This window comes from Salvelinus fontinalis, unplaced genomic scaffold (genome assembly GCF_029448725.1).
Source record: "Salvelinus fontinalis isolate EN_2023a unplaced genomic scaffold, ASM2944872v1 scaffold_0533, whole genome shotgun sequence".
NCBI classification, from domain to species: Eukaryota; Metazoa; Chordata; class Actinopteri; order Salmoniformes; family Salmonidae; genus Salvelinus; species Salvelinus fontinalis.
This window is the reverse complement of record NW_026600742.1, coordinates 16,431-88,519: the sequence shown is the minus strand read 5'-3', so window position 1 is coordinate 88,519 and position 72,089 is coordinate 16,431. Positions and strand designations below refer to the sequence as shown.

Below are 72,089 nucleotides of genomic sequence, written 5' to 3'. Positions count from 1 at the left end.
TGTCCTGCTTAATATAATGTTTGTGTCATCATCGCAAATCAACCGCTTTGTATTTAAAATACACTTCAACCAGTAAAATGCTCTTTGGCTAGCTTTTCCATCAACCTGACAATGAGGGTTTGTACACTGTTTGCCAAATTGGCCCATAACTTCACCTAACAACAAATATACCTGTAATGAACGAAGAAGAACGTTGGTTGTTATTGCATGACATACATAGTGTACTCTAGGACCCATAACAACAACATAGACCTACTGTAGGACCCATAACAACAACATAGACCTACTGTAGGACCCATAACTTCACCTAACAACAAATCAAGGAAAATAGCTCTGTGTGTTATACAACAGCCTATCCATCAAGGAACAGTTCTCTACACATTATGAGTAAAGTATCTCTGTGTGCAAACAGACAAACGAGACACTACTGTAAATCAAGCAGACATTAACACATTATAAACATCAATTTGTTAGGGATGTTGGATCCAACATGGAGCACGGCATAACTGTCTTCACCAGAGTAATAGTTATATAGTTATATGTATAGTTATAACTGTAGTATCCTGTATAACTGTAGTATCCTGTATAACTGTGTATAGTTATAACTGTAGTATCCTGTATAACTTTAGTATCCTGTATAACTATGTATAGTTATAACTGTAGTATCCTGTATAACTGTAGTATCCTGTATAACTATGTATAGTTTTAACTGTAGTATCCTGTATAACTATGTATAGTTATAACTGTACTATCCTGTATAACTGTAGTATCCTGTATAACTATGTATAGTTATAACTGTAGTATCCTGTATAACGATGTATAGTTATAACTGTAGTATCCTGTATAACTGTAGTATCCTGTATAACGATGTATAGTTATAACTGTAGTATCCTGTATAACTGTAGTATCCTGTATAACTATGTATAGTTATATCTGTAGTATCCTGTATAACTGTAGTATCCTGTATAACTGTAGTATCCTGTATAACTATGTATAGTTATAACTGTAGTATCCTGTATAACTGTAGTATCCTGTATAACTATGTATAGTTATAACTGTAGTATCCTGTATAACTGTAGTATTCTGTATAACTATGTATAGTTATAACTGTAGTATCCTGTATAACTGTAGTATCCTGTATAACTATGTATAGTTATAACTGTAGTATCCTGTATAACTATGTATAGTTATAACTGTAGTATCCTGTATAACTATGCATAGTTATAACTGTACTATCCTGTATAACTGTAGTATCCTGTATAACTGTAGTATCCTGTATAACTATGTATAGTTATAACTGTAGTATCCTGTATAACTGTAGTATCCTGTATAACTATGTATAGTTATAACTGTAGTATCCTGTATAACTGTAGTATCCTGTATAACTGTAGTATCCTGTATAACTGTAGTATCCTGTATAACTATGTATAGTTATAACTGTAGTATCCTGTATAACTGTAGTATCCTGTATAACTATGTATAGTTATAACTGTAGTATCCTGTATAACTGTAGTATCCTGTATAACTGTAGTATCCTGTATAACTATGTATAGTTATAACTGTAGTATCCTGTATAACTGTAGTATCCTGTATAACTGTAGTATCCTGTATAACTGTAGTATCCTGTATAACTGTAGTATCCTGTATAACTGTAGTATCCAGTATAACTATGTATAGTTATAACTGTAGTATACTGTATAACTGTAGTATCCTGTATAACTATGTATAGTTATAACTGTACTATTCCGTATAACTGTAGTATTCTGTATAACTATGTATAGTTATAACTGTAGTATCCTGTATAACTATGTATAGTTATAACTGTAGTATCCTGTATAACTGTAGTATCCTGTATAACTATGTATAGTTATAACTGTAGTATCCTGTATAACTATATATAGTTATAGCTGTAGTATCCTGTATAACTATGTATAGTTATAACTGTACTATCCCGTATAACTGTAGTATCCTGTATAACTGTAGTATCCTGTATAACTATGTATAGTTATAACTGTAGTATCCTGTATAACGTAGTATCCTGTATAACTGTACTATCCTGTATAACTGTAGTATCCTGTATAACTGTAGTATCCTGTATAACTATGTATAGTTATAACTGTAGTATCCTGTATAACTGTAGTATCCTGTATAACTATGTATAGTTATAACTGTAGTATCCTGTATAACTATGTATAGTTATAACTGTACTATCCCGTATAACTGTAGTATCCTGTATAACTATGTATAGTTATAACTCTAGTATCCTGTATAACTGTAGTATCCTGTATAACTATGTATAGTTATAACTGTAGTATCCAGTATAACTGTAGTATCCTGTATAACTATGTATAGTTATAACTGTAGTATCCTGTATAACTATGTATAGTTATAACTGTAGTATCCAGTATAACTGTAGTATCCTGTATAACTATGTATAGTTATAACTGTAGTATCCTGTATAACTGTAGTATCCTGTATAACTATGTATAGTTATAACTGTAGTATCCTGTATAACTGTAGTATTCTGTTTAACTATGTATAGTTATAACTGTAGTATCCTGTATAACTGTAGTATCCAGTATAACTGTAGTACCCAGTATAACTGTAGTATCCAGTATAACTGTAGTATCCTGTATAACGATGTAGTTATAACTGTAGTATCCTGTATAACTGTAGTACCCAGTATAACTGTAGTACCCAGTATAACTGTAGTATCCAGTATAACTGTAGTATCCTGTATAACTATGTATAGTTATAACTGTAGTATCCTGTATAACTGTAGTATCCTGTATAACTATGTATAGTTATAACTGTAGTATCCAGTATAGTCTGGGAGGAGGTGAAACCACTCAGGCTTATTTGATGTGATCTAATGTTTTGATCATCTAGTTTTCCTTAGTTTTCCTTTTCCAGTCAAAGGGGGTCCGGTCATTCCTTTGTTTATATACTGTCTCATTGACAAAAATATTTTGGATTATTTGTTTACATCATTCCTTTGTCTCGACATATACAGTAAACGTGCCGAGGTTCTAATGTTGCCAAGGAGACACATTTTATTATTTATTTACAGTTTACAGTTTATTTACAGGTTATTTATAACCACCCTGACCTGGTGGTTCTAATGACCTGGTGGTTATAATGACCTGGTGGTAATAATGACCTGGTGGTAATAATGACCTGGTGGTAATAATGACCTGGTGGTTATAATGACCTGGTGGTAATAATGACCTGGTGGTTGGCATAACACAAGCAGAACCCGAGAACAGGATGGCCTCCACCACACAGCCTGATGACACTGCACCAGCCTACCAGTCTGCTCCAACACAGTGTGCTCCAGCCCAGGTCAGAATACCAGCCTCCCAGTCTGCTCCAGCCCAGGTCAGAATACCAGTCTCCCAGTCTGCTCCAGCCCAGGTCAGAATACCAGCCTCCTAGTCTGCTCCAGCCCAGGTCAGAATACCAGTCTCCCCGTCTGTTCCAGCACAGGTCAGAATACCAGTCTCCCAGTCTGCTCCAGCACAGTCTGCTCCAGCCCAGGTCAGAATACCAGTCTCCTAGTCTGCTCCAGCACAGGTCAGAATACCAGTCTCCCAGTCTGCTCCAGCACAGTGTGCTCCAGCCCAGGTCAGAATACCAGCCTCCCAGTCTGCTCCAGCCCAGGTCAGAATACCAGCCTCCCAGTCTGCTCTAACACAGTGTGCTCCAGCCCAGGTCAGAATACCAGCCTCTCAGTCTGCTCCAGCCCAGGTCAGAATACCAGCCTCCCAGTCTGCTCCAGCCCAGGTCAGAATACCAGCCTCTCAGTCTGCCACAGCCCAGGTCAGAAAACCAGCCTCTCAGTCTGCTCCAACACAGTGTGCTCCAGCCCAGGTCAGAATACCAGCCTCCCAGTCTGCTCCAGCACAGGTCAGAATACCAGCCTCTCAGTCTGCTCCAGCCCAGGTCAGAATACCAGCCTCCCAGTCTGCTCCACCCAGATAGTCACCCACAACTGCAATCCTTATTGATTCAAATGGGAAGTTCTTAGAGAGGGAGAGGGAGTGAAAAGGTAGAGAGGCAGAGAGAGGGAGTGAAAAGGGAGAGAGGCGGATAGAGGGGAGTGAAAAGGGAGAGAGAGGGAGTGAAAAGGGAGAGAGGCGGAGAGGGGGAGTGAAAAGGGAGAGAGGGAGAGAGAGGGAGTGAAAAGGGAGAGAGAGGGAGTGAAAAGGGAGAGAGGCGGAGAGTTGGAGTGAAAAGGGAGAGAGGCGGAGAGAGGGAGTGAAAAGGGAGAGAGGCGGAGAGAGGGAGTGAAAAGGGAGAGAGGCGGAGAGAGGCAGTGAAAAGGGAGAGATGCGGGGAGAGGGAGTGAAAAGGGAGAGAGGCGGAGAGAGGGAGTGAAAAGGGAGAGACGCGGAGAGAGGGAGTGAAAAGGGAGAGAGGCGGAGAGAGGGGGTGAAAAGGGAGAGAGGCGGAGAGAGGGGGTGAAAAGGGAGAGAGGCGGAGAGAGGGAGTGAAAAGGGAGAGAGGCGGAGAGAGGGAGTGAAAAGGGAGAGACGCGGAGAGAGGGAGTGAAAAGGGAGAGAGGCGGAGAGAGGGGGTGAAAAGGGAGAGAGGCGGAGAGAGGGAGTGAAAAGGGAGAGAGGCGGAGAGAGGGAGTGAAAAGGGAGATAGGCGGAGAGAGGGAGTGAAAAGGGAGAGAGGGGGAGTGAAAAGGGAGGGAGGCGGAGAGGGGGAGTGAAAAGGGAGAGAGGCGGAGAGGGGGAGTGAAAAGGGAGAGAGGCGGAGAGAGGGAGTGAAAAGGGAGAGAGGCGGAGAGAGGGAGTGAAAAGGGAGAGAGGCGGAGAGAGGGAGTGAAAAGGGAGAGAGGCGGAGAGAGGGAGTGAAAAGGGAGAGAGGGAGAGAGAGGGAGTGAAAAGGGAGAGAGGCGGAGAGAGGGAGTGAAAAGGGAGAGAGGCAGAGAGAGGGAGTGAAAAGGGAGAGAGGCGGAGAGAGGGAGTGAAAAGGGAGAGAGGGAGTGAAAAGGGGGAGAGGGAGTGAAAAGGGAGAGAGGGAGTGAAAAGGGAGAGAGGCGGAGAGAGGGAGTGAAAAGGGAGAGAGGCGGAGAGAGGGAGTGAAAAGGGAGAGGCGGAGAGAGGGAGTGAAAAGGGAGAGAGGCGGAGAGAGGGAGTGAAAAGGGAGAGAGGCGGAGAGAGGGAGTGAAAAGGGAGAGAGGCGGAGAGAGGGGAGTGAAAAGGGAGAGAGGCGGAGAGAGGGGAGTGAAAAGGGAGCGAGGGGAGTGAAAAGGGAGAGAGGCGGAGAGAAAAGGGAGAGAGGCGGAGAGAGGGAGTGAAAAGGGAGAGAGGCGGAGAGAGGGAGTGAAAAGGGAGAGAGGCGGAGAGAGGGAGTGAAAAGGGAGAGAGGCGGAGAGAGGGAGTGAAAAGGGAGAGAGGCGGAGAGAGGGAGTGAAAAGGGAGAGAGGCGGAGAGAGTGAAAAGGGAGAGAGGCGGAGAGAGGGAGTGAAAAGGGAGAGAGGCGGAGAGAGGGAGTGAAAAGGGAGAGAGGCGGAGAGAGGGAGTGAAAAGGGAGAGAGGCGGAGAGAGGGAGTGAAAAGGGAGAGAGGCGGAGTGAAAAGGGAGAGAGAGGGAGTGAAAATGGAGAGAGGCGGAGAGAGGGAGTGAAAAGGGAGAGAGGCGGAGAGAGGAGAGTGAAAAGGGAGAGAGGGAGTGAAAAGGGAGAGAGGCGGAGAGAGGGAGTGAAAAGGGAGAGAGGCGGAAGAGGGAGTGAAAAGGGAGAGAGGCGGAGAGAGGGAGTGAAGAGGGAGAGAGACGGAGAGAGGGGGTGAAAATGGAGAGAGGCGGAGAGAGGGAGTGAAAAGGGAGAGAGGCGGAGAGAGGGAGTGAAAAGGGAGAGAGGCGGAGAGAGGGAGTGAAAAGGGAGAGAGGCGGAGAGAGGGAGTGAAAAGGGAGAGAGGCGGAGAGAGGGAGTGAAAAGGGAGAGAGGCGGAGAGAGGGAGTGAAAAGGGAGAGAGGCGGAGAGAGGGGAGTGAAAAGAGAGAGAGGCGGAGAGAGGGGAGTGAAAAGGGAGAGAGGCGGAGAGAGGGGAGTGAAAAGTGAGCGAGGGGAGTGAAAAGGGAGAGAGGCGGAGAGAAAAGGGAGAGAGGAGGAGAGAGGGAGTGAAAAGGGAGAGAGGCGGAGAGAGGGGGTGAAAAGGGAGAGAGGCGGAGAGAGGGAGTGAAAAGGGAGAGAGGCGGAGAGAGGGAGTGAAAAGGGAGAGAGGCGGAGAGAGGGGGTGAAAAGGGAGAGAGGCGGAGAGAGGGAGTGAAAAGGGAGAGAGGCGGAGAGAGGGAGTGAAAAGGGAGAGAGGCGGAGAGAGGGAGTGAAAAGGGAGTGAAAAGGGAGAGAGGCGGAGAGAGGGGAGTGAAAAGGGAGCGAGGGGAGTGAAAAGGGAGAGAGGCGGAGAGAAAAGGGAGAGAGGCGGAGAGAGGGAGTGAAAAGGGAGAGAGGCGGAGAGAGGGAGTGAAAAGGGAGAGAGGCGGAGAGAGGGAGTGAAAAGGGAGAGAGGCGGAGAGAGGGAGTGAAAAGGGAGAGAGGCGGAGAGAGGGAGTGAAAAGGGAGAGAGGCGGAGAGAGGGAGTGAAAAGGGAGAGAGGCGGAGAGAGGGGAGTGAAAAGGGAGAGAGGCGGAGAGAGGGGAGTGAAAAGGGAGCGAGGGGAGTGAAAAGGGAGAGAGGAGGAGAGAAAAGGGAGAGAGGCGGAGAGAGGGAGTGAATAGGGAGAGAGGCGGAGAGAGGGAGTGAAAAGGGAGAGAGGCGGAGAGAGGGGAGTGAAAAGGGAGAGAGGCGGAGAGAGGGAGTGAAAAGGGAGAGAGGCGGAGAGAGGGAGTGAAAAGGGAGAGAGGCGGAGAGAGGGAGTGAAAAGGGAGAGAGGCGGAGAGAGGTAGTGACAAGGGAGAGAGGCGGAGAGAGGGAGTGAAAAGGGAGAGAGGCGGAGAGAGGGAGTGAAAAGGGAGAGAGGGAGTGAAAAGAGAGAGAGAGAGTGAAAAGGGAGAGAGGCGGAGAGAGGGAGTGAAAACGGAGAGAGGCGGAGAGAGGGAGTCAAAAGGGAGAGAGGCGGAGAGAGGGAGTGAAAAAGGAGAGAGGCGGAGAGAGGGCGTGAAAAGGGAGAGAGGCGGTAAGAGGGAGTCAAAAGGGAGAGAGGCGGAGAGAGGGAGTGAAAAAGGAGAGAGGCAGAGAGAGGGAGTGAAAAGGGAGAGAGGCGGAGAGAGGGAATGAAAAGGGAGAGAGGCGGAGAGAGGGCGTGAAAAGGGAGAGAGGCGGAGAGAGGGAGTCAAAAGGGAGAGAGGCGGAGAGAGGGAGTGAAAAAGGAGAGAGGCGGAGAGAGGGAGTGAAAAGGGAGAGAGGCGGAGAGAGGGAGTGAAAAGGGAGAAAGGCGGAGAGAGGGAGTGAAAAGGGAGAGAGGCGGAGAGAGGGAGTGAAAAGGGAGAGAGGCGGAGAGAGGGAGTGAAAAGGGAGAGAGGCGGAGAGAGGGAGTGAAAAGGGAGAGGGGAGTGAAAAGGGAGAGAGGGGAGTGAAAAGGGAGAGAGGCGGAGAGAGGTTGACAGTTTATGACAAATAGTTCAACAATTTTGCATGTAATGGCTTATGCAAGGAACTAATGCCTAGATGTTTTGAGGGGTAAGACTATTCAACAGAGAACCATCTACTATATTTTGATCAACATGACGTGAGCAATTGATAATGTGGAAAAAAGCTGACACTTGTACATTATCAATTGCAATTTGTTCAAAGGAATAAGAAATTGCTTTAATGATGTGCACAAGTGACTAGATGATTTGGAATTTGTACAAGTCGTATCAAGAATTGCACTTTTGATCTAAGAAATGCACCAAAGCGACTGAGGAAAACTGTAATCACTTTCCCAGTGGAATACAACCTAACAGACAAGAAGACATTCTTTACAAAACAGTATGAATACAAACAATGGCAGGGCTGATTGGTGATGGGGAGGGTATGGGGCATTAAGTGAGCTAGATCCTTTGATTGCCTTTGGGAGCCTGTCAGATATGGTCAAAATATCTGTAAGATAATTTGTGATACAAACATATTCTATTTGGAGATGCTTTTTTTACCATTCAGGGATCTCATTCCCTTTTGTACTTTAACCATTTGCACATTGTTACAACACTGTATATATATATAATATGACATTTGTAATGTCTTTATTGTTTTGAAACTTCTGCATGTGTAATGTTTACTGTTCATTTTTATTGTTTATTTCACTGTTGTATATTATCTACCTCACTTGCTTTGGCAATGTAAACACATGTTTCCCATGCCAATAAAGCCCCTTGAATTGAATTTAACTTAATTGAGAGAGAGAGAAAGAGAGAGAGAGAGTATCTATTTCATAAAGTTATCCAAAAGAGATAGGGAGAGACTTTACATTCTAATCGTAGAGAAAGAGAGAGAGAGAGAATGTGAGAGAGAGAGATAGAGAGAGACAGACAGAGACAGACAGACAGACAGACAGACAGACAGACAGCTCTGGGTCCGTCTTGTTGTCACTGTGGCTGCTCTCAGACCGAGTGAGCTACGGTCAAGCGGGGCATCTCGTTGAACTCGGCACGGCTTGGAGATAATAGTAATGCCATTGCAGGCTTTGTGTGTCTTTAAGCACCGTACCTTTTCACTCCATCCCTGCTGCGTGTGTGTGTGTGTGAGAGCTTTTCTTTGACATCTGTTGGGAGAAAGTTATGATTTACAGTTCACGAGGGTTGTCTAATCACATATATGAAGTTTTGAAAAGTTCTGACTTTTTACCCCTTCAAAACAGCATCTATGACACCATCTTAAGGCACTTCTGGTTGTCACAGTAAACACATATCTTGAATGGAGTATGCTGTTACAGAATCCTGAGTTTTAAGTCTGTATGTTAAAAATTGACTGATCTACACAGGTTTGAATGCAGTGATTGTCACAAATGCAGGCTATGTAAATCAAAACTTCATTCCTTCATGAGTGAGGGTCAATTTCACCTGCACGATTCATCAGTTTACGTTTTTGTACAAAAGGTCTTATAGAAATGTGTAAAACTAGGCTTGACAGTTTATGACAAATAGTTGAACAATTTTGCATGTAATGGCTTATGCAAGGAACTAATGCCTAGATGTTTTGAGGGGTAAGACTATTCAACAGAGAACCATCTACTATATTTTGATCAACATGACGTGAGCAATTGATAATGTGGAAAAAAGCTGACACTTGTACATTATCAATTGCAATTTGTTCAAAGGAATAAGAAATTGCTTTAATGATGTGCACAAGTGACTAGATGATTTGGAATTTGTACAAGTCGTATCAAGAATTGCACTTTTGATCTAAGAAATGCACCAAAGCGACTGAGGAAAACTGTAATCACTTTCCCAGTGGAATACAACCTAACAGACAAGAAGACATTCTTTACAAAACAGTATGAATACAAACAATGGCAGGGCTGATTGGTGATGGGGAGGGTATGGGGCATTAAGTGAGCTAGATCCTTTGATTGCCTTTGGGAGCCTGTCAGATATGGTCAAAATATCTGTAAGATAATTTGTGATACAAACATATTCTATTTGGAGATGCTTTTTTTACCATTCAGGGATCTCATTCCCTTTTGTACTTTAACCATTTGCACATTGTTACAACACTGTATATATATATAATATGACATTTGTAATGTCTATTTTGTTTTGAAACTTCTGCATGTGTAATGTTTACTGTTCATTTTTATTGTTTATTTCACTGTTGTATATTATCTACCTCACTCGCTTTGGTAATGTAAACACATGTTTCCCATGCCAATAAAGCCCCTTGAATTGAATTGAATTGAATTGAGAGAGAGAGAGAGAGAGAGAGAGAGAGAGAGAGAGAAAGAAGCCCCTTGAATTGAATAAAGCCCCTTGAATTGAATTGAATTGAGAGAGAGACTCTATTTCTTAAAGTTATCCAAAAGAGAGAGAGAGATAGGGAGAGACTTTGCATTCTAATCGTAGAGAAAGAGAGAGAGAGAGAATGTGAGAGAGATACAGACAGACAGACAGACAGACAGACAGACAGACAGACAGACAGACAGACAGAGACCGACAGACACAGACAGAGACAGACAGACAAACAGACAGACAGACAGACAGACAGACAGAGACAGACAGAGACAGACAGAGACAGACAGAGACAGACAGACAGACAGACAGCTCTGGGTCCGTCTTGTTGTCACTGTGGCTGCGCTCAGACCGAGTGAGCTACGGTCAAGCGGGGCATCTCGTTGAACTCGGCACGGCCTGGAGATAATAGTAATGCCATTGCAGGGTTTGTGTGTCTTTAAGCACCGTACTTTTTCACTCCATCCCTGCTGTGTGTGTGTGTGAGAGCTTTTCTTTGACATCTGTTGGGAGAAATGACTGATTTACAGTTCACGAGGGTTGTCTAATCACATATATGAAGTTTTGAAAAGTCTTGACCTTTTACCCCTTCAAAACAGCATCTATGACACCATCTTAAGGCACTTCTGGTTGTCACAGTAAACACATATCTTGAATGGAGTATGCTGTTACAGAATCCTGATTTTTAAGTCTGTATATTAAAAAATGACTGATCTACACAGGTTTGAATGCAGTGATTGTCACAATTGCAGGCTATGTAAATCAAAACTTCATTCCTTCATGAGTGAGGGTCAATTTCACCTGCACGATTCATCAGTTTACGTTTTTGTACAAAAGGTCTTATAGAAATGTGTAAAACTATGCTTGACAGTTTGTGACAAATAGTTCAACAATTTTGCCTGTAATGGCTTATGCAAGGAACTAATGCCTAGATGTTTTGAGGGGTCAGACTATTCAACAGAGAACCAACTACTATATTTGGATCAACATGACATGAGCAATTGATAATGTGGAAAAAAGCTGACACTTGTACATTATCAATTGCAATTTGTTCCTAAACAGAGAGTACACAGTGACAGAATACCTGACCACTGTGACTGACTCAAACTTAAGGAAAGCTTTGACTATGTACAGACTCAGTGAGCATAAATGTCAAATGTGTGATTTCATGAACTGGTACAGACAAGAAAACCAGGTTTTAAAGTTCTGTTCAATAGCCATCCCATCATTACAAAACATTTGAAAGGCTAAGTCTATCATCTCCTGAGAAGTGGTAACTATTCACATTAACCTTTCAAATGAGGTGGGTTAGGGTGTGTGAAAATTAAAAAAATAAATATGCATCAGACTTAATAAACTGCTATCTTGAAATGTTGAAAATGTTGACAGAGAGTGCGCCCCAGTCGGCTGAACACGGGTGGGGGGTTCCCCCTTAGCAAGCAGTGGACCCCAGCAACCCAATGAACCATATTAAGAACCATATTCAAAAATACACCTGCTAACCTGTTCAATCACCAAACAAAGTTGAGTGTGAACTTCTGTGTGGACTTAGAATATTTTTGGCTGGAATAAAAATAAAATAAAATCAACTTGCAGCTGTCTTTGATATGCTCAAAACGAACTAACTGCTATCTTGAAATGTTGAAAAAGTGTTTTTAAATAATTATCCTATCATTTGAACATTAGTTGAAAGGCTGAGGGAGCCATCTCCTGAGAAGAGGTTGGAGATGATTCCCTCAGCCTTTCAGCTAATTTGGAAATGCCTATTTTAAATAGGATGCCTATTTAAACACACTTTTTCAACATTTCAAGATAGCAGTTACTCCAGTTTGATGTAAATAAAGACAGCTGCAACTTTATTTTATTCATTTTCACATGTTTTTGGTAAAAACAATATTTTTGAAAATGAGTAGAATAAAGATGCAGCTATCTTTATGTACATCAAACTAAACTAACTGCTATCTTGAAATGTTGAAAAAGTGTTTTTAAATAATCCAGGCTGATCCCTCACCTTGTACACCTCTGGAGTTGAGGTTAACAGCCGAGGGAATTTTTATGATGAAAATGGAAAAAAAAATTTTTTTTGAATATTATTAATAAAATGAAGATGCAGCTGTCTTTGAAATGATCAAACTGAACACACTGCTATCTTGAAATGTGGAAAAAGTGTTTTTAAATAGATCAGGCTGATACCCTACCTGAGCGAAAAAATGACACTTTAAAAGGAGTCTAATTTTGTCAAAAATGCAAAAATGATAAAAATTTCAACTCACAGGTACATTAATAGACCAAACACAAACATCTGTCAACTCATGTCCTAAAAAGGTTCTAAACGGGCCCCCTGGGTCAACACCTGGAGAGCAGATGGGCACATCTGCACCAGAGGTGAAATCTCACCTAGAGAGGAGATATTTCAACTCGACAGATGTCAGAGTGAGTCTTTTCTCCCTGACCTGGTGGTTCTAATGACCTGGTGGTTCTAATGACCTGGTGGTTCTAATGACCTGGTGGTTCTAATGACCTGGTGGTTATAATGACCTGGTGGTAATAATGACCTGGTGGTAATAATGACCTGGTGGTAATAATGACCTGGTGGTTATAATGACCTGGTGGTTATAATGACCTGGTGGTTATAATGACCTGGTGGTTATAATGACCTGGTGGTTATAATGACCTGGTGGTTCTAATGACCTGGTGGTTATAATGACCTGGTGGTAATAATGACCTGGTGGTAATAATGACCTGGTGGTAATAATGACCTGGTGGTTCTAATGACCTGGTGGTAATAATGACCTGGTGGTAATAATGACCTGGTGGTTCTAATGACCTGGTGGTTCTAATGACCTGGTGGTTATAATGACCTGGTGGTAATAATGACCTGGTGGTAATAATGACCTGGTGGTAATAATGACCTGGTGGTAATAATGACCTGGTGGTTATAATGACCTGGTGGTTATAATGACCTGGTGGTTATAATGACCTGGTGGTTCTAATGACCTGGTGGTAATAATGACCTGGTGGTTCTAATGACCTGGTGGTAATAATGACCTGGTGGTAATAATGACCTGGTGGTTATAATGACCTGGTGGTAATAATGACCTGGTGGTAATAATGACCTGGTGGTTGGCATAACACAAGCAGAACCCGAGAACAGGATGGCCTCCACCACACAGCCTGATGACACTGCACCAGCCTACCAGTCTGCTCCAGCCCAGGTCAGAATACCAGCCTACCAGTCTGCTCCAGCCCAGGTCAGAATGCCAGTCTCCCAGTCTGCTCCAGCACAGGTCAGAATACCAGTCTCCCAGTCTGCTCCAGCACAGGTCAGAATACCAGTCTCCCAGTCTGCTCCAGCACAGGTCAGAATACCAGTCTCCCAGTCTGCTCCAGCCCAGGTCAGAATACCAGTCTCCCAGTCTGCTCCAGCACAGTGTGCTCCAGCCCAGGTCAGAATACCAGTCTCCCAGTCTGCTCCAGCCCAGGTCAGAATACCAGCCTCCCAGTCTGCTCCAGCACAGGTCAGAATACCAGTTTCCCAGTCTGCTCCAGCACAGTGTTCTCCAGCCCAGGTCAGCCAACCAGCCTCTCAGTCTGCTCCAGCCCAGGTCAGCAAACCAGCCTCTCAGTCTGCTCCAACACAGTGTGCTCCAGCCCAGGTCAAAATACCAGTCTCCCAGTCTGCTCCAGCCCAGGTCAGAATACCAGCCTCCCAGTCTGCTCCACCCAGATAGTCACCCACAACTGCAATCCTTATTGATTCAAATGGGAAGTTCTTAGAGAGGGAGAGGGAGTGAAAAGGTAGAGAGGCGGAGAGAGGGAGTGAAAAGGGAGAGAGGCGGGTGAGAGGGGAGTGAAAAGAGAGAGAGGCAGAGAGGGGAGTGAAAAGGGAGAGAGGCGGAGAGAGGGGAGTGAAAAGGGAGAGAGGCGGAGAGAGGGAGTGAAAAGGGAGAGAGGCGGAGAGAGGGAGTGAAAAGGGAGAGAGAGAGTGAAAAGGGAGAGAGAGGGAGTGAAAAGGGAAGAGAGGGAGTGAAAAGGGAGAGAGGCGGAGAGGGAGGGAGTGAAAAGGGAGAGAGGCGGAGAGAGGGAGTGAAAAGGGAGAGAGGCGGAGCGAGGGAGTGAAAAGGGAGAGAGGCGGAGAGAGGGAGTGAAAAGGGAGAGAGGTGGAGAGAGGGAGTGAAAAGGAAGAGAGGCGGAGAGAGGGAGTGAAAAGGGAGAGAGGCGGAGAGAGGGAGTGAAAAGGGAGAGAGGCGTAGAGAGGGAGTGAAAAAGGAGAGAGGCGGAGAGAGGGAGTGAAAAGGGAGAGAGGCGGAGAGAGGGGAGTGAAAAGGGAGAGAGGCGGAGAGAGGGAGTGAAAAGGGAGAGAGGCGGAGAGAGGGAGTGAAAAGGGAGAGAGGGGAGTGAAAAGGGAGAGAGAGGGAGAGAAAAGGGAGAGAGAGGGTGTGAAAAGGGAGAGAGGGAGTGAAAAGGGAGAGAGGCGGAGAAAGGGCAGAATACCTGACCACTGTGACTGACCCAAACTTAAGGAAAGCTTTGACTATGTACAGACTCAGTGAGCATAAAGGTCAAATGTGTGATTTCATGAACTGGTACATACAAGAAAACCAGGTTTTAAAGTTCTGTTCAATAGCCATCCCATCATTACAAAACATTTGAAAGGCTAAGTCTATCATCTCCTGAGAAGTGGTAACTAGTCACATGAACTTTTCAAAGAGGTTTGGTGCCCCCTGGTGGCTGAACCCGAGATCAATGAGAGATCTTGTCAGAAACAATGACACAGTCCCACTTCTCAGCTATCTTTATTTACATCAAACTAAACTAACTGCTATCTTGAAATGTTGAAAACGTGTTTTTAAATAGCTCAGGCTGATACCCTACCTGAGCGAAAAACTTGCACTTTAAAGGAGTCTAATTTTGTCAAAAATGCAAAAATGATAAAAATTTCAACTCACAGGTACATTAATAGACCAAACACAAACATCTGTCATCTCGAAATGTCCTAAAAGGTTTCTAAACGGGCCCCCTGGGTCTACACCTGGAGAGCAGATGGGCACATCTGCACCAGAGCTGAAATTTCAACTGGAGAGCAGATACTTCAACTCGACAGAGGTCAGAGTGAGTCTTTTCTCCCTGACCTGGTGGTTCTAATGACCTGGTGGTTCTAATGACCTGGTGGTTCTAATGACCTGGTGGTTCTAATGACCTGGTGGTTCTAATGACCTGGTGGTTCTAATGACCTGGTGGTTCTAATGACCTGGTGGTAATAATGACCTGGTGGTTCTAATGACCTGGTGGTAATAATGACCTGGTGGTTATAATGACCTGGTGGTTATAATGACCTGGTGGTTCTAATGACCTGGTGGTTATAATGACCTGGTGGTTATAATGACCTGGTGGTTGGCATAACGCAAGCAGAACCCGAGAACAGGATGGCCTCCACCACACAGCCTGATGACACTGCACCAGCCTACCAGTCTGCTCCAGCCCAGTTTAGAATACCAGTCTCCCAGTCTGCTCCAGCACAGGTCAGAATACCAGTTTCCCAGTCTGCTCCAGCACAGTGTTCTCCAGCCCAGGTCAGAATACCAGTCTCCCAGTCTGCTCCAGCACAGTGTGCTCCAGCACAGGTCAGAATACCAGTTTCCCAGTCTGCTCCAGCACAGTGTTCTCCAGCCCAGGTCAGCAAACCAGCCTCCCAGTCTGCTCCAGACCAGGTCAGTCAACCAGCCTCTCAGTCTGCTCCAACACAGTGTGCTCCAGCCCAGGTCAGAATACCAGTCTCCCAGTATGCTCCAGCACAGGTCAGAATACCAGTCTCCCAGTCTGCTCCAGCCCAGGTCAGAATACCAGCCTCCCAGTCTGCTCCAGCCCAGGTCAGAAAACCAGCCTCCCAGTCTGCTCCACCCAGATAGTCACCCACAACTGCAATCCTTATTGATTCAAATGGGAAGTTCTTAGAGAGGGAGAGGGAGTGAAAAGGTAGAGAGGCGGAGAGAGGGAGTGAAAAGGGAGAGAGGCGGAGAGAGGGAGTGAAAAGGGAGAGAGGCAGAGAGAGGGGAGTGAAAAGGGAGAGAGACGGAGAGAGGGGAGTGAAAAGGGAGAGAGGCGGAGAGAGGGGAGTGAAAAGGGAGAGAGACGGAGAGAGGGGAGTGAAAAGGGAGAGAGGCGGAGAGAGGGGAGTGAAAAGGGAGAGAGGCGGAGAGAGGGAGTGAAAAGGGAGAGAGGCGGAGAGAGGGAGTGAAAAGGGAGAGAGGGGAGTGAAAAGGGAGAGAGGGGAGTGAAAAGGGAGAGAGGCGGAGAGAGGTTGACAGTTTATGACAAATAGTTAAACAATTTTGCATGTAATGGCTTATGCAAGGAACTAATGCCTAGATGTTTTGAGGGGTAAGACTATTCAACAGAGAACCATCTACTATATTTTGATCAACATGACGTGAGCAATTGATAATGTGGAAAAAAGCTGACACTTGTACATTATCAATTGCAATTTGTTCAAAGGAATAAGAAATTGCTTTAATGATGTGCACAAGTGACTAGATGATTTGGAATTTGTACAAGTCGTATCAAGAATTGCACTTTTGATCTAAGAAATGCACCAAAGCGACAGAGGAAAACTGTAATCACTTTCCCAGTGGAATACAACCTAACAGACAAGAAGCCATTCTTTACAAAACAGTATGAATACAAACAATGGCAGGGCTGATTGGTGATGGGGAGGGTATGGGGCATTAAGTGAGCTAGATCCTTTGATTGCCTTTGGGAGCCTGTCAGATATGGTCAAAATATCTGTAAGATAATTTGTAATACAAACATATTCTATTTGGAGATGTTTTTTTTCCATTCAGGGATCTCATTCCCTTTTGTACTTTAACCATTTGTACATTGTTACAACACTGTATATATATATAATATGACATTTGTAATGTCTTTATTGTTTTGAAACTTCTGCATGTGTAATGTTTACTGTTCATTTGTATTGTTTATTTCACTGTTGAATATTATCTACCTCACTCGCTTTGGTAATGTAAACACATGTTTCCCATGCCAATAAAGCCCCTTGAATTGAATTGAATTGAGAGAGAGAGAGAGAGAGAGAGAAGCCCCTTGAATTGAATAAAGCCCCTTGAATTGAATTGAATTGAGAGAGAGAATCTATTTCCTAAAGTTATCCAAAAGAGAGAGAGAGATAGGGAGAGACTTTACATTCTAATCGTAGAGAAAGAGAGAGAGAATGTGAGAGAGATACAGACAGACAGACAGACAGACAGACAGACAGAGACACAGACAGAGACCGGCAGACACAGACAGACAGACAGACAGACAGACAGACAGACAGACAGACAGAGACAGACAGAGACAAACAGAGACAGACAGACAGCTCTGGGTCCGTCTTGTTGTCACTGTGGCTGCGCTCAGACCGAGTGAGCTACGGTCAAGCGGGGCATCTCGTTGAACTCGGCACGGCCTGGAGATAATAGTAATGCCATTGCAGGCTTTGTGTGTCTTTAAGCACCGCACCTTTTCACTCCATCCCTGCTGTGTGTGTGTGTGTGTGAGCTTTTCTTTGACATCTGTTGGGAGAAATGACTGATTTACAGTTCACGAGGGTTGTCTAATCACATATATGAAGTTTTGAAAAGTTCTGACCTTTTACCCCTTCAAAACAGCATCTATGACACCATCTTAAGGCACTTCTGGTTGTCACAGTAAACACATATCTTGAATGGAGTATGCTGTTACAGAATCCTGAGTTTTAAGTCTGTATATTAAAAATTGACTGATCTACACAGGTTTGAATGCAGTGATTGTCACAATTGCAGGCTATGTAAATCAAAACTTCATTCCTTCATGAGTGAGGGTCAATTTCACCTGCACGATTCATCAGTTTACGTTTTTGTACAAAAGGTCTTATAGAAATGTGTAAAACTATGCTTGACAGTTTATGACAAATAGTTCAACAATTTTGCATGTAATGGCTTATGCAAGGAACTAATGCCTAGATGTTTTGAGGGGTAAGACTATTCAACAGAGAACCATCTACTATATTTTGATCAACATGACGTGAGCAATTGATAATGTGGAAAAAAGCTGACACTTGTACATTATCAATTGCAATTTGTTCAAAGGAATAAGAAATTGCTTTAATGATGTGCACAACTGACTAGATGATTTGGAATTTGTACAAGTCGTATCAAGAATTGCACTTTTGATCTAAGAAATGCACCAAAGCGACTGAGGAAAACTGTAATCACTTTCCCAGTGGAATACAACCTAACAGACAAGAAGCCATTCTTTACAAAACCGTATGAATACAAACAATGGCAGGGCTGATTGGTGATGGGGAGGGTATGGGCCATTAACAAAGCCATCACCTACAGAGAGATGAACCTGGAGAAGAGTCCCCTAAGCAAGCTGGTCATTGTGCTCTGTTCACAAACATAAACACACCCCACAGAGCCCCTGGACAACAGCACAATTAGACGCAACCAAATCATGAGAAAACAAAAAGATAATTACTTGACACATTGGAAAGAATTAACAAAAAACAGAGAAAACTAGAATGCTATTTGGCCCTAAACAGAGAGTACACAGTGGCAGAATACCTGACCACTGTGACTGACCCAAACATAAGGAAAGCTTTGACTATGTACAGACTCAGTGAGCATAAAGGTCAAATGTGTGATTTCATGAACTGGTACATATAAGAAAACCAGGTTTTAAAGTTCTGTTCAATAGCCATCCCATCATTACAAAACATTTGAAAGGCTAAGTCTATCATCTCCTGAGAAGTGGTAACTATTCACATGAACTTTTCAAAGAGGTTTGGTGCCCCCTGGTGGCTGAACCCAAGATCAATGAGAGATCTTGTCAGAAACAATGACACAGTCCCACTTCTCAGCTATCTTTATTTACATCAAACTAAACTAACTGCTATCTTGAATTGTTGAAAAAGTGTTTTTAAATAGCTCAGGCTGATGCCCTACCTGAGCGACAAGGTGAGTCTTTTCTCCCTGACCTGGTGGTTCTAATGACCTGGTGGTTCTAATGACCGGGTGGTTCTAATGACCTGGTGGTTATAATGACCTGGTGGTAATAATGACCTGGTGGTTATAATGACATGGTGGTAATAATGACCTGGTGGTTATAATGACATGGTGGTAATAATGACCTGGTGGTTGGCATAACACAAGCAGAACCCGAGAACAGGATGGCCTCCACCACACAGTCTGATGACACTGCACCAGCCTACCAGTCTGCTCCAGCCCAGGTCAGAATACCAGCCTCCCAGTCTGCTCCAGCACAGTGTGCTCCAGCCAAGGTCAGAATACCAGCCTCTCAGTCTGCTCCAACACAGTGTGCTCCAGCCCAGGTCAGAATACCAGCCTCCCAGTCTGCTCCAGCCCAGGTCAGAATACCAGCCTCTCAGTCTGCTCCAGCCCAGGTCAGCCAACCAGCCTCTCAGTCTGCTCCAACACAATGTGCTCCAGCCCAGGTCAGAATACCAGCCTCCCAGTCTGCTCCAGCCCAGGTCAGAATACCAGCCTCCCAGTCTTCTCCAGCCCAGGTCAGAATACCAGCCTCTCAGTCTGCTCCAGCCCAGGTCAGCCAACCAGCCTCTCAGTCTGCTCCAAGACAGTGTGCTCCAGCCCAGGTCAGAAAACCAGCCTCCCAGTCTGCTCCAGCACAGGTCAGAATACCAGCCTCCCAGTCTGCTCCAGCCCAGGTCAGAATACCAGCCTCCCAGTCTGCTCCAGCCGAGGTCAGAATACCAGCCTCCCAGTCTGCTCCAGCACAGGTCAGAATACCAGCCTCTCAGTCTGCTCCAGGCCAGGTCAGAATACCAGTCTCCCAGTCTGCTCCAGCACAGGTCAGAATACCAGTCTCCCAGTCTGCTCCAGCACAGTGTGCTCCAGCCCAGGTCAGAATACCAGCCTCCCAGTCTGCTCCAGCCCAGGTCAGAATACCAGCCTCCCAGTCTGCTCCAGCACAGGTCAACTTACCAGCCTCTCAGTCTGCTCCAGCACAGTGTGCTCCAGCCCAGATCAGAATACCAGCCTCCCAGTCTGCTCCACCCAGATAGTCACCCACAACTGCAATCCTTATTGATTCAAATGGGAAGTTCTTAGGGAGGGAGAGGGAGTGAAAAGGTAGAGTGGCGGAGAGAGGGAGTGAAAAGGGAGAGAGGCGGAGAGAGGGAGTGAAAAGGGAGAGAGGCGGAGAGAGGGGAGTGAAAAGGGAGAGAGGCGGAGTGAAAAGGGAGAGAGAGGGAGTGAAAAGGGAGAGAGAGGGAGTGAAAAGGGAGAGAGGCGGAGAGGGGGAGTGAAAAGGGAGAGAGGCGGAGAGGGGGAGTGAAAAGGGAGAGAGGCGGAGAGAGGGAGTGAAAAGGGAGAGAGGCGGAGAGAGGGAGTGAAAAGGGAGAGAGGCGGAGAGAGGGAGTGAAAAGGGAGAGAGGCGGAGAGAGGGAGTGAAAAGGGAGAGAGGCGGAGAGAGGGGAGTGAAAAGGGAGAGAGGCGGAGAGAGGGGAGTGAAAAGGGAGAGGCGGAGAGAGGGAGTGAAAAGGGAGAGAGGCGGAGAGAGGGAGTGAAAAGGGAGAGAGGCGGAGAGAGGGGAGTGAAAAGGGAGAGAGGCGGAGAGAGGGGAGTGAAAAGGGAGAGAGGCGGAGAGAGGGAGTGAAAAGGGAGAGAGGCGGAGAGAGGGAGTGAAAAGGGAGAGAGGCGGAGAGAGGGAGTGAAAAGGGAGAGAGGCGTAGAGAGGGAGTGAAAAGGGAGAGAGGCGTAGAGAGGGAGTGAAAAGAGGAAGAGGCGTAGAGAGGGAGTGAAAAGGGAGAGAGGCGGAGAGAGGGAGTGAAAAGGGAGAGAGGCGGAGAGAGGGGAGTGAAAAGGGAGAGAGGCGGAGAGAGGGAGTGAAAAGGGAGAGAGGCGGAGAGAGGGAGTGAAAAGGGAGAGAGGCGGAGAGAGGGAGTGAAAAGGGAGAGAGGCGGAGAGAGGGAGTGAAAAGGGAGAGAGGGAGTGAAAAGGGAGAGAGGCGGAGAGAGGGAGTGAAAAGGGAGAGAGGCGGAGAGAGGGAGTGAAAAGGGAGAGAGGCGTAGAGAGGGAGTGAAAAGGGAGAGAGGCGTAGAGAGGGAGTGAAAAGAGGAAGAGGCGTAGAGAGGGAGTGAAAAGGGAGAGAGGCGGAGAGAGGGAGTGAAAAGGGAGAGAGGCGGAGAGAGGGGAGTGAAAAGGGAGAGAGGCGGAGAGAGGGAGTGAAAAGGGAGAGAGGCGGAGAGAGGGAGTGAAAAGGGAGAGAGGCGGAGAGAGGGAGTGAAAAGGGAGAGAGGCGGAGAGAGGGAGTGAAAAGGGAGAGAGGGAGTGAAAAGGGAGAGAGGCGGAGAGAGGGAGTGAAAAGGGAGAGAGGCGGAGAGAGGGAGTGAAAAGGGAGAGAGGCGGAGAGAGGGAGTGAAAAGGGAGAGAGGCGGAGAGAGGGAGTGAAAAGGGAGAGAGGCGGAGAGAGGGGAGTGAAAAGGGAGAGAGGCGGAGAGAGGGGAGTGAAAAGGGAGAGGCGGAGAGAGGGAGTGAAAAGGGAGAGAGGCGGAGAGAGGGAGTGAAAAGGGAGAGAGGCGGAGAGAGGGGAGTGAAAAGGGAGAGAGGCGGAGAGAGGGGAGTGAAAAGGGAGAGAGGCGGAGAGAGGGAGTGAAAAGGGAGAGAGGCGGAGAGAGGGAGTGAAAAGGGAGAGAGGCGGAGAGAGGGAGTGAAAAGGGAGAGAGGCGTAGAGAGGGAGTGAAAAGGGAGAGAGGCGTAGAGAGGGAGTGAAAAGAGGAAGAGGCGTAGAGAGGGAGTGAAAAGGGAGAGAGGCGGAGAGAGGGAGTGAAAAGGGAGAGAGGCGGAGAGAGGGAGTGAAAAGGGAGAGAGGCGGAGAGAGGGAGTGAAAAGGGAGAGAGGGAGTGAAAAGGGAGAGAGGCGGAGAGAGGGAGTGAAAAGGGAGAGAGGCGGAGAGAGGGAGTGAAAAGGGAGAGAGGCGGAGAGAGGGAGTGAAAAGGGAGAGAGGGGAGTGAAAAGGGAGAGAGGCGGAGAAAGGGCAGAATACCTGTCCACTGTGACTGACCCAAACTTAAGGAAAGCTTTGACTATGTACAGACTCAGTGAGCATAAAGGTCAAATGTGTGATTTCATGAACTGGTACATACAAGAAAACCAGGTTTTAAAGTTCTGTTCCATAGCCATCCCATCATTACAAAACATTTGAAAGGCTAAGTCTATCATCTCCTGAGAAGTGGTAACTATTCACATGAACTTTTCAAAGAGGTTTGGTGCCCCCTGGTGGCTGAACCCGAGATCAATGAGAGATCTTGTCAGAAACAATGACAGAGTCCCACTTCTCAGCTATCTTTATTTACATCAAACTAAACTAACTGCTATCTTGAAATGTTGAAAAAGTGTTTTTAAATAGCTCAGGCTGATACCCTACCTGAGCGAAAAACTGGCACTTTAAAGGAGTCTAATTTTGTCAAAAATGCAAAAATGATAAAAATTTCAACTCACAGGTACATTAATAGACCAAACACAAACATCTGTCATCTCGAAATGTCCTAAAAAGGTTCTAAACGGGCCCCCTGGGTCTACACCTGGAGAGCAGATGGGCACATCTGCACCAGAGCTGAAATTTCAACTCGAGAGCAGATACTTCAACTCGACAGAGGTCAGAGTGAGTCTTTTCTCCCTGACCTGGTGGTAATAATGACCTGGTGGTTCTAATGACCTGGTGGTAATAATGACCTGGTGGTTATAATGACCTGGTGGTTCTAATGACCTGGTGGTTCTAATGACCTGGTGGTTCTAATGACCTGGTGGTTCTAATGACCTGGTGGTTCTAATGACCTGGTGGTTCTAATGACCTGGTGGTTCTAATGACCTGGTGGTTCTAATGACCTGGTGGTTCTAATGACCGGGTGGTTCTAATGACCTGGTGGTTATAATGACCTGGTGGTAATAATGACCTGGTGGTTATAATGACCTGGTGGTAATAATGACCTGGTGGTTGGCATAACACAAGCAGAACCCGAGAACAGGATGGCCTCCACCACACAGCCTGATGACACTGCACCAGCCTACCAGTCTGCTCCAGCCCAGGTCAGAATACCAGCCTCCCAGTCTGCTCCAGCACAGTGTGCTCCAGCCAAGGTCAGAATACCAGCCTCTCAGTCTGCTCCAACACAGTGTGCTCCAGCCCAGGTCAGAATACCAGCCTCCCAGTCTGCTCCAGCCCAGGTCAGAATACCAGCCTCTCAGTCTGCTCCAGCCCAGGTCAGCCAACCAGCCTCTCAGTCTGCTCCAACACAATGTGCTCCAGCCCAGGTCAGAATACCAGCCTCCCAGTCTGCTCCAGCCCAGGTCAGAATACCAGCCTCCCAGTCTTCTCCAGCCCAGGTCAGAATACCAGCCTCTCAGTCTGCTCCAGCCCAGGTCAGCCAACCAGCCTCTCAGTCTGCTCCAAGACAGTGTGCTCCAGCCCAGGTCAGAATACCAGCCTCCCAGTCTGCTCCAGCACAGATCAGAATACCAGCCTCCCAGTCTGCTCCAGCCCAGGTCAGAATACCAGCCTCCCAGTCTGCTCCAGCCGAGGTCAGAATACCAGCCTCCCAGTCTGCTCCAGCACAGGTCAGAATACCAGCCTCTCAGTCTGCTCCAGCCCAGGTCAGAATACCAGTCTCCCAGTCTGCTCCAGCACAGGTCAGAATACCAGTCTCCCAGTCTGCTCCAGCACAGTGTGCTCCAGCCCAGGTCAGAATACCAGCCTCCCAGTCTGCTCCAGCCCAGGTCAGAATACCAGCCTCCCAGTCTGCTCCAGCACAGGTCAACTTACCAGCCTCTCAGTCTGCTCCAGCACAGTGTGCTCCAGCCCAGGTCAGAATACCAGCCTCTCAGTCTGCTCCAGCAGAGGTCAACTTACCAGCCTCTCAGTCTGCTCCAGCACAGTGTGCTCCAGCCCATGTCAGAATACCAGTCTCCCAGTCTGCTCCAGCCCATGTCAGAATACCAGCCTCCCAGTCTGCTCCAGCCCAGTTCAGAATACCAGCCTCCCAGTCTGCTCCACCCAGATAGTCACCCACAACTGCAATCCTTATTGATTCAAATGGGAAGTTCTTAGGGAGGGAGAGGGAGTGAAAAGGTAGAGAGGCGGAGAGAGGGAGTGAAAAGGGAGAGAGGCGGAGAGAGGGGAGTGAAAAGGGAGAGAGGCGGAGAGAGGGGAGTGAAAAGGGAGAGAGGCGGAGTGAAAAGGGAGAGAGAGGGAGTGAAAAGGGAGAGAGAGGGAGTGAAAAGGTAGAGAGGCGGAGAGAGGGAGTGAAAAGGGAGAGAGGCGGAGAGAGGGAGTGAAAAGGGAGAGAGGCGGGGAGAGGGAGTGAAAGGGAGAGAGGCGGAGAGAGGGAGTGAAAAGGGAGAGAGGCGGAGAGAGGGAGTGAAAAGGGAGAGAGGCGGAGTGAGGGAGTGAAAAGGGAGAGAGGCGGAGAGAGGGAGTGAAAAGGGAGAGAGGCGGAGAGAGGGAGTGAAAAGGGAGAGAGGCGGAGAGAGGGGAGTGAAAAGGGAGAGAGGCGGAGAGAGGGGAGTGAAAAGGGAGAGAGGAGGAGAGAGGGAGTGAAAAGGGAGAGAGGCGGAGAGAGGGAGTGAAAAGGGAGAGAGGCGGAGAGAGGGAGTGAAAATGGAGAGAGGCGGAGAGAGGGAGTGAAAAGGGAGAGAGGGGAGTGAAAAGGGAGAGAGGGGAGTGAAAAGGGAGAGAGGCGGAGAGAGGGAGTGAAAAGGGAGAGAGGCGGAGAGAGGGAGTGAAAAGGGAGAGAGGCGGAGAGAGGGAGTGAAAAGGGAGAGAGGGGAGTGAAAAGGGAGAGAGGGGAGTGAAAAGGGAGAGAGGCGGAGAGAGGTTGACAGTTTATGACAAATAGTTAAACAATTTTGCATGTAATGGCTTATGCAAGGAACTAATGCCTAGATGTTTTGAGGGGTAAGACTATTTAACAGAGAACCATCTACTATATTTTGATCAACATGACGTGAGCAATTGATAATGTGGAAAAAAGCTGACACTTGTACATTATCAATTGCAATTTGTTCAAAGGAATAAGAAATTGCTTTAATGATGTGCACAAGTGACTAGATGATTTGGAATTTGTACAAGTCGTATCAAGAATTGCACTTTTGATCTAAGAAATGCACCAAAGCGACTGAGGAAAACTGTAATCACTTTCCCAGTGGAATACAACCTAACAGACAAGAAGACATTCTTTACAAAACAGTATGAATACAAACAATGGCAGGGCTGATTGGTGATGGGGAGGGTATGGGGCATTAAGTGAGCTAGATCCTTTGATTGCCTTTGGGAGCCTGTCAGATATGGTCAAAATATCTGTAAGATAATTTGTGATACAAACATATTCTATTTGGAGATGTTTTTTTACCATTCAGGGATCTCATTCCCTTTTGTACTTTAACCATGTGTACATTGTTACAACACTGTATATATATATAATATGACATTTGTAATGTCTTTATTGTTTTGAAACTTCTGCATGTGTAATGTTTACTGTTCATTTTTATTGTTTATTTCACTGTTGTATATTATCTAACTCACTTGCTTTGGCAATGTAAACACATGTTTCCCATGCCAATAAAGCCTCTTGAATTGAATTGAATTGAATTGAGAGAGAGAGTATCTATTTCATAAAGTTATCCAAAAGAAAGAGATAGGGAGAGACTTTACATTCTAATCGTAGAGAGAGAGAGAATGTGAGAGAGATAGTGAGAGAGAGACAGACAGAGAGACAGACAGACAGAGAGACAGACAGACAGAGAGACAGACAGACAGACAGACAGACAGACAGACAGACAGACAGACAGACAGCTCTGGGTCCGTCTTGTTGTCACTGTGGCTGCGCTCAGACCGATTGAGCTACGGTCGAGCGGGGCATCTCGTTGAACTCGGCACGGCCTGGAGATAATAGTAATGCCATTGCAGGCTTTGTGTGTCTTTAAGCACCGTACCTTTTCACTCCATCCCTGCTGTGTGTCTGTGTGAGAGCTTTTCTTTGACATCTGTTGGGAGAAATGACTGATTTACAGTTCACGAGGGTTGTCTAATCACATATATGAAGTTTTGAAAAGTTCTGACCTTTTACCCCTTCAAAACAGCATCTATGACACCATCTTAAGGCACTTCTGGTTGTCACAGTAAACAAATATCTTGAATGGAGTATGCTGTTACAGAATCCTGAGTTTTAAGTCTGTATATTAAAAATTGACTGATCTACACAGGTTTGAATGCAGTGATTGTCACAATTGCAGGCTATGTAAATCAAAACTTCTTTCCTTCATGAGTGAGGGTCAATTTCACCTGCACGATTCATCAGTTCACGTTTTTGTACAAAAGGTCTTATAGAAATGTGTAAAACTATGCTTGACAGTTTATGACAAATAGTTAAACAATTTTGCATGTAATGGCTTATGCAAGGAACTAATGCCTAGATGTTTTGAGGGGTAAGACTATTCAACAGAGAACCATATACTATATTTTGATCAACATGACGTGAGCAATTGATAATGTGGAAAAAAGCTGACACTTGTACATTATCAATTGCAATTTGTTCAAAGGAATAAGAAATTGCTTTAATGATGTGCACAAGTGACTAGATGATTTGGAATTTGTACAAGTCGTATCAAGAATTGCACTTTTGATCTAAGAAATAAACCAAAGCGACTGAGGAAAACTGTAATCACTTTCCCAGTGGAATACAACCTAACAGACAAGAAGCCATTCTTTACAAAACAGTATGAATACAAACAATGGCAGGGCTGATTGGTGATGGGGAGGGTATGGGCCATTAACAAAGCCATCACCTACAGAGAGATGAACCTGGAGAAGAGTCCCCTAAGCAAGCTGGTCATTGTGCTCTGTTCACAAACATAAACACACCCCACAGAGCCCCTGGACAACAGCACAATTAGACCAAACCAAATCATGAGAAAACAAAAAGATAATTACTTGACACATTGGAAAGAATTAACAAAAAACAGAGAAAACTAGAATGCTATTTGGCCCTAAACAGAGAGTACACAGTGGCAGAATACCTGACCACTGTGACTGACCCAAACATAAGGAAAGCTTTGACTATGTACAGACTCAGTGAGCATAAAGGTCAAATGTGTGATTTCATGAACTGGTACATATAAGAAAACCAGGTTTTAAAGTTCTGTTCAATAGCCATCCCATCATTACAAAACATTTGAAAGGCTAAGTCTATCATCTCCTGAGAAGTGGTAACTATTCACATGAACTTTTCAAAGAGGTTTGGTGCCCCCTGGTGGCTGAACCCAAGATCAATGAGAGATCTTGTCAGAAACAATGACACAGTCCCACTTCTCAGCTATCTTTATTTACATCAAACTAAACTAACTGCTATCTTGAATTGTTGAAAAAGTGTTTTTAAATAGCTCAGGCTGATGCCCTACCTGAGCGACAAGGTGAGTCTTTTCTCCCTGACCTTGTGGTTCTAATGACCTGGTGGTTCTAATGACCTGGTGGTTCTAATGACCGGGTGGTTCTAATGACCTGGTGGTTATAATGACCTGGTGGTAATAATGACCTGGTGGTTATAATGACATGGTGGTAATAATGACCTGGTGGTTATAATGACATGGTGGTAATAATGACCTGGTGGTTGGCATAACACAAGCAGAACCCGAGAACAGGATGGCCTCCACCACACAGTCTGATGACACTGCACCAGCCTACCAGTCTGCTCCAGCCCAGGTCAGAATACCAGCCTCCCAGTCTGCTCCAGCACAGTGTGCTCCAGCCAAGGTCAGAATACCAGCCTCTCAGTCTGCTCCAACACAGTGTGCTCCAGCCCAGGTCAGAATACCAGCCTCCCAGTCTGCTCCAGCCCAGGTCAGAATACCAGCCTCTCAGTCTGCTCCAGCCCAGGTCAGCCAACCAGCCTCTCAGTCTGCTCCAACACAATGTGCTCCAGCCCAGGTCAGAATACCAGCCTCCCAGTCTGCTCCAGCCCAGGTCAGAATACCAGCCTCCCAGTCTTCTCCAGCCCAGGTCAGAATACCAGCCTCTCAGTCTGCTCCAGCCCAGGTCAGCCAACCAGCCTCTCAGTCTGCTCCAAGACAGTGTGCTCCAGCCCAGGTCAGAAAACCAGCCTCCCAGTCTGCTCCAGCACAGGTCAGAATACCAGCCTCCCAGTCTGCTCCAGCCCAGGTCAGAATACCAGCCTCCCAGTCTGCTCCAGCCGAGGTCAGAATACCAGCCTCCCAGTCTGCTCCAGCACAGGTCAGAATACCAGCCTCTCAGTCTGCTCCAGGCCAGGTCAGAATACCAGTCTCCCAGTCTGCTCCAGCACAGGTCAGAATACCAGTCTCCCAGTCTGCTCCAGCACAGTGTGCTCCAGCCCAGGTCAGAATACCAGCCTCCCAGTCTGCTCCAGCCCAGGTCAGAATACCAGCCTCCCAGTCTGCTCCAGCACAGGTCAACTTACCAGCCTCTCAGTCTGCTCCAGCACAGTGTGCTCCAGCCCAGATCAGAATACCAGCCTCCCAGTCTGCTCCACCCAGATAGTCACCCACAACTGCAATCCTTATTGATTCAAATGGGAAGTTCTTAGGGAGGGAGAGGGAGTGAAAAGGTAGAGTGGCGGAGAGAGGGAGTGAAAAGGGAGAGAGGCGGAGAGAGGGAGTGAAAAGGGAGAGAGGCGGAGAGAGGGGAGTGAAAAGGGAGAGAGGCGGAGTGAAAAGGGAGAGAGAGGGAGTGAAAAGGGAGAGAGAGGGAGTGAAAAGGGAGAGAGGCGGAGAGGGGGAGTGAAAAGGGAGAGAGGACCAGGGCCCTATTCCCTATATAATCCTCTACTTTAGACCAGAGCCCTATTCCCTATATAATCCTCTACTTTAGACCAGGGCCCTATCCCTATATAATCCTCTACTTTAGACCAGAGCCCTATCCCTATATAATCCTCTACTTTAGACCAGGGCCATATTCCCTATATAATACTCTACTTTAGACCACGGCCTAATTCCCTATATAATACTCTACTTTAGACCAGGGCCATATTCCCTATATAATACTCTACTTTAGACCACGGCCTAATTCCCTATATAATACTCTACTGTAGACCAGGGCACAATTCCCTATATTATACTCTACTGTAGACGAGTGCCCTATTCCCTATATAATACTCTACTTTAGACCAGGGCCCTATTCCCTATATAATACTCTACTTTAGACGAGGGCCCTATTCCCTATATAATACTCTACTTTAGACCAGGGCCCCATTCCCTATATAATACTCTACTGTAGACCAGAGCCCTATTCCCTATATAATACTCTACTTTAGACCAGGGCCCTATTCCCTATATAAACCTCTACCTTAGACCGGGGCCCTATTCCCTATATAATACTCTACTTTAGACCAGAGCCCTATTCCCTATATAATACTCTACTGTAGACCAGGGCCATATTCCCTATATCATACTCTACTTTAGACCAGGGCCATATTCCCTATATAATCCTCTACTTTAGACCAGGGCCCCATTCCCTATATAATACTCTACTGTAGACCAGGGTCATATTCCCTATATAATACTTTACTTTAGAACAGAGCCCTATTCCCTATATAATCATCTACTGTAGACCAGGGTCATATTCCCTATATAATACTTTACTTTAGAACAGAGCCCTATTCCCTATATAATACTCTACTGTAGACCAGGGCCCTGTTCCCTATATAATACTCTACTTTAGACCAGGGCCATATTCCCTATGTTAACCTCTACTTTAGAACAGGGCCCTATTCCCTATATAATACTCTACTTTAGACCAGGATCATATTCCCTATATAATCCTCTACTTTAGACCAGGTCCCTATTCCCTATATAATCCTCTACTTTAGACCAGGGCCCCATTCCCTATATAATCCTCTACTTTAGACCAGGGCCCTATTCCCTATATAATACTCTACTTTAGACCGGGGCCCTATTCCCTATATAATACTCTACTTTAGACCAGGGCCTAATTCCCTATATAATACTCTACTGTAGACCAGGGCACAATTCCCTATATTATACTCTACTGTAGACCAGGGCCCTATTCCATATATAATACTCTACTTTAGACCAGGGCCCTATTCCCTATATAATACTCTACTTTAGACGAGGGCCCTATTCCCTATATAATACTCTACTTTTGACCAGGGCCCCATTCCCTATATAATACTCTACTTTAGACCAGAGCCCTATTCCCTATATAATACTCTACTTTTGACCAGGGCCCCATTCCCTATATAATACTCTACTTTAGACCAGAGCCCTATTCCCTATATAATACTCTACTGTAGACCAGGGCCATATTCCCTATATAATCCTCTACTTTAGACTAGGGCCCTATTCCCTTTATAATACTCTACTTAAGACCAGAGCCCTGACAGACAGATAGACAGTGTGTTATAACAGAGTGATCTCACTAGGTGACAAGGTGAGTCTCTTCTCCCAGACAGACAGACAGACAGACAGACAGACAGTGTGTTATAACAGAGTGATCTCACTGGGTGACAAGGTGAGTCTCTTCTCCCAGACAGACAGACAGACAGTGTGTTATAACAGAGTGATCTCACTAGGTGACAAGGTGAGTCTCTTCTCCCAGACAGACAGACAGACAGACAGACAGACAGTGTGTTATAACAGAGTGATCTCACTGGGTGACAAGGTGAGTCTCTTCTCCCTGACAGACAGACAGACAGACAGACAGACAGACAGACAGACAGTGTGTTATAACAGAGTGATCTCACTAGGTGACAAGGTGAGTCTCTTCTCCCTGACAGACAGACAGACAGACAGACAGACAGTGTGTTATAACAGAGTGATCTCACTAGGTGACAAGGTGAGTCTCTTCTCCCTGACAGACAGACAGACAGACAGACAGACAGACAGACAGACAGACAGTGTGTTATAACAGAGTGATCTCACTAGGTGACAAGGTGAGTCTCTTCTCCCAGACAGACAGACAGACAGACAGACAGACAGACAGACAGACAGACAGACAGACAGACAGACAGTGTGTTATAACAGAGTGATCTCACTAGGTGACAAGGTGAGTCTCTTCTCCCTGACAGACAGACAGACAGACAGACAGACAGACAGACAGACAGACAGACAGTGTGTTATAACAGAGTGATCTCACTAGGTGACAAGGTGAGTCTCTTCTCCCAGACAGACAGACAGACAGACAGACAGACAGACAGACAGACAGACAGACAGTGTGTTATAACAGAGTGATCTCACTAGGTGACAAGGTGAGTCTCTTCTCCCAGACAGACAGACAGACAGACAGACAGACAGACAGACAGACAGACAGACAGACAGACAGACAGTGTGTTATAACAGAGTGATCTCACTAGGTGACAACTCAACGGGCTATGCTCATCTCCCCAATAGCCGACAGACAACTTTCCTAATTGCAATGTCATTAATGTGACAGATATGTACAGTATAATAAGCATAGCGAAGAAGAAAAATATCCTACTTCTGACGCACAGCAGAGACATCGCTGCTGAGATTTCCCCCGGAGCAAGAGTCCCTCCAGAATTTAAAAACACTCATTGCGTTTCAATGAATGTACTCCCCAAACGCGTGTTGCATCGTCAACTATCCTCCCAGTCCCTTGGGAGTTCAGCGGAGGAATGATGCGCTGCTGCCATTTACTTGGATGAGAAGTTGGACGAACGCTCCTCCAGCTGACGGTACGCAATGGTGGAGAACTATATGGTGGTGATGTGTCGTTCACGAACGAACGGATCTTTTTGAACGGATCTTTTTGTTGAACGTCTGGAACCGCATCGGTGAAAGAGCCATTCATCTGTCTCTCTGATTTGCATACTGCTACTAGTGCTTGTTGAGCTCAGAACAACGTTTTTCTACCGATAAGTTACAACATCATTATCTAAAGGGGGTGAATCCTCACTGCAGAAACAATAAATAGTGGGGAGAGCGGGTCAATCTGGTCCACGAGGATTTAGTTCATGCTTAAAAACGAATTCTTCATTTTTTTACGCGCATTTCACGATCTGACTTAATGGTAGCCTACCTTTTGGCTTTTACATTGAATATTTGCAATTTTTTCATTGTTCTAGATTTATTTTAAGCATTTTAAAGGTAGATCCGTTTATGAGCTAAATGAACCCGCTCTTTTACTTGAACGGAGCCAAATGTGCCGGCTCACCGAATAGCCTCAGAAAGCCCATCACTACTACAGCGGAGAGGTTAGATCCAAACAGAGCACCACAATCAACAGGCAGGCGGTTATTGGGATTTGACTGTCACAGGGACCAACTAATAAGAGGTTATAATTCATTGGAATTGTTGTGATTGTATGTTTGTCTGTACAGTTATGGCTGTCCTGTTATTATTTTGTGTCTTGATCAATTATGAGTAGCTAAACCATATCGACTTTTGGACACTGATGCGCAGGAGAACCCCTAGCTGTCAATCAAGCAGGCGCCGGTGAACGGATTATGACGCTCAAGCGTTCCAAATGACGCAACAATACAGTTCCAGAACAGAGGAAGTTAATGCCGAAGATGTTGTTCGGTTCCACACTAAAACTGCTGTTTGACAAGTGGGATTTGAGGTGAGTCAAATATTTACAAAAGATTACAATACATTAATCCTCTGCTAGCCTACTTAACTTATAATTCTGTCATGGTAAGATAACACATGTGAAAGTGAACGTTAATGTATTTGAAATATTTTTTATGCCATTATCTAGCTAGCCTTATAAAATACAATTATTAATTATGGAATTGTTTTTTTCTGTTGCTATCAAATCAATCCATCTGTATTTACTCTTCTGTCTGTTTGTCTTGTTGACTTATCTGTCTGTCTGTCTGTGTACAGTCTAGCCAGCATATGCCAGAAAGGTTCTTTCACATAGGCTCATATTCACAAAGTCTCACAGAAGGAGTGCTGATCAATAATCCGTTTTGTCTTTTAAATCAAACTGAATCCGTTTTGATGGACAGGAGGGGACCTGATCCGAGATCAGCACAACTACCCTGAAACACTTTGTGAACACAATCCAGGTGTACTGTGATTATGAAGTTGTGATGAGGTAGTATTATATTAGTCGTGCTGATGCATGATGGGTTGTAGGCTAGAGCTTGAGTACTGTAGTCTGAAGGCTGTTTCTGAATTCACTGACCTGGTGAGTAAATGTTGTGTACAATGGCACCATCTAGTGACAGAAACATAGAAACACACATTGTTGCTGAACGAAGGCATCTCTTTATTTTCCAGAAATAAAACTTGTAGACCTTTCCTGCAGTCTCTGAGGAGATGGACACCTCTTCTTGTTCTGGACGATCTCCGTCTCCTACTGGGACTGTCTTCTTACCCCCTCCTATCATGTGGAACAGTCTGTAAGTCATTCATCACATAACCTAGCTCTGGTCCAGGGCATTATGTGCGGCTTGCTGAAGGAAGGCTCAGCGTCTGCAAGCTGTACTTAACGCCCTGGACCAGAGCTACACATTACCCACCTCTGGCCATCATGGACAGTCAACTCATCACATTCACGTACTGTAAGTCACAGTTGAGTGAGTTGTGTGATTAAAGGCAGTTTAATTGAGCAGAAGTTTCATTATTATTGTAATATTGTAGTAAATTGTCTGAGTTCACTTCCTAAATAATGTGTTGACATTCCTTTGCACCCAGCTACAAGCAGGCAGAGATGGAGGTTCAGTTCCTGAGGGAAGAGAAGAAGACCTGTACAGAGAAGGAAGCCCACATGCTTGAGTTGAGGGGGAAGGATCGAACGATCCGAAATCAGAAGAAGGAGATGGACAGACTTCAAGTGTGCCTCTGGGAGGAGGAAAAGAAGAAGAGGAATGGTGGAACGGAGAAGGACGAGATGATTGAACAATTACAGTCTGAGACAGACCATCTCAGAGCCCTTTTGAAAGATGAAAGGAGGAGAAGAAGAGTAGAAAGGGGTATTATGAAAGAGTGGAAGGCTGAGATCCTGAGACTGAGGGAGGCAGAGAGACAGAGAGAAGCAGAGAGAAGCAGCGAGACAGAGAGAAGCAGAGAGGCAGAGAGAGCCACAGAATGGGAGAACCAGAGAAAAATGCAGGAAGTCAACAGACTCAAACAACTGCTGGAGCTGCTGATGGTGGACCTACAACTGGCCCACGTAAGACATGTCATTGTTATTATTAAAAGGCAGTGTATATTCACCCGGCTGAAAATGAATGGCGGCAGTATGCTAACCCAATGTTAACTTTTATGCCTTTCCTAAACGTTAACCCTTACCTTAACCTCACTGAAACTATACCTTTACCATAACCCAACCCTAGGTCCTAAACCTAACCTTCATTTATCTCAACCCCTACGCCTTTCTTCTGCCGGTTGAATATCCACTTCCTTATCAACGTCATTACTGTTGTTGTTGTTGACAACTGTATCTGTGCAGGTTGTAAATAATTGCATTAGTGAAACATCATTTGTAGTAGTAATTTCTACAAGCATAAACATCAGAGGCAACATTAAATTGCAACAGGAATTTCTCAAACCCCTAACTGAATGGGCAAGCTAGTTGTGTGTTTGTATTTGTACACATTTTGGACATAATTGATTCCATAAAATGTCTCATAATTTTTTCAAACCATGTCAATACATTAATTGACAATGAATTGTCCAGATGAATTGATCAAAATGACCCTGCTATTGATGTTGTTCAGTGTTTGATTCAATTACCTAGGTCTAAGTTGTATTTCTATGTATCATTCTCTGCAAATGCTTTGAAAGTATGTTTTGGTCATAGATTATCACTAATTTCACCTTTTAAATTTAAGCAAGAGATAGAGAGATTGAGGCTATGGCAGAAAGTCATGGAGAATCAGCGACCAAGACTGGCCTGGAACAACAACCCTATTGAGACAGAAAGAGAGAGGGAAAGAGAGAGGGAAAAAGAGAAAGAAAGGGAGATGGAAAGGGAGAGAAAAGCAGAATTGGAAAGACAAGAAATGAAGAAGAAAGTAAAACAGGCAGAAGAAACGATAAAAGTGTTAGAACGAGAGATTGAGAGATTGAAAGAGACTGAAAAGGAAATCATATTTGAAAGAGAAAGAGACATGCGTATTGCAGAGAATGAGAAAGTCAAACTGGTTAACGAAAAGGTGAAAGAGTTAGAGAGAGAGGTTGAGAGACTGAAAAAAGATATGACAACAAAAGAGATTCAATACAAAATCAAATTTGAAAGAGCGAAAGAAGCGTATAGAAGACAGAATGAGAGAGTGAAACAGGTTAACCAAAATGTACTAGTGTTAGACAGAGAGGTTGCGAGAATGAAAGAAGACATTAGATTGAAAGATGAGACTGAACCAGAGAGAACATTTGATAGAGACAGAGAAAGAGAAAATGATTGGAGACGAAGTGAAGAGGAGATGACAAATAGAGTGGAGAGAGAGATGGAAATGGAAACAGCCCTCATCAATGACAAAAAGACATCTGAATTGGAGGAAGTCTTCAAGAAAATCAAGGAACAGCTGATAGAATTAGAAAATATGGAAACAGACAAATATAAATGGAAACAGAACCAAATGGACATGGAGGAGAAGATGGAGGGTGAGAACAACAAACAGAAAGAGATAGAAAGAAAGAGAATGGAGAAAATTCCAAAACAGAGACAACAAGAAGATGAGAAGAAGAAGGAGATGGAGAGAGAAGAAGAAGAGGAGAGACACAAACAGAAGCACATAGAGATGGAAGAGGAAGAAAGAGGGAGTGAAAAAGAGAAACAGAGAGAGATCAAAAGGAAGAGAATGGAGAAGAGACAGAAAAATATGGAAAGAGAAGAAGAGAGACAGAGAGAGATTGAAAGAGAGAATGAAGAAGAACGATGTAAACAGAAGCAAATTGACATGGAGAAGGAGGAAAGAGAGAGGGAGAACAATACACAGAGAGAGATAGAAGAGATACACAGAGGACAACAACGAGAGGAGAGACAAAAACAAACGGAGAAGGAGAAAGAAAGGGAGAAAGACAATGAGAATCAGAGAGAGATGGAATTAAAAGATCGGCAACAGAAAGAGATGGAGAAAGAAAAGATGATCATGAGAGAGAGGGAGGAAGCAGGAAAAAGAAAGGAGGGGCAGAAAAATATTTTGGGGGAAATTGAGGGACAGAATGAACTGGAGATAGAAGAGGAGAGAGAGATGGAAGACAAGCATGAAGTGATTAAGGAAGCAGAGGAAGAGTACAGGGAAAGAGAAGAGAGAGCAAAGGAAGTAAGCATGAAGAAACATGTAGTAATGAATGTTAAAGCAAAAGCACGGGAAGTCTTCAATAGACGTAAAGAGAGAAGGTTAGAAGTGTTGAAGGGGGAACGAGAACACATAGAAAGAGGACAACAAATCAGGAGGGAGAAGGAGGAAAGACAGCTGGAGATGGAAAGAAAACAGGAGAGGGCAAGACAACAAGAGGAGCAGGATAAAAAACAAGAGATTGAAATTGCTAGACAGAAAGAAATGTTCAGACTAAGAGAGGAGGAGAGGCAGAGAGAGGAAGAGAGAGAGGAGGAGAGAAAGAGAGCCGTTAAAGGCCATTTAGCTTTAATCAGAGAGAGAGAGATAATAGAGGCAAACAGAAGAGAGGAGATGGTGGAAGAGGAAAGAAGGGAATTCCTTGAAAAGCACAAGAGGGGTGACTTAGAGGAGGAGGAGGAAAAGGAAGAAGACAAGGAGGACATTCTCCCACCTGATAAAAGTATCCGAAGGAGAGCTGTGGGCTGGATAAATAAGAAGTGGGAGAAGAGGAACCTCAAGAAGATCGAGAGAACCTATCAGAGAGAAGCTGAGGAGGGCTATAAGATCGTCCACATAGGTAAGACCTGTTTTCCCTCTGCTCATGACATCATCCTCTTTAGTCTCCTCTACACACATCAGTTACACACCAGTCATCATGTTGCATCATTGTTTCAATATAAAACTACTGTGTAAAGAATATGTTAGCTGACATGGCTAATTGAGTGACTGACTGACATAACAAGAAACATACTGCTGATGTAACAACCACGTGTTTAAATGGTACATTGTGTCATCTACTAGTCTAACTCTCAAGACTAAGTAGAGACCCAGATAGAGTTGTGTCATCTACTAGTCTAACTCTCAAGACTAAGTAGAGACCCAGATAGAGTTGTGTCATCTACTAGTCTAACTCTCAAGACTAAGTAGAGACCCAGATAGAGTTGTGTCATCTACTAGTCTAACTCTCAAGACTAAGTAGAGACCCAGATAGAGTTGTGTCATCTACTAGTCTAACTCTCAAGACTAAGTAGAGACCCAGATAGAGTTGTGTTATCTACTAGTCTAACTCTCAAGACTAAGTAGAGACCCAGACGGAGTTGTGTTATCTACTAGTCTAACTCTCAAGACTAAGTAGAGACCCATAAAGAGTTGTGTCATCTACTAGTCTAACTCTCAAGACTAAGTAGAGACCCAGACGGAGTTGTGTTATCTACTAGTCTAACTCTCAAGACTAAGTAGAGACCCATAAAGAGTTGTGTCATCTACTAGTCTAACTCTCAAGACTAAGTAGAGACCCATAAAGAGTTGTGTTATCTACTAGTCTAACTCTCAAGACTAAGTAGAGACCCATAAAGAGTTGTGTCATCTACTAGTCTAACTCTCAAGACTAAGTAGAGACCCAGATAGAGTTGTGTCATCTACTAGTCTAACTCTCAAGACTAAGTAGAGACCCAGATAGAGTTGTGTCATCTACTAGTCTAACTCTCAAGACTAAGTAGAGACCCAGAAAGAGTTGTGTCATCTACTAGTCTAACTCTCAAGACTAAGTAGAGACCCAGATAGAGTTGTGTCATCTACTAGTCTAACTCTCAAGACTAAGTAGAGACCCAGACGGAGTTGTGTCATCTACTAGTCTAACTCTCAAGACTAAGTAGAGACCCAGACGGAGTTGTGTCATCTACTAGTCTAACTCTCAAGACTAAGTAGAGACCCAGATAGAGTTGTGTCATCTACTAGTCTAACTCTCAAGACTAAGTAGAGACCCATAAAGAGTTGTGTCATCTACTAGTCTAACTCTCAAGACTAAGTAGAGACCCATAAAGAGTTGTGTTATCTACTAGTCTAACTCTCAAGACTAAGTAGAGACCCAGATAGAGTTGTGTTATCTACTAGTCTAACTCTCAAGACTAAGTAGAGACCCAGATAGAGTTGTGTCATCTACTAGTCTAACTCTCAAGACTAAGTAGAGACCCAGATAGAGTTGTGTCATCTACTAGTCTAACTCTCAAGACTAAGTAGAGACCCAGATAGAGTTGTGTTATCTACTAGTCTAACTCTCAAGACTAAGTAGAGACCCAGACGGAGTTGTGTTATCTACTAGTCTAACTCTCAAGACTAAGTAGAGACCCAGATGGAGTTGTGTCATCTACTAGTCTAACTCTCAAGACTAAGTAGAGACCCAGACGGAGTTGTGTTATCTACTAGTCTAACTCTCAAGACTAAGTAGAGACCCAGAAAGAGTTGTGTCATCTACTAGTCTAACTCTCAAGACTAAGTAGAGACCCAGATAGAGTTGTGTCATCTACTAGTCTAACTCTCAAGACTAAGTAGAGACCCAGATAGAGTTGTGTCATCTACTAGTCTAACTCTCAAGACTAAGTAGAGACCCAGATAGAGTTGTGTCATCTACTAGTCTAACTCTCAAGACTAAGTAGAGACCCATAAAGAGTTGTGTCATCTACTAGTCTAACTCTCAAGACTAAGTAGAGACCCAGATAGAGTTGTGTCATCTACTAGTCTAACTCTCAAGACTAAGTAGAGACCCAGATAGAGTTGTGTCATCTACTAGTCTAACTCTCAAGACTAAGTAGAGACCCAGATAGAGTTGTGTCATCCACTAGTCTAACTCTCAAGACTAAGTAGAGACCCAGATAGAGTTGTGTCATCTACTAGTCTAACTCTCAAGACTAAGTAGAGACCCAGATAGAGTTGTGTCATCTACTAGTCTAACTCTCAAGACTAAGTAGAGACCCATAAAGAGTTGTGTCATCTACTAGTCTAACTCTCAAGACTAAGTAGAGACCCAGAAAGAGTTGTGTCATCTACTAGTCTAACTCTCAAGACTAAGTAGAGACCCATAAAGAGTTGTGTTATCTACCAGTCTAACTCTCAAGACTAAGTAGAGACCCAGATAGAGTTGTGTCATCTACTAGTCTAACTCTCAAGACTAAGTAGAGACCCAGAAAGAGTTCCTAAAAAACACACACAAGAACGTGTTTTGGGGGGATCCGGGGGCTAGTAGTGGCCATGCGACCCTAAGCGATCACATATGCCCTACTAGTGGCCATGCGGCCCTAAGCGATCACATATGCCCTACTAGTGGCCATGCGGCCCTAAGCGATCACATATGCCCTACTAGTGGCCATGCGGCCCTAAGCGATCACATATGCCCTACTAGTGGCCATGCGGCCCTAAGCGATCACATATGCCCTACTAGTGGCCATGCGGCCCTAAGCGATCACATATGCCCTACTAGTGGTCATGCGGCCCTAAGCGATCACATATGCCCTGCTAGTGGCCATGCGGCCCTAAGCGATCACATATGCCCTGGCACTATACAAAGAATATGTGCCATTCGGGACTCATGTTCAACTTAGGGTCAATTCGGGAATTATTGCACTTTATTGACAAATTCCATGCCTTGCTCAACTGAAAAGAGTAAAGAATCATTGAGATTAAATTGTGTTTTCTATTCTTCATTCCCTGTGTCCATTACATTTAAGTTGATACCAGATCCCTAAGTTGAATGTGAACTCTACTTCTTCTCCCCTACCAGCCATCCCTGGACACACAAGGCTAACAGCCACCATGACACGGGCAGAGAGAGAGAGGGAGAAGAGGAAGGAGCTGCTGAAGGCTGAGAAGAGAAGGAAGAAGATGGAGGATTTTAATAAGCAGTGGAGAGAGCAGTCCCTGCTTAAAAAACAAACTCATCAGAAACTGATGGAGGAGAGGGGGAAGATGAAGGGACATTACCTGGAGCAGATGAATCTGGAGGCTGATGCTCAAATCAACACCCGGTGTCTAACCACCCAACACAGCCACGATTATCTGGAGACAACACAGCCCACTGGATCTGGAGATGGCCACCAGGAAAGGCCAAGGAGGCAACAGGCATGGGCAGAGAACCAGCAGGAGTGGCCAGAGAACCAACAGGGGGGGCCAGACAGCCAGCAGCTAGAAGCTCCAGAAGAGGCTGAAACATCAGAGCCAACCTCCAAGAACAAGAAAAGGCCAGGCATCTGGAAGAGAATTAAGATGGGGTAAAGAATGTTTAAACATCTATTCATGTTTTACACTGTTAATATATATGTTGTCACTTTAAAAAGTGACATTATCCAAATGTGAGGGTTTAGTGTACATGCAACACACATGTAAATATATAGATACTTACCTGTCTCTGATGTCTTACAGCATTCCTGACCTGCTGTCTGCCTAGAGCTGGAACATGTAAATATATAGATACTTACCTGTCTCTGATGTCTTACAGCATTCCTGACCTGCTGTCTGCCTAGAGCTGGAACATGTAAATATATAGATACTTACCTGTCTCTGATGTCTTACAGCATTCCTGACCTGCTGTCTGCCTAGAGCTGGAACATGTAAATATATAGATACTTACCTGTCTCTGATGTCTTACAGCATTCCTGACCTGCTGTCTGCCTAGAGCTGGAACATGTAAATATATAGATACTTACCTGTCTCTGATGTCTGACAGCATTCCTGACGTGCTGTCTGCCTAGAGCTGGAACATGTAAATATATAGATACTTACCTGTCTCTGATGTCTGACAGCATTCCTGACCTGCTGTCTGCCTAGAGCTGGAACATGTAAATATATAGATACTTACCTGTCTCTGATGTCTTACAGCATTCCTGACCTGCTGTCTGCCTAGAGCTGGAACATGTAAATATATAGATACTTACCTGTCTCTGATGTCTTACAGCATTCCTGACCTGCTGTCTGCCTAGAGCTGGAACATGTAAATATATAGATACCTGTCTCTGATGTCTTACAGCATTCCTGACCTGCTGTCTGCCTAGAGCTGGAACATGTAAATATATAGATACTTACCTGTCTCTGATGTCTTACAGCATTCCTGACCTGCTGTCTGCCTAGAGCTGGAACATGTAAATATATAGATACTTACCTGTCTCTGATGTCTGACAGCATTCCTGACGTGCTGTCTGCCTAGAGCTGGAACTCGAAGAAGCCACAGTTCCACTGAGGTTACATTGGTCATTAAAAGTGTTGCCCAATAATTCCTCCTCCTCTTTAAGTCATCAAGCCACATTTCCTCCACAAAACATGATCGTCTCCTCAAGCCAGCAAGTATCCTCTTTATCAGGCAACAAACCATCGAAGGTCAGTGACTCTCCTCCCCAGAGCAGAGGTTCTCATCTTTATCCTAATTAAATTCATCTCTGCTCACCACCTCTACTGTCCTAGAAAATATCCCAAAAATGGAAATGGTTTAAACAGAAGTCCTCCCCTCAGACCAGTGGCTCCACAAGCCAGAGTTTCTTATCTTTATTCAAGTTGAAGGCAACTCTGATCATTTCCACCACCTCACCTGTTAAGGGGAGGTGCTGAAAAGGAGGTCTGGGAGGAGGTCTGCAGGTAGCCTGGACCGGACCGGTAGCAGCTAAGTTACTGGCTCCATCCCCGGACAGAGCTACTCAAGTCAGGCCAGTGATGTTTGACGATGTCATTTTTGTTATTAAAGTTTTACGTTTTAATAAAAGCATTACATTTAAAAAGCAATATTGTTGTTACGGTGTGGATTGTTTTGTTATTTATTAGAATTGAACAGGAGTCATGGTAGATGTTAGACTTTCAATGAGACACCTAACCTTCCATCAGTTTGCTACAATGTGTGACATGTTATATTAGAGAGGAGTCCTCTATACACATCTATTTTAGACCATAGGAGAAATATCAGATTGAAATAGCTTCTCTAAGAATCTGAGGAGAGAGCAACAGTAGACGCATCGTTAGCTCTCCCACCTCCAGTTCAGTACTTGGGTCATTCCACCAGTTGAGTACCTTTTGGGGAGTGTAACTTTTATTTCACCTAATTCTAACATTCTGTCATAAAGAGCACATGTTCAACTTAATAAAACACATGTTTTCCCATCTCAAAAGTTTAAAAAATACATACTATAGCGAGTGTCTATTAAGTGCCAAATAAAGTGAAAGGGTTGACTAACAGAGTTGACTATTTCATTTAGAATCAACCATAGATCCCCATGTGACAGGGGGAATGGAATGCAAGCTTACCAAACAAATGTAAATTGTTTAAAGATTTCTAGACTGTCTATCTATAGGTAACAGGGTTGATGTGTTATAATTCACCCAGTGGTGATTGCAGCATGTACATCTTGGTGGGGAAAACTCCCCCAAAATGTTTTAGATGAATGCCAGCAAAGCCACTACACAACACTAAACAATACATTAATTGCACTATAACTTTGACAAACGGTGCCCACAAACTGTTAGGGTCGACATAAAGCTATCCCAACAGCAGAGCTTTCTTTTCAGCACCATGGAGTGAATCCTTTTTAAAAAACATAGCTGATATGGCTGACTTGCTTAAACAAATGTGGTTTCTACTGACAGTTGAGATGTACAAACTATGGCATAAGGGGACAACAAGTGGACTACAGGCAATCCGTAATTTTGATGAAGACATTAATGAGAGAGCTGTACGGACCCAGTCAATATAACCGTTAGTTCAGCACTTTAGAAATGTTGATTATGGGCCGCTCTTACAGTATTCTCCCTGTACACCAAGTCATAACTCTATGTAAGCAGACTTTGAAAGCTCTTACAATATTTGATGATGACATTTCTCTAAAGGCTATAGTCTACATGTGCAGCACCAAGTCAGAGCAGTAGGCTAAATTATGAGAGGGGAAAGGGACCAAATTATTCGTGTGAGGCACATGGTCTATTAACACCTTACTACATTTACATTTAAGTCATTTAGCAGACGCTCTTATCCAGAGCGACTTACAAATTGGTGCATTCACCTAATGACATCCAGTGGAACAGCCACTTTACAATAGTGCATCTAAATCTTTTAAGGGGGGGGGGGGGGGGGCAGAAGGATTGCTTTATCCTAGGTATTCCTTGAAGACTACACAACATACACTTAGTATTACTTTCTTAGCTACAGTATACACATCTCCCTGGCATAGTACATCATTTATAGAGCAGCATCCAATACATTTTTGGATTCACCTTGTTGTGATGTGCTCACTTGAACAGGAAGGTGTCCCGGCTCTACCAGGGGCTTGAGGTGGTCTCCCACAGCTCTGCTGGTGGAGTGGTAGACACCACCCCCGGCTCTACCAGGGGCTTGAGGTGGTCTCCCACAGCTCTGCTGGTGGAGTGGTAAACACCACCCCCGGCTCTACCAGGGGCTTGAGGTGGTCTCCCACAGCTCTGCTGGTGGAGTGGTAAACACCACCCCCGGCTCTACCAGGGGCTTGAGGTGGTCTCCCACAGCTCTGCTGGTGGAGTGGTAAACACCACCCCCGGCTCTACCAGGGGCTTGAGGTGGTCTCCCACAGCTCTGCTTATGTCATGTTCTGTGGCCTTGCTGTTCCATTTCTTCACTGCCCCTGCAACACAGAAATAAACGCATTTCGTAATATTATATAAAACATTAAAAGTAATGTATTTGGAACATCTATGGCCTCAGTTACACCTGGCACCTAAATGTGACTTCTGTCATCTGATCACTCCAAGGTGCATTCGGTTCAGATCTACCAGGATGGGCCTTTGACATAGTCTGGATGCAGTCAGTTCACTGAATATAAATAAGCAACGTAAAGAGGTGGGGTGAATGAGTGGGGAAAAGTACATTTGACACAAATGACCTTAATAATAACAAAGAACAAATGTGTGTGTCTGAGAGGAAATTAACTTTCATACAGCCAAAAGGGGTGAGAAATTACACCAATATCTGTGGACAATTTGCACTAATGTAAATAAACATAGATGATGGAACATATTCCCTTTAGCTGACGTGATGAACCACTAAGGGGACATAAATATTTACCATCTAAACCATGCGTGACCTCTCACCTCTCTGGCTGTAGAAGTGTTCTTCCTAACCAGTCCCTCAACAGCTCTCTGACTGAGCTCCACCCTCACTGGGTCTTCAGAGGAGAGGAAGGCTGAGGAGGGATGGAAGGATGAATGGATCAGTCAGTCAATAAAGTGTAGAGCTGCTGTCTATGCTGTCTGACAAAATCACTATTTTCGTAGTTCATTAAAGTAAATATGTCTTTATGACTGCTGAATACAAACTATCAAACACTTAGATCATGTATTTTCAGGTAGAGATACATCCTTGGGACGTCTCTAGCCAATTGAAGTTGACATTTAAAATGGTTAAGGTAGGGTTTAGGGTAGGGATGTCCCAAGGATCCCGGATAGCATTGACCACCATACATTCTTCTGTCTCTTTTACGTAGCAGGTGTAAAATAAACAGACAAGACAAGTAGGCACGCAGTGCATTATGGTCATTGTAGTTTAAAAATATACTCTAATTATCCCTATCTGTATGTGGGGTTGTTAGAGAAGAATGTGATTGTCAGCCCTAACAATCCATTCTAGCACCTCATCAGGCTCTGTAAAAGTCTTCATTGATGACGTGTTCCTTCTATTCCAGGGGACAGCAGAGGAACTTCATCGATTCCACTCCTTCATCAATACAAGCAGTGAACATCTGAAAATCACCCTCACCTTTGATGCGCATGAAATAAGTTATCTGGACATTTTGATTAAGAGGGAGGGGGTTGGTTTTAGCACAGACCTATACAGGAAGCCGACGGACAGGAATTCCCTGTTACACAGAGACAGCTTCCACCCTACACCCCCAGACTGCAACCCACCACTCAGGTGGTCTCTCCCTTAGAGTTCAGCTGCTGAATCAACTGGTCAGCCGTGACAAACCAATAAGAGTTAGGTCTGTAGAAGAGGCGGGACATGAAGCCCATCTGACTGGGAGGTGCCAACACATGGAGGTGCAGGTGAGAAACAGAACAGAAAGGGGGCCAGTGGAAGCCAAACCAAACATCACTGAGGTCTGCTTCCTACACTTTAACTTGTTGTCTGAAATTTTTTTTAAATTTTCCTCACCTTTCCTCACCTGCGTCCAGTCAGCAGATGGACTAGATGCCGCTTAGGCCGCCCGTTGTGAATCCGTCAAGAATTCAGACCAGAGCAAGTTTGTATGAAGGTCTGGTTATTAAAGGGGTTCATAGTTCAATAGTAATATCCTCTAAAACGCTCTGGAGACAAACTTTGCTGCCCTGTTTCCAGTTGACAATTTTGTTAAATCACATAAATAGTACTCTTCCAATTCAGAGCCTGGATTTCCCCCCTGATGCTAATATCCATATCATGTTGAAATCAATAGAACAGGGGACAAACATTTAGGGTTCTACATTGTGACATCATTAAAATACTCCTACTACAATGTTTAAAACATTCTACATTGTGACATCATTAAAATACTCCTACTACAATATTCTACATTGTGACATTTATTCATTGATATCATGAAACAACTCCATGTATTTTCTGATGTTTGATCAGAGATATTTTACTAGAGTATCTCTTCCCACATTGATCACAGCTATGAGGTTTCTCTCCTGTGTGTGTTCTCTTGTGTAGAGTCAGATGGCTAGATTGCCCATAACTCTTCCCACATTGATCACAGCTGTAAGGTTTCTCTCCTGTGTGTATTCTCTGGTGTTGAGTCAGAGAGGCAGAATGACCAAAATTCTTCCCACATTGAACACAGCTATACAATTTCTCTCCTGTGTGTGTTCTCTGGTGCACTGTCAGAGAGCTAGATTGACAAAAACTTTTCCCACATTGACCACAGCCATAAGGTTTATCTCCTGTGTGTCTTCTCTGGTGCACTGTCAGAGAGCTAGATTGACAAAAACTCTTCCCACATTGATCACAGCTATATGGTTTCTCTCCTGTGTGTGTTCTCTGGTGCACTGTCAGAGAGCTAGATTGACTAAAACTCTTCCCACATTGATCACAGCTATAAGGTTTATCTCCTGTGTGTGTTCTCTGGTGTAAAGTCAGATGGCCAGATCTAATAAAACTCTTCCCACATTGATCACAGCTATAAGGTTTCTCTCCTGTGTGGATCATTTGATGAGTTTTAATGCCTGATGAGGAGGAGAATCTCTTCCCACAGTCAGAGCAGCAGTGAGTTCTCTTCCCTGTGGATCTCTGCTGGTGTTTATTGAGGCGTTCTGATCTGGAGAGACTCTTCTCTGCCTCGTCAGCATCATGAGGTTGTTGAGGCTCCCCAGATCCACGATAGTCCCGTATCTCTCCTGTGTGAACAACAAAGTCAGATGATTAAAGGCCAACAACAGTGGAAATCCACTGTAAAAGGTGATGCCAACAGTGTAGCCATGATGTTGTACAACAATTGACGTCTGTAATGAATGTTAAAATTATTTGACAATTGTCTTAAATTGAGCAAGAATAGTCATATATTGTCTTGTTTTCACATTAGTAGTAACATCGATGATTGTAGGCTAGAAATAAGTTATTCATGTTGTTGAAACTCTAAGCAGTGTGCCTGACAACTTTTGGTCTCCAATATAGGGCCCTTTCTGTGTTTCCTAAAATTGAGGAACGAGGGCGATGAACATACAATTTGGTTGTAGAAACTCCTCCCCGCTAATGAGGAAACCACTAGTTATGGATGTAGTATATCTGGTAATGAGGAAACCACTAGTTATGGATGTAGTATATCTGGTAATGAGGAAACCGATAGTTATGGATGTAGTATATCTGGTAATGAGGAAACCACTAGTTATGGATGTAGTATATCTGGTAATGAGGAAACCGATAGTTATGGATGTACAATATCTGATTAGAGCAAAAATGGTGAGCAAAGATTTTAGTTTTTCAGTTTTTTCTGAATGTGAATGGGGGAAAACTCAGGGGAGTAACCTCCATTTACAGGTTGCTTATGAGTGCATTTCACACTACTTTGGATTATAATTGTAAGGCTTGTTTGAATGTCCTGTGTAATATAATGTTTGCTACAGTATTAAGAAATGTTTAATTATTGAAGAATCGCATTATGACAGTATCTATTTGGGTGTTGTCAATAAAGTTATGATTTTTTAAATGTATTTTTAATTACATTTTCCCCCACCTTTATTTAACCAGGTGTCCAGTTGAGAACAAGTTCTCATTCACAACTGCCACCTGACCAAGATAAAGCAAAGCAGTGCGACAAAAAAACAACACAGAGTTACACATGGGATAAACAAAAGTACAGTAAATAACACAATATAAAAATCTATATACAGTGTGATGGAGTAAGGAGGTAAGGCAATAAACAGGCCATGCTATGGGTGGGTGTTGCTATGGTGACCAGTGAGCTGAGTTAAGGCGGAGCTTTACCTAGCAAAGACTTATAGATGACCTGGAGCCAGTGGGTTTAGCGATGAATATGTAGCGAGGACCAGCCAACGAGAGCATACAGGTCACAGTGGTGGGTGGTATATGGGGCTTTGGTGACAAAATGGATGACACTGTGATGGAATGCATCCAGTTCGCTGAGTAGAGTGTTGGAGGCTATTTTGTAAATGACATCGCTAAAGTCAAGGATCGGCAGGATAGTCAGTTTTACGAGGGTATGTTTGGCAGCGTGAGTGTAGGAGGTTTTGTTGTGAAATAGGAAGCATATTCTTGATTTAATTTGGGATTGGAGATGTTTAATGTGAGTCTGGAAGGAGAGTTTACAGTCTAACCAGACACCTAGGTATTTGTAGTTGTCCACATATTCTAAGTCAGAACCGTCCAGAGTAGTGATGCTAGTCGGGCGGATGCTGGCAGCGATCGGTTGAAGAGCATGCATTATGTTTTACTAGCGTTTAAGAGCAGTTGGAGGCCACGGAAGGAGAGTTGTATGGCATTGAAGCTCATTTGGAGGTTTGTTAACACAGTTTCCAAAGAAGGGCCAGATGTATACAGAATGGTGTCGTCTGCGTAGAGGTGGATCAGAAAATCACCCGCAGCAAGCGCGACATCATTGATATATACAGAGAAAAGAGTCGGCCAGAGAATTGAACCCTGTGGCACCCCCATAGAGACTGCCAGAGGTCCGGACAACAGGCCCCCCGATTTGACACACTGAACTCTATCTGAGAAGTAGTTGGTGAAGCAGGCGAGGCAGTCATTTGAGAAACCAAGGTTGTTGAGTCTGCCGATAAGAATGTGGTGATTGACAGAGTCGAAAGCCCTGCCTTAACCTTTATCACTAGACACCTCATAGTGAGCTACAGGTAGGAATCAGCAATGAATCCCAATAATGAGACACCTCTGGGGAGGGGTGTCAGCAACATTTTTTTTAAAATATATACAGTGGGGAGAACAAGTATTTGATACACTGCCGATATTGCAGGTTTTCCTACTTACAAAGCATGTAGAGGTCTGTAATTTTTATCATAGGTACACTTCAACTGTGAGTGAAGGAATCTAAAACAAAAATCCAGAAAATCACGTTGTATGATTAAGTAATTAATTTGCATTTTATTGCATGACATAAGTATTTGATCACCTACCAACCAGTAAGAATTCCGGCTCTCACAGACCTGTTAGTTTTTCTTTAAGAAGCCCTCCTGTTCTCCACTCATTACCTGTATTAACTGCACCTGTTTGAACTCGTTACCTTTACAAAAAAACACCTGTCCACACACTCAATCAAACAGACTCCAACCTCTCCACAATGGCCAGGACCAGAGAGCTGTGTAAGGACATCAGTGATAAAATTGTAGACCTGCACAAGGCTGGGATGGGCTACAGGACAATAGGCAAGCAGCTTGGTGAGAAGGCAACAACTGTTGGCGAAATTATTAGAAAATGGAAGAATTTCAAGATGACGGTCAATCACCCTCTGTCTGGGGCTCCATGTAAGATCTCACCTCATGGGGCATCAATGATCATGAGGAAGGTGAGGGATCAGCCCAGAACTACACAGCAGGACCTGGTCAATTACCTGAAGAGAGCTGGGACCACAGTCACAAAGAAAACCACTAATAACACACTACGCAGTCATGGATTAAAATCCTGCAGCGCACAGAAGGTCCCCCTGCTCTAGCCAGCGCATGTCCAGGCCCGTCTGAAGTTTGCCAATGACCATCTGGATGATCCAGAGGAGGAATGGGAGAAGGTCATGTGGTCTGATGAGACAAAAATAGAGCTTTTTGGTCTAAACTCCACTCGCCATGTTTGGAGGAAGAAGAAGGATGAGTACAACCCAAAGAACACCATCCCAACCTGAAGCATGGAGGTGGAAACATCATTCTTTGGGGATGCTTTTCTGCAAAGGGGACAGGACGACTGCACCGTATTGAGGGGAGGATGGATGGGGCCACGTATCGCGAGATCTTGGCCAACAACCTCCTTCCCTCAGTAAGAGCATTGAAGATGGGTCGTGGCTGGGTCTTCCAGCATGACAACGACCCGAAACACACAGCCAGGGCAATTAAGGAGTGGCTCCGTAAGAAGCATCTCAAGGTCCTGGAGTGGCCTAGCCAGTCTCCAGACCTGAACCCAATATAAAATCTTTGGAGGGAGCTGAGAGTCCGTATTGCCCAGCGACAGCCCCAAAACCTGAAGGATCTGGAGAAGGTCTGTATGGAGGAGGAGTGGGCCAAAATCCCTGCTGCAGTGTGTGCAAACCTGGACAAGAACTACAGGAAACGTATGATCTCTGTAATTGCAAACAAAGGTTTCTGTACCAAATATTAAGTTCTGCTTTTCTGATGTATCAAATACTTATGTCATGGAATAAAATGCAAATTAATTACTTAAAAAGTAGGAAAACCTGCAAAAACGTCAGTGTATCAAATACTTCTTCTCCCCACTGTATAGTGTTTTATGACAAACTGTTTTTTACAAATCCGTCAAGACACCAACTTAGACTTTACAGTGAAATGCTTTACTTACAAGCCCTTAACCAACAGTGCAGTTCAAGAAGAAGAAAACGTTTACCAAGTAGACTAAAATAAAAAGTAATAATAAAAAGTAACACAATGAGAATAACAATAACGAGGCTTTATACAGGGGGCACCGGTACCGAGTCAGTGTGGAGGCTATATACAGGGGGGCACCGGTACCGAGTCAGTGTGGAGGCTATATACAGGGGGGCACCGGTACCGAGTCAGTGTGGAGGCTATATACAGGGGGGCACCGGTACCGAGTCAGTGTGGAGGCTATATACAGGGGGCACCGGTACTGAGTCAGTGTGGAGGCTATATACAGGGGGGCACCGGTACCGAGTCAGTGTGGAGGTTATATACAGGGGGCACCGGTACCGAGTCAGTGTGGAGGTTATATACAGGGGGGCACCGGTACCGAGTCAGTGTGGAGGTTATATACAGGGGGCACCGGTACTGAGTCAGTGTGGAGGCTATATACAGGGGGCACCGGTACTGAGTCAGTGTGGAGGTTATATACAGGGGGCACCGGTACTGAGTCAGTGTGGAGGCTATTTACAGGGGGCACCGGTACTGAGTCAGTGTGGACAGTGTGGAGGCTATATACAGGGGGCACTGGTACCGAGTCAGTGTGGAGGCTATATACAGGGGGCACCGGTACCGAGTCAGTGTGGAGGCTATATACAGGGGGGCACCGGTACTGAGTCAGTGTGGAGGTTATATACAGGGGGCACCGGTACAGAGTCAGTGTGGAGGCTATATACAGGGGGCACCGGTACCGAGTCAGTGTGGAGGCTATATACAGGGGGCACCGGTACTGAGTCAGTGTGGAGGCTATATACAGGGGGCACCGGTAGCGAGTCAGTGTGGAGGCTATATACAGGGGGCATCGGTACTGAGTCAGTGTGGAGGTTATATACAGGGGGCACCGGTACCGAGTCAGTGTGGAGGCTATATACAGGGGGCACCGGTACTGAGTCAGTGCGCAGGGTTACAGGCTAGTTGAGGTAATCTGTACATGAAGGTAGGGGAGTGTAGCGACTATGCATAGGTAACAAACAACCAGTGAGTAGCAGCAGTGCACAAAAGGGAGGGGGGTGGGGGGTCAATGTAAATTGTCCGGTGGCGATTTTATGAATTGTGCGGCAGCAGAGAGAACAGTCTATACTCCAGTCACGTGGGCTTTCCTCTGACACGCCTGTTATAGAGGTCCTGGATGGCAAATTATTCTGAATTGATATGAAAGTACAGCGTTTTATGTTTCTAGAAATGTATCGCAATTGAGAATGGATTCACATTTAGATGGAATATTTGACTATTTTACCTGCCAGGGCCAGTCTACCTCTGAAAATAACATACAGTCCTTGGACCTTGAGGAGTAACGGGGGCAGCAATCAGCAGTAGAAACAATAACAAAGCGTACTCCCTGCCCGTTTCAGTAAAAAGCTGAGGGATGGGGCTGGAGAAATGCAACCATCCATGATATCAACATTATAGTTTTAACCATGTTTTGAGGATATACAGTGTTTGTTTATATTTACTGACAAACATTGGAGATAATATAAGCTTATATTTTGGGTTCTGATGGGGTACGACAGTTGAACTAAGCTCATGAGGCATTTACTGTATAAGTGAATTCTTAAAGAAACAGATGGGTACATATCATTAATGTATAAGTCCCAAAATGCTGATTGCCCCTTTAAGACTACATATTGGGCTAATCTAATAGGAGATATTGAGGACTACAGTATTTCAGGCATTGTCATTGGATGCATTTGATCAATTGTTAACGTTTTGTTGATGGTCCACTCTTGATGTTCTACACGTTACAGTGTAGCTTCAGCCATTCCTACAGAACAACATTAAAGTGTAGAAACCCTTTACTGCATATTGGTTCAACGACTGCAGAGACGGTACTTACTGGTGTTAAACAGATCTCCAACCTCCTCTTCTTTCACACCAAAAACTACATCCTCCTCCTCTTTCACTCTGAACGCGTCTTCCTCTTCTTTCACTGTAACAGCCCCATCCTCTACTTCTTGTTTTACTGTGACAGCCTCCTCTTCCTCCTCCTCTTTCACGACAACGTTCAGCCACAGACCTCCTTTCTCCGTCCAGCAGACCTCCTCTTCTTTAACAGGAGGGGAGAAGTTTAGGGAGCTCATGTTCGGGGATGTTAGCTAGCTAGCTATCATTAGCGACTAGGCTAGTGCTAACTTAACCAGCCAGCTACTATAGCTGACTAATACAAAATAACGTAATATTAAATTAAATAGGTTAACAAGTAGATACGACCTAAGTGTGTCGAAAACACAGTAGGTAATATACACCGAAAGCGTATAAATAGCTTGAATCTTTCGGCTATGTTGGTTAGCAAGCTACCGAGGTGGTTGACGAGCTGTTTATGAAGAACCGTCCACTAGATTATACGTCACGCTGGCAGTGTCGCCTGAAAGACGCACATCGCCGTCTGCTGACTGGAGGGGAAACGCAGTTGAGGATCATATTTTATTTTCAGACAAAGATTATTTTAAATGGATTTAAGTAAATAATACCATTATATTGAGACATACAAAGACAGGAATGTGTTGATTGATTAGTGCGAATAAAAAATGGTTACTACAGCACATTTAAGGCAGTTTCGTTAAGTTATACTAAATCTAAATAATTAGCTAGCTACTGTAGGTATTTACTGCTCCTACATGGTGTAACAATACATCATGTAGATGTATATAATGAACAGACTAGGTCTATACTGCTCCTACATGGTGTAACAATACATCATGTAGATGTATATATTGAACAGACTAGGTCTATACTGCTCCTACATGGTGTAACAATACATCATGTAGATGTACACTACCATTCAAAAGTTTGGGGTCACTTAGAAATGTCCTTGTTTTTTCATTTATTTACCTGTTTTTGCTTTGTCATTATGGGGTATTGTGATGTCATTATGGGGCAATGTGATGTCTTATGGGATATTGTGATGTCATTATTGGGTATTGTGTAGATTGATGAGGGAAAACATGATTGAATCAATTTTAGAATAAGGCTGTAACGTCACAAAATGTGGAAAAAGTGAAGGGGTCTGAATGCTTTCCGAATGCATTGTATATATAGGGGCAGTACTTAGTGACATCACTTCATGAAACAGGAGGTACAAATATATAACATAGATTCACAATATCAACATTCAATGTATCAAAATATATGACCAAGCTGGAAGTGGAAACGCCAGCCCAGCCACAATCCTAGAGGTTCACTGATGATCAACCTCCTCCTTCACATCTGACTCCTGATGATCAACCTCCTCCTTCACATCTGACTCCTGATGATCAACCTCCTCCTTCACATCTGACTCCTGATGATCAACCTCCTCCTTCACATCTGACTCCAGTGATCAATCCAGAGCGTTTTCTTTTTTGGGGAATCCTGATGGACGACGTCATCGAATAGGACGTCATCACCACCACCGCCCACAAGTTAATTGTCATTGAGGTTATTAATGGGAAGAACATTAACAATATGTCCTGTCTGGTAACTTGTCTTTCGTTCAAAGGATTTACATTGGCAGGTGCACAGGGAGAAACACCATTAATAAAACTCAGTTGATCTTAAACTGCGGAAACACTTTTGGAAGTCTTTAACTGCATCAAAGTCTGTGGCCTGTGATGTTGGGACAAATGATAGTCCCTTATTATACAAGAGACAAAATTCACAAATTCTACAGCACAACGGCAGAGTCATGTCTTCAGTGTAAAACTAACAATGACTCAATAATCCTTCTGGGAATGTTATGATGTCATAAAGGTATGGGAGGAGTTAGAACGTTGGCTGTCAGAAGTACAGTTATACAATGTAAAATTACTTTTAATCTGTCTGTCTGTATATTTCAAAACATGGCATTTGAGGGTGCAGTGAGATACCCCAGAGTTGGACGATACTTTTCTCATCAATCATCTTAAATATTATACTTAATTAAACCTGGAAATCAACCAATCCTCTGTTTTTAATTCAATTCAAAATTCAAAAAAATATAAATTAAATGGTGCTGATGAATGCGCTGGCTTTGTTCTAGTGGGTCTGGGCAGGTGTGATGTAGTTACTGGAGATGGAGGTGTGTTATAGTGGTTCTGGGCAGGTGTGATGTAGTTAATGGAGATGGAGGTGTGTTCTAGTGGGTCTGGGCAGGTGTGATGTAGTTAATGGAGATGGAGGTGTGTTCTAGTGGGTCTGGGCAGGTGTGATGTAGTTAATGGAGATGGAGGTGTGTTCTAGTGGGTCTGGGCAGGTGTGATGTAGTTAATGGAGATGGAGGTGTGTTCTAGTGGGTCTGGGCAGGTGTGATGTAGTTAATGGAGATGGAGGTGTGATGTAGTTAATGGAGATGGAGGTGTGTTCTAGTGGGTCTGGGCAGGTGTGATGTAGTTAATGGAGATGGAGGTGTGTTCTAGTGGATCTGGACAGGTGTGATGTAGGTAATGGAGATGGAGGTGTGTTCTAGTGGGTCTGGGCAGGTGTGATGTAGTTAATGGAGATGGAGATGTGTTCTAGTGGGTCTGGGCAGGTGTGATGTAGTTAATGGAGATGGAGGTGTGTTCTAGTGGGTCTGGGCAGGTGTGATGTAGTTAATGGAGATGGAGGTGTGTTCTAGTGGGTCTGGGCAGGTGTGATGTGGTTAATGGAGATGGAGGTGTGTTCTAGTGGGTCTGGGCAGGTGTGATGTAGTTAATGGAGATGGGGGTGTGTTCTAGTGGGTCTGGGCAGGTGTGATGTAGTTAATGGAGATGGAGGTGTGTTCTAGTGGGTCTGGGCAGGTGTGATGTAGTTAATGGAGATGGAGGTGTGTTCAAGTGGGTCTGGGTAGGTGTGATGTAGTTAATGGAGATGGAGGTGTGTTCTAGTGTGTCTGGGCAGGTGTGATGTAGTTAATGTTTGTATGATGTTGTAATTTGTATGTGTATGTTTATAAAATATCAAATGAAATATATGTTTTAAGTCCCAATGCAAAGTTACACCTTATTACATTTAACCAATCAGAATTCAAAAGAATGCCAAAGTCAGGTGTGAAGTAATATGGAGGACCAGCCTATTCCCTATGATAAAAACTACAACAGAAATAACTTCAAATGTAGAACTTCATATTAAACCAATCGTTTGAACTCATGATTTCATGAAAATCCCCCAAATCCACAATATAAAGATTACAAGATTATTATTGTCAGTCAGCTTGCACGCTAGCAGTAAGCCAAGGTTGTAAAAGTTACAAAACTCCCATAGTCTACTTCACAGAGAACATGCTGAAAAGTAGTGATGGGGAAACAAAGCTTCCTGAAGCATTGATGCTTTACAGCCAATTGTGTCAAAAAATAGGTTCATTACTCAAGGCTTTGAGAGACACAGAATTTAGAACAGCCACATTTTATAGATGACGTCCGTAGCAGCGTAGCCATTATGTCATATATTAAACCTTCATGTCTTCTTCTAAACCACTGGCCTTGATCAAGAGCATCAAATCCATGCTGCATTGTGGGTAAATTGACTGGCTGACTGATTTATAAATAATAATGAGTAGTTATTTATGATGTAAGGTGATTTGTAGATCAGTCCGTTGGCAGTCACCTGCAGTGTCGAACCAAACCAAACCAATCAGGTGGTTGTTAGACGAAATGATTCTCCAGACGCCATTGATGACGTGTTGCTGATAAAGTGATACAGGCATCAGCACACTGCTTTGAATTATTGTTTAGTGATATGGACGCTCGTAGCTCCGGTATCAAACGTAACATATCGACAAGTTGACACAACATAAAGGAGCAAGCAGGTTGATTTCCTCTGTCATTTTGAGCCCAGGGCAAGAAGTCACCAGAGCCCACCGTGCTAACGGGTTCCCACTAGATAACACAACCACACAGTTCATGAAAAGCCTGAGGTGAAGCTTGAGCTAGATGTCAACCTATCGAGCTAGTGTGACCTTCCTGGTCTCTCAAGTCAGTGAGTCAACACAGGAAGGAGCAATGGATGGATAGTTCATTTATTTCCAAAGCTGCAATGATGGGACACACACAGTCTGGATGAATGATCAGTAGTGACGGGATATAAATAGCACTCCCACAGCAATTCCACATTAATCTGCCCTTTAATATACTAACAAAAAAACTATTGAAATGTCTATCAAAGTTATTGTGATCGTAAAGTGGATTCCTAATAATTTCTAATTTACTATAATAAATTAAGCAATTGTTTACATGTCTCTCATATTCACTACATCAGAATAAACTGTCATCCGTTTTACTAACAAAATATCAAATTAACCTGGAAAATGGCTCAATGTCCCCCTCTGGTGGCGAGGAAGTATAATACACCTAAACTAACAAAACCGGGCTAATTAACTGGCTGGTGTTCATGAATTTATAAAACATATACTCTATACATTTGTCATAAATGACCTGCATTGATGAGACACACAGTGTGGATGAATGATCAGTAGTCAACAGGGTAAAAATAACACTCCTAAAGAAGATGCGTTTTCCAGTTAGATACCAACTTGAAAGAGGGAACTTTAGCATAAAACCCACATGGAAAACGGAGATTTGGCAAATAACATATAAAGAGAGGCTTACTTGACGCCAAACCAACAACAGTAGTTACTAAAACATAAATGGCTAATGTATGATTTAAAAGGTGGATTTTATGATGTAATGTCAACTTTATATATTTCTATCCCGGGACTATTCAATTTTGAACTCACCCACAGAGCAATTCTCCATAAATCTGCTGTGGATTACCCAGAATCCCGAAATAAATTAATACATATGTGATAATTCAAAAACATAACTGGTTGTGCTAATAGGGAACCAGATCGTGAACACAACTAAGTTACTAAGTCCATAACCACACTGTATTGTTACACTGGTGAGTAAAAACTCATGCTTCCTACACTAACTTTTTGTCTGAACATTAAAATATATATTTTACGTCACACTAGCGTCATTGTCTTAAAGTCGCACATCTCCATCGCAGTCAGAGGTTCAGACTGAGCGTTACCCACTCGTCAGCTGATGGCGGTGTGCGATTTTAAGGCAATGCTGTAAGTGTGACGTATAATCTAGTGGACGGAACGCAATGCTGTAGGTGTGACGTATAAATCTAGTGGACGGAACGCTTCTTTCAGCAGCAGCAACAGTTAGTCAGCCACCTCGGTAGCTTGCTAGACAAAATAGCCGAACCCATAAAGCTCTTTAGACGCTTTAGTGTATATTAGCCACTGTATTTTAAACCCTTGTCTGTCGTCTAGTTAGTTAGTTATCCTATTTAATTTCATATTTACGGTGTTGTTATTATTCAGCTAGCGGGCTGGTTAAGTTAGCATTAGCCTAGCTAGCTAACATCTCCGACCATGAGTTCACTAAATTACTCTCTTCCTGGTGAAGAAGAGACGGTCTGCTGGACGGAGAAAGAAGCTCTCATCAAAGAGGAGGAGGAAGAGAAGGATGTTACAATACAAAAACAAGTAGAGGGTGAGGTTGTTACCCTGAAAGAAGAAGAGAAAGACGTTTCAGTGAAAGAAGAGGAAGACGTTACAGTGAAAGAAGAGGAAGACGTTACAGTGAAAGAAGAGGCGTTCAGAGTGAAAGAGGAGGAGGGTGTTACAGTAAAAGATGAGGAGGATTCAGTTTTTGAAGTGAAAGCGGAGGATGGGGAGAATACAATCTCATCGGAAGAAGAGGAGAAGGAGGAAACTGGATATCTGGGCCCGATTTCCCAAACGCAATTTAAGGCATCCAGTGGTTCTAAAGATGAACTTAGCCATAAGATGGTTTTGAGAAACCGGGCCGTGATTACCACTGGTAAGTACTGTCTTAAATACAGAGGTACAAACTCTGCAGTTGTTGAACTGATGTTTGGTGTTAAAAGGGAAATCTGCAATTGCTACATCCATATTTTGACTTTAAATTATTTATTTTATAGCCATTGATTCTTGGAGAATATAACACATGCCTCATGAGCTTAGTTCAAATGTTGTACCCATCAGAATCCCAAATAAGCTTTTTTACTCCAATGTTTAGAAACAATGTAAATCAACACTGTATAGCCTCAACATGGTTAACTATAATGTTGATATCATGGATGGGCAGTCCTTTCATCCATAGGTCTGTCTATGAATTTGAGAGTAGTTAAATGTCTCCAGGCCCATCTTAATCTTATTACCAAAACAGTTGTGGATTGAGAGCCTTGTTATTGTTTCAACTGCAGGTTGGTTGATTGATGTGTGGCTTTTTTAAAGGGACAACCTAGTATTTAAACAGCAACAAAATGGCTGCCCAGAGACTTGGTTTGGTAAACAGCTGAGGGATGGGGGCTGGAGAAATGTAACCACTCTCAAATTCATAGAGAAAGCTATTGTAGCAACCGTAACTCAACACCTAGCGATCTCGTCAAGAAGTTCAGACATCTTGGCGTAACAGTTATAAGGTGTTGGCTTGACAGTCACTGGACATTTACATTTAAGTCATTTAGCAGACGCTCTTATCCAGAGCGACTTACAAATTGGTGCATTCACCTTATGACATCCAGTGGAACAGCCACTTTACAATAGTGCATCTAAATCTTTTAAGGGGGGGGGGGGGGTGAGAAGGATTACTTTATCCTATCCTAGGTATTCCTTAAAGAGGTGGGGTTTCAGGTGTCTCCGGAAGGTGGTGATTGACTCCGCTGTCCTGGCGTCGTGAGGGAGTTTGTTCCACCATTGGGGGGCCAGAGCAGCGAACAGTTTTGACTGGGCTGAGCGGGAACTGTACTTCCTCAGTGGTAGGGAGGCGAGCAGGCCAGAGGTGGATGAACGCAGTGCCCTTGTTTGGGTGTAGGGCCTGATCAGAGCCTGGAGGTACTGAGGTGCCGTTCCCCTCACAGCTCCGTAGGCAAGCACCATGGTCTTGTAGCGGATGCGAGCTTCAACTGGAAGCCAGTGGAGAGAGCGGAGGAGCGGGGTGACGTGAGAGAACTTGGGAAGGTTGAACACCAGACGGGCTGCGGCGTTCTGGATGAGTTGTAGGGGTTTAATGGCACAGGCAGGGAGCCCAGCCAACAGCGAGTTGCAGTAATCCAGACGGGAGATGACAAGTGCCTGGATTAGGACCTGCGCCGCTTCCTGTGTGAGGCAGGGTCGTACTCTGCGGATGTTGTAGAGCATGAACCTACAGGAACGGGCCACTGCCTTGATGTTAGTTGAGAACGACAGGGTGTTGTCCAGGATCACGCCAAGGTTCTTAGCGCTCTGGGAGGAGGACACAATGGAGTTGTCAACCGTGATGGCGAGATCATGGAACGGGCAGTCCTTCCCCGGGAGGAAGAGCAGCTCCGTCTTGCCGAGGTTCAGCTTGAGGTGGTGATCCGTCATCCACACTGATATGTCTGCCAGACATGCAGAGATGCGATTCGCCACCTGGTCATCAGAAGGGGGAAAGGAGAAGATTAGTTGTGTGTCGTCTGCATAGCAATGATAGGAGAGACCATGTGAGGTTATGACAGAGCCAAGTGACTTGGTGTATAGAGAGAATAGGAGAGGGCCAAGAACAGAGCCCTGGGGGACACCAGTGGTGAGAGCACGTGGTGAGGAGACAGATTCTCGCCACGCCACCTGGTAGGAGCGACCTGTCAGGTAGGACGCAATCCAAGCGTGGGCCGCGCCGGAGATGCCCAACTCGGAGAGGGTGGAGAGGAGGATCTGATGGTTCACAGTATCGAAGGCAGCCGATAGGTCTAGAAGGATGAGAGCAGAGGAGAGAGAGTTAGCTTTAGCAGTGCGGAGCGCCTCCGTGATACAGAGAAGAGCAGTCTCAGTTGAATGACTAGTCTTGAAACCTGACTGATTTGGATCAAGAAGGTCATTCTGAGAGAGATAGCGGGAGAGCTGGCCAAGGACGGCACGTTCAAGAGTTTTGGAGAGAAAAGAAAGAAGGGATACTGGTCTGTAGTTGTTGACATCGGAGGGATCGAGTGTAGGTTTTTTCAGAAGGGGTGCAACTCTCGCTCTCTTGAAGACGGAAGGGATGTAGCCAGCGGTCAGGGATGAGTTGATGAGCGAGGTGAGGTAAGGGAGAAGGTCTCCGGAAATGGTCTGGAGAAGAGAGGAGGGGATAGGGTCAAGCGGGCAGGTTGTTGGGCGGCCGGCCATCACAAGACGCGAGATTTCATCTGGAGAGAGAGGGGAGAAAGAGGTCAGAGCACAGGGTAGGGCAGTGTGAGCAGAACCAGCGGTGTCGTTTGACTTAGTAAACGAGGATCGGATGTCGTCGACCTTCTTTTCAAAATGGTTGACGAAGTCATCTGCAGAGAGGGAGGAGGGGGGGGGGGGGGGGAGGAGGATTCAGGAGGGAGGAGAAGGTGGCAAAGAGCTTCCTAGGGTTAGAGGCAGATGCTTGGAATTTAGAGTGGTAGAAAGTGGCTTTAGCAGCAGAGACAGAAGAGGAAAATGTAGAGAGGAGGGAGTGAAAGGATGCCAGGTCCGCAGGGAGGCGAGTTTTCCTCCATTTCCGCTCGGCTGCCCGGAGCCCTGTTCTGTGAGCTCGCAATGAGTCGTCGAGCCACGGAGCGGGAGGGGAGGACCGAGCCGGCCTGGAGGATAGGGGACAGAGAGAGTCAAAGGATGCAGAAAGGGAGGAGAGGAGGGTTGAGGAGGCAGAATCAGGAGATAGGTTGGAGAAGGTTTGAGCAGAGGGAAGAGATGATAGGATGGAAGAGGAGAGAGTAGCGGGGGAGAGAGAGCGAAGGTTGGGACGGCGCGATACCATCCGAGTAGGGGCAGTGTGGGAAGTGTTGGATGAGAGCGAGAGGGAAAAGGATACAAGGTAGTGGTCGGAGACTTGGAGGGGAGTTGCAATGAGGTTAGTGGAAGAACAGCATCTAGTAAAGATGAGGTCGAGCGTATTGCCTGCCTTGTGAGTAGGGGGGGAAGGTGAGAGGGTGAGGTCAAAAGAGGAGAGGAGTGGAAAGAAGGAGGCAGAGAGGAATGAGTCAAAGGTAGACGTGGGGAGGTTAAAGTCGCCCAGAACTGTGAGAGGTGAGCCGTCCTCAGGAAAGGAGCTTATCAAGGCATCAAGCTCATTGATGAACTCTCCGAGGGAACCTGGAGGGTGATAAATGATAAGGATGTTAAGCTTGAAAGGGCTGGTAACTGTGACAGCATGGAATTCAAAGGAGGCGATAGACAGATGGGTAAGGGGAGAAAGAGAGAATGACCACTTGGGAGAGATGAGGATCCCGGTGCCACCACCCCGCTGACCAGAAGCTCTCGGGGTGTGCGAGAACACGTGGGCGGATGAAGAGAGAGCAGTAGGAGTAGCAGTGTTATCTGTGGTGATCCATGTTTCCGTCAGTGCCAAGAAGTCGAGGGACTGGAGGGAGGCATAGGCTGAGATGAACTCTGCCTTGTTGGCCGCAGATCGGCAGTTCCAGAGGCTACCTGAGACCTGGAACTCCACGTGGGTCGTGCGCGCTGGGACCACCAGATTAGGGTGGCCGCGGCCACGCGGTGTGGAGCGTTTGTAAGGTCTGTGCAGAGAGGAGAGAACAGGGATAGACAGACACATAGTTGACAGGCTACAGAAGAGGCTACGCTAATGCAAAGGAGATTCGAATGACAACTGGACTACACGTCTCGAATGTTCAGAAAGTTAAGCTTACGTAGCAAGAATCTTATTGACTAAAATGATTAAAATGATACAGTACTGCTGAAGTAGGCTAGCTGGCAGTGGCTGCGTTGTTGACACTGCACTAATCAAGTCGTTCCGGACCCAGGTTTGAGTTCAGCTCAGGGCTTCCCCACGAATTCACTACACTATGAATACAAGGACTGGCCATGCATGATGTCATAATGATAGTGTAACCAGGTTTCTAGGATATATAGTATATTCTAGAATTCATCCATGATGTCATAATGATAGTTTAACCAGGTTTCTAGCATATATAGTATATTCTAGAATTCGTCCATGATGTCATAATGATAGTTTAACCAGGTTTCTAGGATATATAGTATATTCTAGAATTGCCAGTGAAGATTTCCTGTGGAGGCTAATTATTAGAGCTGTTGATAAGTCATTGTATAATATTCAGCCAATTTTTTTTCATGCCTTTACATTAAAGGCAAGACATACCTAGATGCAATTACATTCATGAATTGGTTTGAAACCTTTGTTTTAAACCCTTCTCAAAGTTGGTGCCTTGATGGATTTGTAAAAAATGGTTTATCATGAAACACTTTTATTTATTTATTTAAATGTAACCTTTATTTAACTAGGCAAGTCAGTTAAGAACAAATTCTTATTTACAATGACTGCCTACCCCGGACGATGCTGGGCCAATTGTGTGCCGCCCTATGGGACTCCCACTCACAGCCGGTTGTGATACAGTCTGGATTTGATCCAGGGTGTCTGTAGTGGCGCCTCAAGCACTGAGAAGCAGTGTCCGCTGCGCCACTCGGGAGCCCCAAAATCATGTTCTAGTGCTGTCCCCAACTAAAATACATCTTGGTCAACCAAGAGTCATCTGTTCTTTCTACCAATCGCCCCATGTGTTTTTATAAAATCAAATATACGTACTGAATTTGTCTGATGCTTTAAGCATTCTGATCAAATAATTAAGACACACAAATGACTCGAAGTAGGGGGTAGGGGGAGCCGGTCGTCAACATAACCTGACCAGAGGGAGCCGCTCGTCAACATAACCTGACCAGAGGGAGCCGGTCGTCAGCATAACCCGACCAGAGGGAGCCGGTCGTCAACATAACCCGACCAGAGGGAGCCGCTCGTCAACATAACCCGACCAGAGGGAGCCGCTCGTCAACATAACCCGACCAGAGGGAGCCGCTCGTCAACATAACCCGACCAGAGGGAGCCGCTCGTCAACATAACCCGACCAGAGGGAGCCGCTCGTCAACATAACCCGACCAGAGGGAGCCGGTCGTCAACATAACCCGACCAGAGGGAGCCGGTCGTCAACATAACCCGACCAGAGGGAGCCGGTCGTCAACATAACCCGACCAGAGGGAGCCGGTCGTCAACATAACCCGACCAGAGGGAGCCGGTCGTCAACATAACCCGACCAGAGGGAGCCGGTCGTCAACACAACCTGACCAGAGGGAGTCCCCCCTCCGCTGCTGGACTTCGTAAATTCTGCCGTTTTGCTCCTGAAGTTTTCAGTAATAGACTAATAGTCTACATATAGATAGACTAATAGACTAGTAATAGGACTACACCATCAGTCTGCAACCTTTTCCAGTTGGAGTGCCAATTTATCTGACCATTTCTACCAATCTGTGTGCCAGTTATGATTTTCATATGCACATTTTACTGGAACAGTTTCATTTAATTTATAATAGTATCTCAAAATTATTGTCTGTGATTAATCTACAATCTATCTAAATGAAAATTATACAAATCTAAATAACTTTTATTGCCATTGCCAACTATGTAAAAAAATAGCCTACATAAAGCCAACAAATAAAAACATTGCATTCTGCAGGTAGAACATATCCTGATAGAAATAAATATCCTCGAAATCACATTGGCTGCAAATGGCCTGTCTACTACAAACTTGAAACATTGTATCAACTATCAACTGGGTCAGGAAACTCGGATAGCAAGCTTGCAACATTATATGAAATATTCTAGGCCCTCAGTTTCCTGCTCCAGTGAGTTCTGGACAGTAATCAGGTATTTTATGACATTTCCACTGGATCAGAGCATTACATTTTTCCCTTTTATGCCGTGTGTTTATCGAAATGGCGAGAGCTGGAAATATTTTACAAAAATACTTTGAGGAACTATTGTCATTTGCAATTGATTTTGATTAGACTTTGTTTACTTGCTGTTTGGATGTGAAGAAGAAATTACTTTGAGAAGCTCCACAACTCATTAGTGGTTCAGCGTTAAGACAATCAGAAATACTATCAGACATCCCAAAATGGGCACATTTATAGGCCTACATTTGTGTGCCGGCCGGGTAGACTAGTCCTACTACTATATGGGTAATCAGGTGTGCGTCCTTACTCAACATCGACAGGAGTTTTTCAAACAAAAGACAATTAATAAATTGACCAAACTGACGCATCTTGCGGGGTCAGGTCTGGGTGATCTGCCAGGGGCCGTTTCATTTAGTATCCGTTTGGGTCGGCTAGGGAATGATTGTATTTCCCCATAGTATGTTGTTCCGAAGTTGACTGACTGAAAGGGAGTGTAACTTTGATTATAATTACACTTCCCTGAAGGAGAGAAACGAGGTACAACACCTGTTTGTCCCCGCCCTTTCCTGGGGTGGTGAAGAGCGGTATTAAATTTAAGGAATAAAATCCAGCCTAACGCTCATCACCTGTGGAAGGCGGGGATTCCAGCGAGGCGTGGATATGATAGTATGTTGTACCTATTTTCCCTCCTTCAGGGAACAGTAGTTATAGTCATAACATGTGGATTTAATAGTATGTTGTACCTAGTTTCCCTCCTTCAGGGAACAGTAGTTATAGTCATAACGTTAAGCTTGTCATATGATGAACTTCAACTTAAATACTGAATATTGCTGTCGGACAGTTTTTTTGTATTCAGATCTCTGAAATGCTCTCTAACTACGTCACATTTAGTGTCTCCTTATGTTACGCTGGGAAAACAGTTTTCATGGGAACAGAAATCCTAAATAATTTCAGAGTTTGCTAAATCCAATGGTTCTAACCGAAAGTCCCCTTAGCTTTATTGACAACACCCAAATGGATACTGTCATTAACGTGGTTTTTCAATAATTACACATAATACTTAATACTGTAGCTGTTTAGTTAGTCACATGTTCAACTATCATCAGCTGATCCAGGAAATCATTTTCTGAATGCCAGTCAAATGACAAACATCACGACATGCAACAACAACCAAAGTGCTTCTTCATTCATTACTCTGGTAAAGACAGTTATGCCGTGCTCCACGTTGGATCTAACATCCCTAACAAATTGGTGTTTATGTTATTGTCTGCTTGATTTACAGTAGGGCCTCGTTAGTCTGTTTACACACAGAGATACTTAGCTCATAATGTGTAGAGAACTGTTCCTTGATGGATAGGCTATTGTAAAACACACAGAGCTATTTTCCTTTATTCAGGACATTTATAATTACAACACATTACAGAGTAGTCTAGTGGGATTATTACAAAATTATCTGGTTATGAAATGTCATGGCAGACATTTTAGTTTCCAAGTTTCACCTGAATTATTAAACGATTTATAATCCTAGGTCTGTTGTTGATAGGGGAAGTTATGGGTCCTACAGTAGGTCTATGTTATTGTTAGGTGAAGTTATGGGTCCTACAGTAGGTCTATGCTATTGTTATGGGTCCTACAGTAGGTCTATGTTGTTGTTAGGTGAAGTTAGAGTCCTACAGTAGGTCTATGTTGTTGTTATGGGTCCTACAGTAGGTCTATGTTGTTGATAGGTGAAGTTATGGGTCCTACAGTAAGTCTATGTTGTTGTTAGGTGAAGTTATGGGTCCTACAGTAGGTCTATGTTGTTGTTAGGTGAAATTATGGGTCCTACAGTAGGTCTATGTTGTTGTTAGGTGAAGTTATGGGTCCTACAATAGGTCTATGGTATAACAAGTGGTTTCCGCATTAGCATGGAGGAGTTTCTGCAACCAAATTGCGTTTTAGCTAACAGAGGGCAGAGAGCGATGCAGAGAGCGATGCACCTATTTGGGGATGTCTGATAGTATTTACACACCACCACTAATGATTTGTGGAGCTTCTCAAAGTAATTTTCTATTCACCTCAAACAGCAAGTAAACAAAGTCTTGCTAAAATCAATTGGCGGATGGCAATAGTTCCTCAAAGTATTTGTAAAATATTTCCAGCTCTCACTCTTGATAACATCTCGACATGAAATGGAAAAATGTAATGCTCTGATCCAGTGGAAATGTCATAAAATACCTGATTACTTCTTATCCCTTACACAAATAGCCTACAGCTGTGTCTGTCCCAAACTCACTGGCGTTGGAAACTCTCAGGGCCCAGAATATTTTATATCAAGTTTCGAACCGACCTAGGTGATAGAACTTGAACCATTGTATCAACTATGTAGACAGGCCATGCGCAGCCAATGTGATTTATTTATTAATTAGTATGATTTGTTAATCCCAATATATTTAGCATTTTGGTTATTTTTCACAACATCGTACAATAGATGGCAGCAATACACCTGACGAGTCTAGTCTGACAATACACCTCAGAGAAGAAGACATGGTAGGAAACAACATGTTGGTCAGTGTTTCCAGTTGACCCTAATTAGATGTTACATTACATGTTGTTTTCTTACTTCATGTAGCCGGCTAGCTAGCCAACATATTCATACTTCGTTTACTCCTCTCTGATAAGATACCGCTGCACAAACATGCTTATCTAGGCCTACACCAGCACTGGTACCAGGCAGTATTAGCTAGCAACGTTTGCTCTGACTCTTAATACATTTAGCAAGCTAGCTAGCCCGCTAACTAGCGATTAGCAGCTAACATTACTTAAGCAACACCTTGCTAAGAAAAGACAATCTTTTGCCTTTAATGTAATGGCATGAAAAGAATTGCCAGACTATTATACTGTATTGAAACAGGCAGGGAGCAGGTCTCGAACCCTCGACCTTCTAGCCCGAAGTCCGGCGCGCTATCGATGGTGCCGCAAAAGCATGCTCAAGCGGCAGAGACGATTTCCGCGCTTATAAACCCAGGGTCGTTACACTACAATGACTTATCAATAGCTGTAACAATTTGACCCCCACAGGAAATCTACACTGGCAGTTATAGAAAGACCCATTTACTATATAACCATTGATTCTTGAAGAATATAACTTATAAATGCCTCAAATGTTTGAACTGTATTACCCCACCAGAAACCAAACCATAAGCTTGTATAAGGCCACTGTTTGTAAACAAATACAATATGGCTGAGGAGTAGGGTCGATCCAAGCGTTCTGACCTCACAATGACAGTAAAGCACCCAAGCTAACTGGCTAACGTTGGATAGCTTGCTAGACACAAATCAGAGAAAACCTCACTCTTACCATTTTACTTGCCCGAGCAGAGCTGGTTAGGCTGTTTTCATGTTATCCAGAGCGTTGGTGACTAACTGTGCTGCTGGCAACAATTTAATTTGAGCTTTTTTGCAGATTTTTACTGACACCGGCCATATTCAACGGGTGTTGAGCGTTATTAAATACATCAGTTATTCTGCGCTCTAATCAAGTCAATAAACGTTGGGTAGTTAGTTAGAATATAGTTACTATACTGGCAAGTTTGATGTACAAGTAGCCAATTAACGTTAGTTAGCTAGCTCACATACTGGTACATACTGCTGTAAAGATATGCTATGCGTTTTGTAAGGACAGTGTAGCTAACATAACGTGTAACGTAACTTATTTGAAAAGTCATTACTTTATTACATTGCTCAACATTTGTCATAGTTATTTAAAGTTCATTTGTTCATTTGTATCCGCTCTCTCGTTGGACTTGGCTGCATATTTTCCTCCATTTTCTTCAAATCTGAAAATGTTAAAGCCACGCCCATTTCCTGAAGAATTGCATTATGTGCCCTAAAGTACTGCGTGTATACGTCATATTTTGGCGATTTTGGTATGACATCCAGGAACTTTTGGCATACTAACTACATCATACTATGACCAATAAGCAGACTATATACTCAATTTACTTCACAAATAGTGCAGTTAGTATCAGTATTCTAACACAGCTCAGGACTCTGGGCAGCCATTTTGTTTGTTTAAAAACTAGGTTGCCCCTTTAAAAAAGCCACACAACAATCAATCAACCAATCTGCAGTTCGACCCATAACAAAGCTGTAATTCCACCACTGTTTTGGTAATAAGATGATGGGGCTGGAGAAATGTAACTAGTCTCAAATTCATAGACAGACCTATGGATGAAAGGACTGACCATCCATTATATCAACATTATAGTTTTAACCATGTTGAGGCTATACAGTGTTGATTTACATTGTTTCTAAACATTGGAGTAAAAAAAGCTTATTTGGGGTTCTGATGGGGTAAAAACAGTTGAACTAAGCTCATGAGGCATGTGTTACATTCTTCAAGAATCAATGGCTATAAATAAATAATTTAAAAGTCACAATATGGATGTAGCAATTGCACATTTCCCCTTTAACACCAAACATCCGTTCAACAACTGCAGAGTTTGTGCCTCTGTTTTTAAGACAGTACTTACTAGTGTTACTCAGGGAACGGCTTCTCAAAACCATCTTATTGCTAAGTTCATCTTTAGAACCGGATGCCTGAAGATGCGTTTGGGAAACCGGGACCAGATATCCAGTTTCATCCTCTTCATTTTTCGATGTGACAGTCATCTCCCCCTCCTCTTCTTTCACTGAAACGTCGTCGTCCTTCTCTTCCTCTGTAACGTCTTTTTCTTCTTCTTTCACGGTAACAGCCTCACCTTCTACTTGTTTTTGTATAACAGCCTCCTCTGCCTCCTCCTCCTCTTTCACTAGAGCTTCTTTCTCCATCCAGCAGACCGCCTCTTCTTCAGCAAGAACGGGGTTAAGTTTGAGACTGGAGCTATGAGGCATGTACTGAAGTCGCTAAGCGGTATAATTCAAAGCAGTGTCACTTTATCAGCAACACGTGATCAATGACGTCTGAAGAATCATTTCGTCGAACACCTGATTGGTTTGGTATTGGGCTCGTTCGACATTGACAGTGCAGGTGGCTGCTGACAGCTGATTGGCTAATTTACAAATCACCTTGCGTCATAAATAACTACTCATTATTATTTATAAATCAGTCAGCCAATCACCGTTTACCCACAACGCAGCGTGTATTTGATGCTCTCGAACACGGCCAGTTGTTTAATATATGACATAATGGCTACGCTGCTACGGCGTGTGACTTCATCTATAAAATGTGGATGTTCTAAATTCTGTGTCATTCAAAGCCTTGAGTAATGAACCAATTGTTTGACACAATTGGCTGTAAAGCATCAATGCTTCAGGAAGCTTTGTTTCCCCATCACTACTTTTCAGCATGTTCTCTGTGAATTAGACTGCGGGAGTTTTGTAACTTTTTCTCCGGTAACGTTAGTTGGTCTCGCTGACCATAACCGTGCTGGTTGGCTACGCTGGTTAGGCTAATAACTAGTTGGCTAAATAGCTAACGTTAGCTGGTTGGCTAAGATAACAGCATATAGCTAATGTTAGCTGGCTGGCTAAGATAACTGCATATAGCTAATGTTAGCTGGCTGGCTAAGATAACTGCATATAGCTAATGTTAGCTGGCTGGCTAAGATAACTGCATATAGCTAACGTTAGCTGGCTGGCTAAGATAACTGCATATAACTAACGTTAGCTGGCTGGCTAAGATAACTGCATATAACTAACGTTAGCTGGCTGGCTAAGATAACTGCATATAGCTAATGTTAGCTGGCTGGCTAAGATAACTGCATATAACTAACGTTAGCTGGCTGGCTAAGATAACTGCATATAGCTAACGTTAGCTGGCTGGCTAAGATAACTGCATATTACTAACGTTAGCTGGCTGGCTAAGATAACTGCATATAGCTAATGTTAGCTGGCTGGCTAAGATAACTGCATATAACTAACGTTAGCTGGCTGGCTAAGATAACTGCATATAGCTAATGTTAGCTGGCTGGCTAAGATAACTGCATATAGCTAACGTTAGCTGGCTGGCTAAGATAACAGCATATAGCTAACATTCTTTGATATTTGGTTAGATGGTGTAATGTATTTACAAAACTGTGGTTTACTTTAATCACTCAAGTCATGAGTGCAAATTATTGGTTTAATTTAAAGTTATACATTTTAATTAAGTTATTTCTGTTGTAGTATACATCATAGGGAATAGGCTGGTCCTCCATTTTACTTCACACCTGACTTTGGTTTAATGTAATAACTCCAAAAATAGAACTGTGAGGTGTTACTTTGCATTGGAAATGTTTTAATATTTAATTTTATATTTTATAAACAATACAAAACATACACATACAAACAACATCATAGAAACATTAACTACATAACACCTGCCCAGACCCACTAGAACACATCTCCATTAACTACATCACACCTGCCCAGACCCACTAGAACACACCTCCATCTCCATTAACTACATCACACCTGCCCAGACCCACTAAAACACACCTCCATCTCCATGAACTACATCACACCTGCCCAGACCCACTAGAACACACCTCCATCTCCATTAACTACATCACACCTGCCCAGACCCACTAGAACACACCTCCATCTCCATTAACTACATCACACCTGCCCAGACCCACTAAAACACACCTCCATCTCCATTAACTACATCACACCTGCCCAGACCCACAAGAACACAGCCAGTGCATTCATCAGCACCATTTTATTTCTCTCCGTCACTTTAAACTTTTAGATAATAAAGCAGTTTACCATTCAATTGAGTTAACAACAGGGGATTGGTTGATTTCCAGGTTTAATTAAGTATAATATTTAAGATGATTTATGAGAAAAGTATCGTCCAACTCTGGGGTATCTCACTGCACCCTCAAATGCCATGTTTTGAAATATACAGACAGACAGATTAAAAGTAATTTTACATTGTATAACTGTACTTCTGACAGCCAACTTTCTAACTCCGCCCATAACTTTATGACATCATAACATTCCCAGAAGGATTATTGAGTCATTGTTAGTTTTACACTGAAGACATGACTCTGCCGTTGTGCTGTAGAATTTGTGAATTTTGTCTCTTGTATAATAAGGGACTATCATTTGTCCCAACATCACAGGTCACAGACTTTGATGCTGTTAAAGACTTCCAAAAGTGTTTCTGCAGTTTAAGATCAACTGAGTTTTTTTAATGGGGTTTCTCCCTGTGCACCTGCCAATGTTAATCCTTTGAACGAGACAAGTTACCAGACAGGACATATTGCTAATGTTCTTCCCATTAATAACCTGAATGACAATTAACTTGTGGGCGGTTGTGGTGATGGCGTCCTATTCGATGATGTCGTCCATCGGGATTGCCCAAAAAAGAAGACGCTCTGGATTGATCACTGGAGTCAGATGTGAAGGAGGAGGTTGATCATCAGGAGTCAGATGTGAAGGAGGAGGTTGATCATCAGGAGTCAGATGTGAAGGAGGAGGTTGATCATCAGGAGTCAGATTTGAAGGAGGAGGTTGATCATCAGGAGTCAGATGTGAAGGAGGAGGTTGATCATCAGGAGTCAGATGTGAAGGAGGAGGTTGATCATCAGGAGTCAGATGTGAAGGAGGAGGTTGATCATCAGTGAACCTCTAGGATTATGGCTGGGCTGGTGTTTCCACTTCCAGCTTGGTCATATATTTTGATACATTGAATGTTGATATTGCAAATCTATGTTATATATTTGTACCTCCTGTTTCATGAAGTGATGTCACTAAGTACTGCCCCTATATAGAGAATGCATTCGGAAAGCATTCAGACCCCTTCACTTTTTCCACATTTTGTTACGTTACAGCCTTTTTCTAAAATTGATTCAATAATTTTTCCCCTCATCAATCTACACAATACCCAATAATGACATCACAATTCCCCATAAGACATCACATTGCCCCATAATGACGTCACAATACCCCATAATGACAAAGCAAAAACAGGTAAATAAATGAAAAAATATATTTTCTTTAAAAAACAAGGACATTTCTAAGTGACCCCAAACTTTTGAATGGTAGTGTAAATCTACATGATGTATTGTTACACCATGTAGGAGCAGTATAGACCTAGTCTGTTCATTATATACATCTACATGATGTATTGTTACACCATGTAGGAGCAGTATAGACCTAGTCTGTTCATTATATACATCAACATGATATATTGTTACACCATGTAGGAGCAGTATAGACCTAGTCTGTTCATTATATACATCTACATGATGTATTGTTACACCATGTAGGAGCAGTATAGACCTAGTCTGTCCATTATATACATCTACATGATGTATTGTTACACCATGTAGGAGCAGTATGGACCTACAGTCGCTTGCTAATTATTTAGATTTAGTTTGACTTAATGAAACTGCCTTAAATGTGCTGTA

The 72,089-nt window shown here is 44.0% G+C and overlaps 2 protein-coding genes and 1 long non-coding RNA gene across 3 annotated transcripts; 1 reads left to right on the top strand and 2 right to left on the bottom strand.

Annotated features, from left to right (window-relative positions):
* Positions 1-33,197: 33,197 nt before the first annotated feature.
* On the bottom strand, positions 33,198-44,881 carry LOC129846415 (uncharacterized). The gene is made up of 4 exons (XR_008758254.1): positions 44,061-44,881; positions 43,212-43,594; positions 39,945-40,210; positions 33,198-33,283 (listed from the first exon to the last, which is right to left on the bottom strand). It is a non-coding gene; the product is annotated as an uncharacterized LOC129846415 (long non-coding RNA).
* Positions 33,207-41,724, top strand: LOC129846413 (trichohyalin-like). The gene is made up of 4 exons (XM_055914341.1): positions 33,207-33,302; positions 33,598-36,765; positions 39,745-40,231; positions 41,139-41,724. Exons 2-4 carry the CDS (start codon positions 34,773-34,775, stop codon positions 41,161-41,163), a joined length of 2,505 nt encoding a protein of 834 aa, XP_055770316.1. The 5' UTR covers positions 33,207-33,302; positions 33,598-34,772; the 3' UTR covers positions 41,164-41,724.
* Positions 44,882-45,511: 630 nt separating the features above from the next.
* Positions 45,512-52,371, bottom strand: LOC129846414 (zinc finger protein 239-like). Its single transcript, XM_055914342.1, has 2 exons — positions 51,889-52,371; positions 45,512-46,340 (listed from the first exon to the last, which is right to left on the bottom strand). Exons 1-2 carry the CDS (start codon positions 52,130-52,132, stop codon positions 45,541-45,543), a joined length of 1,044 nt encoding a protein of 347 aa, XP_055770317.1. The 5' UTR covers positions 52,133-52,371; the 3' UTR covers positions 45,512-45,540.
* Positions 52,372-72,089: the final 19,718 nt, after the last annotated feature.

Bases quoted from the DNA above. Each gene is read 5' to 3' on its own strand.
- LOC129846413 (XM_055914341.1), top strand. From the start codon at position 34,773: ATGGAGAATCAGCGACCAAGACTGGCCTGGAACAACAACCCTATTGAG. The intron at 36,766-39,744 runs GTAAGACCTGTT...CTCCCCTACCAG, and splicing joins CTATAAGATCGTCCACATAG to CCATCCCTGGACACACAAGG. The intron at 40,232-41,138 runs GTAAAGAATGTT...GATGTCTGACAG, and splicing joins TGGAAGAGAATTAAGATGGG to CATTCCTGACGTGCTGTCTG.
- LOC129846414 (XM_055914342.1), bottom strand. From the start codon at position 52,132: ATGAGCTCCCTAAACTTCTCCCCTCCTGTTAAAGAAGAGGAGGTCTGC. The intron at 46,341-51,888 runs GTAAGTACCGTC...TTGTTCACACAG, and splicing joins TGGAGATCTGTTTAACACCA to GAGAGATACGGGACTATCGT.